Below are 72089 nucleotides of genomic sequence, written 5' to 3'. Positions count from 1 at the left end.
CAGCCTTGTAAACTACTCTGGTCTTACAATTCTTTACTTTTGCAGCCAGGAACATATTATACGGGTGACTACCCCAAACATTTCCCATGTCTGAAGTCTTGTCTTGTTACACAAGATAAAGAAAGGAAAGTTTATAAAAAATAGAAATATAAAAATAAGATTAAGCAATACTAAATACAAAGAATAAATTAAGGTCTGGTGGCCAGGAGGACGGAAGAAATAAACAAAAAAAAACTTAGCAGTTTTATTCTTTGCATCCTTACAAAGATCTTGTAATATGAAGACTTGACCCTAGTCGTTCAACAACCTCTGCACCCTCAATTCTATCCTGATTATTACAAAACCAGTAATGTCATACTGCATGATAACGTGCAATGAATACACTTGACTTGAGCATTCATAGTTGTCATCCTCTTTCTCTGTACATTTAGCATTTGTTCGCTCAGAGGTTAATGCTCTTGCTGCTTCATGAGCAGCTCTTCTTTTCTCCACCCTAGCGGCCTGCTTCTTCTCTACTTCTTCTCTTCTTCCGTTGGCATCTTTTCACATTTGTTGTGATGTGAGATTTTGCATATAACTTGATAAATGTTTTGTATGTCTTTATTTGTAATTTAGGCAAAGCAATGTAATTTAGTGTTACTTTGGTGAGAGGCATTCGTGTTTGGTTAGCTTAACATATGCTCTGGGGGGGGGTGGGGGTGATAGGTGTTAACGTGTTCTATTTACCCCATTGGTCTGAGGTATGGCTGTTTGGAATTGGCTTGTCTCAGAGGCCTTTAAGTACTATGATGTCCTTTTGGCTGTAGGGGTTGGACAGAAAACCCATAAATCTCTCTCTCTCTAACCAACATATGATGAAGAAGCATCTCTCTTGCTGACCTGTGATGATGTAGAAGCATCTGTCTTACTAACAACTGATGAAGACCATCACACCATGAACTGAAGACAACACAATGAAGAGCACAGCTTCAGCTATATTGAAAAGGCTTCAGGCCTGTTCTGAAGAAAGCTGAGCACCAAGGATGCCTTAACTAGAGACATGTTAAGTAACTACAAGTCTGTGTGCCACCTGAATTACACATCACCATTTTAATCAGGTTGTATGTTTGCCAATATTCAAATGTACTTTGCATTTTGTTATTATTAATGAATATTATCAGTAATACATTATTTTATGTGTAACTTAACTCCTGTTTGTCTTTTTACTACATCTAATTGCCTGAGGTTATAGATATAGAAGGGAAGGTGGGGATAAGTTATATAGAATAATACCTTATAAACAGTGGTAAGTCTGTGAGATTAGACATTCTAAGGCTACATATTAATAATACAATAGGAGATTGTAGAGCAATATATATTACTCTACCAAGATAAAACAGCGTTAAAACTGATTAAGTCAGTTTTTGTGTTCCAATTACTTAGTTCATTTCCTTAATTTTTCACTTAAGTTGGCACTTAAGTCTTCAATCTGCCTCAAGAATAATTTAAGAAATGAAGAGGTAGGAGAAGTTACGGCGAAGGTGGTAGGGAACAAGAACAACAGTTGTGTGCATGTGGCGCACGGCCACCCTGCTGGCTGCTGCCAAGAGTTGATTCAACAATAAAATGAAATAAAAATAAAAAGAGGAATAGCTGGAGGTCAATCATCACCCCGAAAGCAAACAATAGAGGTCACGTAGTATATGTATACCAAATTTCAGGTCAATAGGTTTGCGAGCTACAGGTGATTTAAAATTCTGGACAGTCAAATGGACAGCCATGATTAACTGTACAGACTGTATCTCTGTTGTTAGTCATTAGCACTAAAACATAAGTAACATGATTGTTATAATTTGCTTCTAACCTTAAACCTATTCTGTTTCTGTTTTCGGTACTCAAATGTGGCAATTGGTGCCACGGCCCACCTGATAAGTTGTTTGCCTGCCTGTGGTAAAGTCATCCCTGATGGAGGATCACAGGAATCATGAAAAAGGGGTCCTTTCATTGGATTGGCTGGCCGAGCAACGTTTCAGCCGTGGAATGGCCAAATGGGGAGGCAACTTGATGGATGTGGTCTCCAGGACTCTAAAAATATCCAAATCTTATTATGTGATATCATCTACAGTTAAATTCTGCTCCATACTTCTAAAATCTTTATTATTATGCTGTATTAAGGATTTGTTCTGTTCATTGTATTGTATTGACCCCCTTCTTTTGACACCCACTGCATGCCCAACCTACTTGGAAAGGGGTCTCTCTTTGAACTACCTTTCCCGAGGTTTCTTCCATTTTTCCCTACAAGGTTTTTTTGGGGAGTTTTTCCTTGTCTTCTCAGAGAGTCAAGGATGGGGGGCTGTCAAGAGGCAGGGCCTGTTAAAGCCCATTGCGGCACTTCCTGTGTGATTTTGGGCTATACAAAAATAAACTGTATTGTATTGTATTGTATTGTAGCGTATTATATAAGATACTAAATCTAAATAAAGGCAGGAGACAGCCCGCATTGGTGCTTTAACATACTGTGCTAAAAAAAAACAGTCAGTGATTATGTCTAAAAATTCCCATTCTTGTGATCTGCTATTTGCAAGGTTAGCCCAATTAATATTTGAGTAGTTATATAGTTAGTCCCCCATAACTATGATATCCCCCTTAAACTTACCTTGATTGGTTTGTCCTTCTAATTTCACTTTGTTTTGCTGTAGACTAACATCTCGTGCTTTTCATTCTAGATGCTGTATTCATTTTTGATTTTTTTACCTTGAACGAGTACATCTCCATCTCCTGATTAACCTTTAATTCTTACAATAATATTTCAATCAATCAATCAATCAATCAACATTTATTTATATAGCACATTTTCATACAAAAAAATGTAGTGCAAAGTGCTTTACAAAATGAAGAATAGAAAAATAGAAGACACAATAAAAAATAAACATAAGTCAACATTAATTAACATAGAATAAGTAAGGTCCGATGGCCAGGGTGGACAGAAAAAACAAAAAAAAAAAACTCCAAAAGCTGGAGAAAAAAAATAAAATCTGTAGGGGTTCCAGACTACGAGACCACCCAGTCCCCTCTGGGCAATCTACCTAACATAAATCAAACAGTCCTCTTTGTATTTATGGTTTTCATGGAAGGACCTGATGATGATGGTCACGTAGACTTCTGGTTTTCAGTCCATCAATGTTGGTGCATCATGATGCTTTGAGTAGGTGGTGGTGGCGCAGGCCGCCACCACAAAGAAACCGGAAAAAGAAACAGAAAAAAGAGTAGGGGTCAGTATGGATTTTGGAGCTACTGTGAATAGTTATTATGAAGAATTGAACATACAGAGTATCAGTATTAAGTTAAAGTGAAGTTATAAGAAGGCCATGTTAAAGTAATGTGTTTTCAGCAGTGTTTTAAAGTGCTCTACTGTATCAGCCTGGCAAATTCCTATTGGCAGGCTATTCCAGATTTTAGGTGCATAGCAGCAGAAGGCCGCCTCACCACTTCTTTTAAGTTTTGTTCTTGGAATTCTAAGGAGACACTCATTTGAGGATCTGAGGTTACGATTTGGAATATAAGGTGTCAGACATTCCGATATATAAGATAGAGCGAGATTATTTAAGGCTTTATAAACCATAAGCAGTATTTTAAAGTCAATCCTGATTGACACAGGTAACCAGTGTAGTGACATCAAAACTGGAGAAATGTGTTCGGATTTTCTATGCAGTATTTGGGCATGCAGTATATCACGTCACAGACTGCTAATATCCCTGGTCAAGTCTGCAACACAAACATGAGTTAAAAAAACTGTTCTCCTGTTTTCATCAGTGTCTTCATGGTGCAGTGAACGCAGCACTGCTGTTTTAGAAGAGAAAATGTTAGTTCTTTATTGTGATTGACACACAGATGGTGGCTACTTTCACACTGCTACATTTTCATGTAAAAACAGCATTTTTAAATGAAACCAATCTCCATCCACACTCTCATTTTTCTTCACCGCCAAGCAGGGCTGCTTCTGCCTTATTGCCTGTGGCTCCACCCAGGGCTGTTCTTGTCCAGTTAGGCTGAGTCCCCACCAAGTGGCATGCCAGAATACATTTCTGCAATGCATTCTCGATTTGCACTGTGGAAACTGCCAGTGGTCAGTCACAAACCTGCAACCTCCGGACTACAACGTCCCTCAGAAGCAGTTTCTACCAGCCTGAGTTAAAGGAGGCTCCTCGACCTTTAGCCGAGCTGACACCTTTTCTGAACCCTATGAATAATATAATAGAAGTCTATGGTGACCCAAGATGAACAACAGCAAATAATATCTACTTTGTAATAATTCAGTTGAAGAGAAAAACTGACTTTTAAAAGACATCATCTGGTTTTCCCCAAATGAGTTACTGTAAAAAAAATGTAACTTGAAATCAAGTTAAGGGCAATGTTTCATTAATTTGTATCCCTCTATTTGTGAGGGACTGAGGAAAAACATTTTCCTGCTTATTAACCAATTACTATTGTTGAAAAGAACTGAATTCTCAGGTTTTTAAGCACCTCTGCTGAATACCTTCAACCTAATGGTTTTTTAGACAAGAAGTGAGTAGAGACGGATGAGCAATGTGCATGTTGGCCCATTCTCAATTAACAGTATTAATACTGCAACTGAAAACCCCTGAGAGGCTGCAGGTGACCACGCCGACCAGTTGTTACTATATGTACAACATTTTTATTACAGTTTGCAATTCAGACATTGAAGTTCTGGTTGTCGGGATTTGCCCATGCTGTTTACTCAGGAAGATAAGTTACATTATACTTATTAATGTTTATATTCCTCCTTCTTCAAATAGGGACTCAGCAATTAAAACGATTCACTCTCTGTCCAACTCACTCCACCCCTGCAGTTATAATATGTGGTGTCTTCAACCATGTGACTTTGGAAAGAACAGTGACAAACTTCCATCAGTTTGTCTCATGTTCCACTCAAGGAAATTACAAGCTGGACCTGCTTTATACAAATATTAAAAATGCCTTTAAACGTAAACTACTGGCACCTTTCGGCAGTTCTGACCACTACTTGATTCATTGTAATCCCAGTTACAAGCCTGTTTTCAAATGCCAACGTGTTACTACCAGGATAGTGATGAAGTGAAGCCTGGATTCTGAAATGACTCTGAATGATTGCTTCCAAAGGACAGGCTGGGACATGATGTGCGATTCACATGGGGATGATATCGAGGGTAGACCACTACATCACAGACTGTATTAACTTCTGTATCAAAACTATGCTTTCCAAACAACAAGCCCTGGGTTACTAAGGAGCTAAAAAAGTTACTGAGTGAGAAAAAGTAGTCATTCAAATCCGCTAACAAAGAAGGAGACACAATGCTAAAGAAAAAGCCGAGTAAAAGAAATTAAGCTTAACAAGCTGAAACAGAAAATAAACTCATTCAGAATAACATGAAGGACATCAGGATCGGACTATGCTCAACTACGAGACTCAAGTAATCCAGGGCTCAGGTGCTAGATGGGGATGTGAGCAAAGCTAATGCCTTGAACCATGTCTTTTACTAAATTTCCTCCCTACTGCTATCGTCTTCTTCCAATGACCAGTCTCTCCACACCATTCCTACTACATCAACAACTCCTACCACTTCAGCTGGAATGACCAGTGATGACTCCACCTATGACCATCAGTATGGACTGTCCATAACGGAAGACCAAGTAAGGAGACATCTACAGAAGATGTGAAGTAATGAGTCACAAAAGAGTACTGCTTAATGTTTTGCTTTTGTTTTGGGTGTATGTGTATCCTTAGTCCCACCACCATCACCACCCCCAAATCCTAATGCCTGCCCACTGCCAATTACAATCAGCCTGTTACCATTTCAGTCAAACACTAGTGTCTGCCATTCCACACTGGAAAATAAAGGTGAACTATTACCTTCTACTCCTAACTGCATAAATGGCCCTGAACCTACTGTATTGTAGTTTAAAACTCTCTGTGACCATCAATCAGTTACCTGGTTCCCTGCTATTTTCAAAACAACTCTGAACAAAGTCTGGTAATAAGGAACCATGAGAATCAGATGAGGTTGGCAGTCAAACACAAAGTTAAAATTATGAATCCTAGGGGTCAGGCTGTATGATAAGTTAAGACCAGAAATACTAAAGGTCAGCGTGTGTGGCCATTAAGTCTGATAGATAACACTAGCAGGTTTTTGGTCTATAAGAATCTTAAGTTATAGGAACAAGTCACACATGTCCTTCATTACATTGCAGACTTTATTAAACCAGGTAAGCAGTTACATGTGCTGGTGGTTCAGGTTAAGGGGACAAATGTAAAGTCATTCAGCATTCCTTGTGCTATTGAGCGCTGTGCTAACACAGGAGTGAAATATGTGATTGCTGCTTGAGACTGACTTAGTGCAGTAGCTGTTGTCTTATCTTGGCTCTGGATGAGACATTAAGCAGAAGAACTAATGCCGATTTTACTTTCAATCCATTTAAGGTGTGCAGACACCTTGACGTACACGTTACTCCGCTGAGGATTTTCACAATTTTCACTATTGGCATAAGACACAATTCCTACAGCAGTAGGGACGTTGTTCCTTCCTTGACAAACTAGTGGACCTCCTGAGTCTCCCTGAAATAAAAAGAAATATGCATAATTATAATGAAGAAAATCAAACTGTCATCTATTTTTTGCGAACAGAAAAGTGCTATTTCCTTACATTACAGGTCCCCTTTCTGTGTAATCCTCTTGCACAGATCAGCGAAGTAGAATCACAGTACTCCTGGATCTTCACATCCACCTCTCTCAGAGTATCACTGACATTGCCATTAGTGGCAGTGCGTCCCCACCCTGCCACCAAGCAGATGGTGCCAGGCTTAAAGTCATGGTCATCTTTGCTTGGAAGGTTGATTACTTTCACTTCATTTGTGATTGTAGCATTGTACTTCAGCTATTTATAAAGAAGAAAAGATGATGTTACACCACTGGGACCTGACATGGATATAAAAACATGATCACAGCGTCTGAATGAAATAGAAGGCCAAAAAGTTTATTTCAGTTTTAAGAACTTTAGAAGTAGCAGCACACATACACTAGTTATATTGGGACATTGTATGGCTGTCTGGATCAGTGAAGGCCTGATTGTTCTGTTTCAAATGGACATGCAAGTGGATTTAGTATTAAGGTGGTCAGTATGAAAGTTCTTCTACCTTCTTCACGTTAACAATATTCTTTGACAAGAAAAGCAAGTGGGGTTCTTTTCATTTCATTATTAGTTGTTCATGTTGTCATACACATACATTTGAGAGACAACTTCAGGGCTTATCAGCCTGTAATTCCATTCTGTGTTAAGGGTTGGCACTACCACCTAATGCATCTCCTCTCATTCTGCCTGCAGATCCAGTGAGCAGCGGTGGACTGCTGAGTGACATCACTGCCAGTTCCCATGCACCTCCTCTTCCGCCTCGCACACCTCATAACTGGGGCTGGCAGTATCATGGAGCTAGTCCAGCTCAGAACTCACATCAGGAAAGACATCGTCATGCTTTTGCTGTATGTTTTTCAATTTTATGGGATTACCAGAAGATGCCCCAAACTAATATAATCTATTTTTCCTTTTATTAAAATGTTTAGAAAAAAATAATATGCAAACATAAGGGTCTCGAAGCCATTCCTTCTGTTAAATTTTATATACATAAAGTGGTGCCTCCTATTTCAAACTTAATTCGCTTCAGGAGGCTGTTTGAACTCTGAATTGTTGAACGTCTGAATCAATTTTCCACATTAGAATAATGGAAAGTGAATTAATCCATTCCCAAAACACAAACAATACCCATTTTGATAAACTAAAATAGCAAATACACATAATTTAAGGTAAAAATGATACAATTAAATGCCCTAAATAATAAATTAAAACATGAAAACAATACATAAAATACGGAAATACTGTACAATAAAATGAAATGTATGGCAGTGCACATAGATGCAGGGGCTCAGTGCTCTTCCTATTGGCACTTTGTTTGTCCTTTTATGTATGTGTTGCTGTTTGTCATAATGATATTCTTTTGGGCGCGCAACGTCTATATTGGCACGATCTCCAAAAAATAGGACTATGCAGCAAACAGACTGTTACAACTGAATTTCTCCGCTTCCAGGACATCCCAGAGGAGATAGCCATGCAGAAGTGGGACTGCAGGGCAGACGAGGCTACAGAGGTGACCACACAAGCCACCTCTTCCTGGCATTTTCTAACCAACACAATATCCCTAACAAATAAGATTCTGCTAATTACAGAGACCTGGCTTCATTCACTCTTTCTGGATACAGTTATCGAGTTAGCAGGCCGCACAGTACACCGGCAGGACAGGACCAGAGAAATAGGGGTGGGGGTTATGCCTGTATGTCAACAACAGCTGGTGTACTAACACTAAGACTGTACACAATGGATATGTTCACACTCGCTGTGTAAGTGCCATCTGTTGCTGCATTTTTTTCACTGCGAGCACAGTGAAGCATCGTTTGAACTCCAGATCACATGTCTTTTGAATTTAGTGTTTGATCTCTGGAACGTTCGAAGTTTGACTTTTTTGAAATATGAGGCACTACAGTAGTGTCCTGTCTGGCAATACATGTTTACATTTTAAAATTGTTGTCAGTGTCAATTTATTTATATTGCACATTTAAAACAACATAGTAATGCTGTGGCCAAAGTGCTTTACAATAAAAGAAGAAAAAACATACAATTAACATAAATAACATAAAAAGAAATAAAATAAATGAACATAAATAAAATAAATAATATAGAAGTAAGATTACATAATCACAATGAGGAAACCATCAGTATTACTGAAGGTCACAGAAAGCAAGTGAATAGAAGTGAGTCTTTCATCTCGTTTTGAACAGTTCAGTTGTAGACGACTCCTTTATATGATGAGGTAAAGAGTTCCACAGGCGCGGCAGCTGCAAAGGCCCTGTCCCCCTTGGTTTTACACTTGGTACGAGTGACAATAAGATACAACTGACCAGAAGATCCAAGCACTCTACATGGCTGGTGTAAAACACACAGTTCAGATAAATAGGCAGGAGCAAGCCCATCTAAAGATTCAACAACTAGCAATAAGATTTTAAAATCAATTCGAAAACTGACAGGCAGCCACTGTAAAGAAACTAATATTGGAGAAACAGAACCAGACTTTCTTTCCCCAACCAGAAAGTGAGCGGCAGCATTCTGGACCAGCTGTAACTTACGTATCAAGGATTTGCTAATCCCAGAACAGAGTGAGTTGCAGCAATCAAGGCGAGAAAAGATAAAAGCATGAGTAGCTTTCTCAAGATCCCTAGAAGATAAAAAAGGCTTGATCTTACCTAAAAGACGAAGCTGGAAAAACCAATCGTTGACTTCAGAATTAATCTGTTTCTCAAAAGAAAGGTTACTGTCAAAAATAACACCAAGATTGTGGACTTGAGGTTTGCAAAAGACAGAGAAAGAGCCAAGAAGTCCAAGACCAATTTGGGCTTTAGCTGATGGACCCACTATAAGCACCTCTGTTTTATTTTGATTCAGATCAAGAAAATTATTAGCCATCCAGGATCTTAGTTCAAAAAGACAGTTGTGGAGTTGATTCATTGCAGAGTTGCAGATGGGAATATAAACCTGAGTATCATCAGCACAGCAGTGAAGAGAAATGTTAAATTTCCTAAAAATAGCTCCAATAGGGTGAAGGTACAGTATATAGAGAATAAAATAGGACCCAAAATGGATCCCTAAGGAACACCACATTTAACAGGAGCAGTAGACAAAAAAGAGGAATTTAAAGTCACTGAAAAGTGTCTACCAGTAAGATATGTCCTGAACCAGTTAAGAGCAGCCCCTTTAAGCTCAACAAGATGTTCAAGCCGCAACAGCAATATTTCATGGTCAATAGTGTCAAAGGCAGCGGACAGGTCAAAAAGGACAAGGACTGCATCACCACCAGAGTCGGTAATAATAGAGATGTCATTGAATACTTTCAGGAGGGCCGTCTCAACACCATGATAACGCCTAATGCCAGATTGGTAGATCTCAAATAAATTATTCGAGTTAAGGTGATCAACTAATTGATTATAAATATTTTAGCCAGAAATGGTAATTGGGAAATCGGGCAAACATTGGCTAAAACTCCAGGATCTAATTCTGCCTTTTTTGTTGTACTAGGAATCCAAATCAAATCAGAAGATGTCATGTGCTATCAAGATTGAGAAGACAAAAACTGCTCAGATATCTGAAAGTCCAAAAGGAATGGAATAAATCTGAAGCAGTGGAACTGATCTGTGCCCACTGCGACACTCACCTTCAGAAGCATGATGTCATTTTTGAGGGTTTTTTCTTCAAACTTTTCATGTGGGATCACTTCTTGAACAGGTATTACCTGTTGGGACGTCTCATATTTAAACGCATGATGAGCCCCCAGAATCAAAATGATGCCTCTGTTGATGAAAAAAAAAACATATGTTGGGTCATGGATGAGTTTTGGGGGCAGTGACTCAGCCTTGAGTAACAGAGTGACTGTTTTAGAGTGATCCCTGCTGAGCTGTCATAAGCAGTTAAATCTGAGAATGTAAATAATAAAAATAAAGAACAGATGGTGTCAAAAAAAAAACTTCATTCAAAATGTAATTGAGACTTTTCTACAGTAAAGGACAACCATGATTAAACTGTTCTTAGGAATGATTTCGAAGTGTCAATGCATCAAGGCCAGATTAGCACTTTGAACGATAGGTATGGGTTAAGTCGTATGTCGTTCAGCCTGTCAAGGCATGATGTACAGTACCACTTGTACCTCAGTACAAAGCCACTATAGACACATACAACATGCTGGTGTGTCTCAGTTATCTACTACAGTGCTGCCATCATTAATAGTGCAATACATAGACAGTCTGTAGTTATGTCATCGCAAAAAGGGTATAAAGCTGCTGATGTCTGTGAAACAACTAGATTTGTTGCAAGGTGAATATTTTGATGATAATAACAGTGGTCCAGATAGTGACAATCAGTTGGATATCATGGAACCTGCAGACTCTGGAACTGATGATTTCTGCTCTGAAGGCTTGTCTTCATCACAAGGTGTCCGCAGTGCAAACAGTCACCCACTACCAAAAGTGTTCTGTGAATCAAGCTTAGAAAGTGCAAAGAAACATGTTATATTTATAGCACATGTTCTTCTAAGCCTGCACTTTGTGAGATGCCTTGATTCTAGGACTTTCAGTCGTGTTGCTGGTCAAAATAAAGTAATAAGCAATTTGTTTACACTGTTGACTTCCTTTCTAATACATTTCTTTACATTTTTTACTAATTCTGACAGAGTTCATTATTTATCATATATGAATAGAGCTATACTGCAGTGTCCTGGTATTTAAAGGTTTAGCAATCATTGTGTTAATGTTGTTTCATAGCATGCATGATGGTTTGCCACTTTATCTGATACTTTGGCACACTTTTGTGCAGAACTGCATCATTTGGTATAAGCCATGACAGAACTTAACCATTGATTAACATTTGATGCCCTTTCCCTCAGTACTTGTAAAGCAAATTGGTCACACCTGATATCCAACTGTGGATAGCTGCTGATGTAAATAGCAAGTATTTTCTAAACTATGTTCCATGTTTGGAGAAAAATCCCACTCAAACACCCAGGAAACACTGTCTAAGACTGTGATGATGCATCCTTACTGAGCCCTGTCTATTTTCACACCATTTGTCAAGGCAAACAAGCTACTTGCCAAGTGAAAAGCAAAATAAGAGACGGTCAAGGCCACGTTAATAGGGAATATGTTTATACAACAAAACAAAGGAGAGATGCGTAAAGTTTGACCATCCTCTTTAATAAAACCCCTGTGTGCGTCCAGGTGTCCGTGTGTGTGTGTCTTCTGGTGAAGTGCGCATGCGCGGGGCCACACGGAACGTGTTCAGTCTCTTCCTGTGCATTCCCTGTGTGTGCAGAGAGAGAGAGACACACACACACACACAGGTGCGTGTGCGCGAGAGACAGACAGACACACAGGTCCGCCTGAGAGACAGACACGCACGCACGCATGCAGGCAGGCAGGCACAAGAGACAGACATGCATGCACGCACGCACACACACGCAGGCAGGACGGCAGGAGAGACAGTCACGTACGCGAGACAGACGCACGCAGGCAGGCAGGCAGGCAGGCCCGCCCGCGAGACACACTCACACAGGCAGCCCGCGACAGAGACAGACACACACGCACGCAGGCCCGCCACAGAGACAGACACGCACGCAGGCCCGCCACAGAGACAGACACGCACGCACATACACACACGCAGGCCTGCGACAGAGACAGACAGACACACACACAGGCGCACGCGTGCATTGTTGCAATGTTACTTTTCTTGGTTGTTTATTAGATTACGGATTTTTCAAACGTTCATTTTTTTCCCTGTGCTTAAAACTCATTAAAAAAGGTGTCGTAAGGCTATAGGGCGAACTCTTGCAGTGTTAGTTTTCACTGTTGTTCAAGGTTTTCTTAGTGTTATTCAATGTTTTTACATTTAGTTTACTATTACGCTGTGCATTCAATGGTTTAATTATCTATATTTGTGTTTAAAATCTTAAAAAAATATATATTTACATACAGTTTATACGGTCTGGAACGGATTAATTGTATTTACATACAATCCTATGCGGGAAATTACTTCGGTTACACTGTATTACTGTCCAACAAAATTACAGGCATTTTACGGAAATACAAACCGGTATTACTGAGAGAGAAAATTAAAGGCACACAATACAGTGACGCATATTGCAGCCACATACAAGGTCCCTTGCCATTTAATATAGACTGTTCCTACTAATGTTTATGCACTACTGTTATTGTTACGGGCTTAATGTCTAGTCATGTAATAATGACCCTATGATAATAACAATGTGCATGGAGCTGCTCACAAAAGACCGCAGGAATCTGTGCTGACTGTTGATGCCGACTGCCTTGTTATTAGCCAACTTGTCATTTGTATGTATTTCTGTAAATTTCAAATATTTTACACAGAAAAAGTGTTAGTTTCTACTTTATTTGTTAATTTTTAGATGTTAAGCGGAAGGAAAAATGTAGTTTTGCTTTTCAAAATATTGACATATTGAAGAAATTTCAAGCTAAACTGGAGGGAGACTCTTTAATTGAAAATTGTGATCCTCTGGAATTAGCCTTTCCTCATTTTGGTGGTTTTGTCAGCCAATGAATTTAACTGTAAGAATGGTTCTTTGTTTTTAAAAATTTTTTTAGGACATTTATTATGATATACATCTTTCAATGGTGATATTTGTGATGCAGAGCTGCCAGACAGTTTCTAGGAAGGATTACAAGGAGTGTGTGATGTTTGATGTCATGTTCCATTTTTGCGTATTTTTTCAATGGTAGTGTCCCAGTTCATTAACTTTGTTGGGTTTTCCTTTTTACAATGTTTATACTGTATAACACTTCTAGGTTAGGTACATTGTGCATCATTAAAAAAACTGAACCTCTTTATTTACTTTTACATGTGAGCGCTGAATTCGAGGACAACGAGATAAACACCAATTTAAGCTTTAAAGCAATTTCTTTAATATTTATTCTTGGTGAATTTAAAAAGAAAAACTGCAAGACTGCCCCCCCCAAACAGCCCACTGATTTGAGTAAAAACATTTCCAGGTAACCTAGGGCAGCTGAGACGGGATGCAAGAAGACTACTGTACATTATGCTCTCAGCAGGAAATTATATGTTTATAGTTTACTGTATGGGAAAGGCAGCTGCCTTCAGCTTCTGTCTTAATAAAGATGGCAAAGCACACACGTGATGCTGGTCATTAATGATCTACGTATTTTTGCTGACCGTGTTTACTTATAATTCAGTATGGCTCATTTTGCCCTGTGTCTGGCTAGCTACTGGCAACAGCCAATGACGATAATAAACTTTGTATGATGTTAGTGATCTATTTCTGTGCCTTTTACTTATATAAAAAAGACCTCATCCAGCAGAAAAGGTGTGCATCTTGTTACAAAGTGCTGTGTGTATTTTGTTACAGCATTCTGTAATAGAAGTGCTCCCTCTTCGAAGAGAATAAATGCTTTTTGACTTAAACTTCCTCCTGCCTATTTTCTCGTAGAGGTTTTGGATCACCCGGGGGGGTGACAGCCTTTACTACCACACCGGCATACCAAGACATAAGTGTATTTTATATTTCAACTAGCAAAATACCTGTGCTTCGCAGTGGAGAAGTAGTGTGTTAAAGAAGTAAAGAAAAAGAAAAGGAAACATTTTGAAAATAACATAACATGATTGTCAATGTAATTGTTTGTCACTGTTATGAGTGTTGCTGTCATATATATATATATATAGCAAAATACCCGCGCTTCGCAGCATAGAAGTCGTGTGTTAAAGAAGTTATGAAAAAGAAAAGGAAACATTTTAAAAATAACGTAACATGATTGTCAAAGTAATTGTTTTGTGTATTTGGCGGCCCGCGTCACAAAGTTGTTTTAGGTAGCTGCATCAGAAAATGTACCACGACGTCTGACATGCCTCCTTTTTAGTGTTTTCTCACAGCTTGCATTGCTGCTGTCATAATCGGTGTGTGAGTCCACACACACACACACACATATCTTCATATATATATATATATATATATATATACTGTACATATATACATATCTATATACATATCTACATATACACATATAAATATATATACATATATATATATATATATATACATACCTATCTACATTATATATACACACACATACATACATACACGCACACAAATTATATTTATGTGTGTGTGTGAGTGTATGTATGTATGTATGTGTGTGTATAGCTTTGGTCACTGAGTGCAAGGGAAAAAAAATAAAATGTAGTGTATAAGTTATTAAACAGTAAAACATTAACGTTTTAAGAAGTAAAGCTACATTGAGCACCACTGGAGTGGTTGCGGGTAAAGTACATTTTAAAGACAGTGTAACACAACAGGTAAGTAGTACTAACAGCAGCTAATGTATATGGATCATCTCTCGGTAGTAGATCCATTTTGCTTTCTCTGCATACTGCGTTTATAGTCAGTTCACGTGAGCCGCTCGGAGTACATGCATCGAAGCTTCTGAGCTGTGCCTGTGCTATCTAGTGCGATCTCGCGATGTCCACGGCTTCATTTAATGTTAGCTAAGACCCGGCACTTAAAAGTTTCTCGCTACAGCAATTTTAACTCCATTACAAAGTGATCCAAAGTCTCGTTTATACCTCGCGTCTTCTCATTAAACCTGTATTTCACGAACAAAGTATTCAGCATTTTTCTTCAGCGCTCTTTGGGACCTCTTCCTTGTTTTCTACGTAATGCGGTCATAGTCAGTTCACGTGATTACGTGGGAGGCATGATGATGTCACATGCAGCTCCGTCCCCCACAGGCGTCGAGCTAACATCCATTACAGTATATGGAGAAAAATAGGTTCCAGTTATGACCATTATGCGTAGAATTTCAAAATGAAACCTGACCAACTTTGGTAAGGAAGCTGTAAGGAATGAGCCTGCCAAATTTCAGTTTTCTACCTACACGGGAAGTTGGAGAATTAGTGATGAGTGAGTGAGTGAGTGAGTGAGTGAGTGAGTCAGTGAGGGCTTTGCCTTTTATTAGTATAGATGAGTGGAGAGTCACCTCATTTATTGTACCTGAGAATGTTGTTTTAAATTACTAATGAAAGTCCTTTTTTAGAATACACCATCACTCGCAAAACATTTCTTGAAGCAAAAATAAAAAAATTACATTTTACAGTAGAAAGAAAAATCCAATATCCCGGAGTATCCCACAAATATATAATTTTTAATTTACATATAATTACACTGGAACATTAAAATCAATCTAAGCAGGGACATCCTGCTTAATATCATAATAAAGTGTTAATATACAGTATGTTTAAAAGTGTAATGTGCAAAATAATGATTACATTATTACATAATACATTGGCACATTTAAATAAATTGTTTTCTTTGTATTTTTGTATTGTTTACAATTTAGAAAAAAAAATGACATTCTGTAAAAAGTAGCAGTCAGAGTGTTCATCTATGTGCTCTGTACTGTTGTAAAATCTCTTCATGGTAATGTGCTCAAGAGGTGGAATGCCAGTCAAGAGATGTTAGTAAAGGTGTAAGGCACATGCTGACAGACTCACCTTCAAAGACTGAAAGTACAAAACTGGATAGAAAATAATGAGGGTATTAGACGCATGCTTTACGGAAACATTTTTGAGAGAGGGAAGTGCTGATTAAGAGACAGTCACATTCAAATACAGAGGAATAGCACTGAAGGTATCCATAGGATAAGATAAAGTATTTTTTAAATTATTCTGTTAAATGTCTTTGTCACTTTCTACTGTGGCTAGTAATAATAATAATAAGAAGAAGAAGAGTTCCATTCCATTCCTTTTCCTACTATTATAGGCCTGTACTTCACCATTCCCTCTTTGCACCTTCTCCTTAGCACTGACTTTAATGTTCTTTACTGAAATGTTTCTGGAATTCACTTCTCATTTCTGTGTAGTATTAATGTTTGTGTAATAATCAATTTATGGAAATATCAGTATTCACAAGTATAGTATAAAAATGATTTCTGATGTAAAACAAAAATGACAACTGCGGTACTTCATCAGTACTTATATTTGGGACAAGATCAAACCAAACATGGTTAACATATGCTCATTATATAGGGTGGTCCAGATATAATTATGCAATTTTCATTATGCTATAATTTATTAAGTTTATTATAAAGAAAATCACCTGAAAAATCCTGAACCATTGAGAAGTGTGCGAACTGACGACATGAAGAATCATCTTCGGGCCGAACTAGAATCGTCCCCGCATAAATCAAAGTCATCCAGATGATCTGGATCTGCATAATTAGATCTGGACCACCCTGCATACTTCTTTAAATGAGGAAAGAAAAATGACGACATGGCTGTGTTCTGGGCTAGTAAAACTTGCACCCTACATAAACATATGCTTATTATGTCCATCCATCCATTATCCAACCCGCTATATCCTAACTACAGGGTCACGGGGGTCTGCTGGAGCCAATCCCAGCCAACACAGGGCACAAGGCAGGAAACAAACCCCGGGCAGGGCGCCAGCCCACCGCAGCTTATAATATACATCTTTTAATATTTAAAGAAAAAGAAAAGCAATGATTTACAATAATATGACTGTTCTAATGTTTCTGGGCCACCATACACCACTGATTGCCCCCATTGTAACAACACTCACATCAAGTGCCTTTCCATCATATGTTTAGAAATGCTAACCACTTGAATCACCAGTCTAGGGAAGTACAGTATGTGCGCTGAAGGCTACCTGGCAACCACTTCAGAAGGTGCCACTGCCTGTGTTTTCTCACTTTTGAGCACACATCTTAATACATGTAATAAATCAGAGTGCTAGCCTAGACCATGTGAAGTAAACTATTGTTACAAGTGATAGATCAGGAAATGACCTTGATGGGTTTTTCTAAAAAAGTAAACCACAAAATTAGAAATTCCCTAAAAATCACTGAAACCAAGCCCGTTTACCTCTGGCGTAACAGTAAAGAACAATGGATTTATAACAATATGTGTCTGTTTAGATTTCTTGAAAAATGAGAAGACTAAAAAAATGAAAAAACCCAAACAAGAAGCAAGGCAGCCACCAAAAATCTACTTTTAATCAAGGGGGGCTCGAGCCCTTGCCCCTTTCACCTCAGTGGCTGGAGTGCCATTTTCTCCTCTTAAGATCTGATTATTCACTTCCATGAACAACTGCCTGGCTCCTTTACTGTATATTGCTGCATATGCTCATGTTTGCTATCCCATGTGGAAGTGTAACATGGTCTATGAAAATGAATGCCATTAATTCTACCAAGAATGACTAGTAAGTATTTTTGTGCTGGTTACGTTGTTGTTTTTCTTTTGCCATTATGACAGAGAAGGTAGCCGAAATGTCACGGAGCAAGCTGCACACTTCCTACACCAAGAGGATTAAATAAAGAATAAAGTGAAGTTCAACACTAAGCAATAATCAAACCCACTTAATCAGTTTTGGGAGTGATGAGGCCAGAGCTCGTCTCAGTGGCCCTGTGCTCACAGCAGCAACTATGATAAATGAAAACTTTGCATAGAAGCATCTTTTTATGATCATTTTGGATTTATCAAGACTAGCACCCATACATGTTACTTCAAAGTGGGCTTAAAAAGATTTTTTTTCTTTATTTGGTATAAAGACGTAAGGTTCTTCCTAGTCTCCTTCAAGAGACAGTCAGCGGCATATTCTGTTTTCTAATTTAATAATCATTTTTAAATCATTTTATTCTTCTCTTAGTAATCATATTTTCCTAATTGTTTAATAAGCTTGTTTCCTCGCTATGTTGTGCTATCATGGCACATATACATATAGAAGTAAAACACTTACTCTCCTTTGCAGTGAGCTGCTGTGAGGACGACATTGGGGCGAATGAGCAACCCTCCACAGATGAAACTTTTATTCTTTCCATTTGCCATAAAGAAGGCCATGTAAGGTCGGCTATGCGGCACGGCTTCTCTCCCATCGATGATTTTGTCTCCAGTGACACCTGAGGGAAGAGAAAGTAGACCAGTGAGTGTGTATAAGAATCCGAAACTCTCCATCAGTGTGACCGGTTTTTCCAAATGAATCCTCCGCTAGAGGAGAGAACAATAAATGGAAAGACTGATTAGATAATATTTGAATTAATTTAGAAGGCATTTGCCCTTAAATTGAATTTGTCTTGGGTTTCCTTAAAAGAACAGAAATGTGTCAAACCACAGCAGCATATCTCTGTCTAATTTACCTGCCAGTGTGAGGCAGATGATTGTGATGGCAGTGCCACACACTGCTAGCATGGCTCCACTTGTGTTCATCTCTGCAAAGTTGTCTTCTCAGATCTCAGTTTTATAGGGAGTGACATGGGGATGGGGTTGGTTGTTTGCAGTTTGAAAACTGACCACAAACCACACTGCTGTCACAGTGACTTAGACAGGGAGGTGATTTAGAGTTCTTTTATTACAAAATTACTAATTCTTTTTTTGTTTTTGTTTTAGAGTCTTTGAAATGATCAGGATTAAGTAAAGCAAAAAACACCAAGATGCCCATTTGTACGATAAAAGATTACTTAAAGGTTTTATCAGGAGTAATGCAGGCACACAGATTTGAAAGGCAGAAGGCATGGCTAATCATATGAGCTAGTTTGATACCAATAATGTTATGCTTATTATGGGGTTGCCACAATTTGATTTTTCAGTTTCAGGTTTTCCTTCATGAGTGCACAGTACAAATTCTTACTTACATGTCTCCCTCAGACGGTCCAAGTGCAACTGCAGAAGAAAATGAATGCAATTTCACACAGAGTATGCTATTTATAATATGTACTCTATATTGATTAGATTAGATAAACTTTATTAATTCCATGGGGAAATTCAGATTCATACAGCATATATCCATCCATTATCCAACCCACTATATCCTAACTATAGGGTCACGGGGGTCTGCTGGAGCCAATTCCAGCCAACACAGGGCGCAAGGCAGGTAACAAACCCCAGGCGGGGCGCCAGCCACCCCCCAACACACACATCAATCATACACTAGGGACAATTTAGAATTGCTAATGCACCTGACCTGCATATCTTTAGACTGTGGGAGGAAACCCAGGCAGACACGGGGAGAACATGCAAACTCCACACAGGAAGGACCCAGGAAGTGAACCCGGGTCTCCTAACTGCGAGGCAGCTTTGCTACCCACTGCACCACCGTGCCACCCAACTGGGAGCCTGATTGAATCAGGCTACAAATTCTACATTTGTGAAATCCATACTTTTACTGCAAAGAATTGTTTGTTTTTTTAAGTCCTTGAAATGATTTTATTATGGCACTGATTTGTGCTTAAAATAGAACTTTTCGGCCGATGGAATGAAGAGGTTCCTGTTTAAACGGGGCTGCGAGACATGAACTCAGCTCTTCGGCGCACCTCATTTGATTTTTTCCGACAAACAAATATTCAAAATAAACCGTATTTTACGACTCTAATCAGAGTCGGAGTAATAATTATGTTGCCGTGGTCATTTTAGATCTGAGATCAGCTAAAATTTAAACAATGACCGTTGTTAGTATCCAGCCGTCATTACTCAGTTTGCCAATAGATGTCAGAAGGACCGATGCCAAAACCAAACTGCCCAAAGATAGAGTTCGACGTACCAAACAAATGGCGATACGTACTAAATTACTTACGGTTCCGGAGCTGTCAAAGGGTTTAAGTCAGTCGACGATGTTAGTCCTGGAAAGTACACCCCACCAAACCAACCAAACTTACTGTTATCTGCTCGAACCAACACCGACTTACTATACTCGGCCGTCCAGCAGCGTCACTGAAGCATTCGAACATTCTTAGCCAATCATGCAATACTGCGTCCGCATTTGCCATGTTATGTTCTAACTACAGAGGCAGAGTCCCATTGCATGGTTCTAACTTGTACTGAGTCGAGGTATTGACGCGAACACCATACATACGAATAGTATCAAATTATATATAAGGATATATATCTATACTAATAAAAGGCAAAGCCCTCACTCACTCACTCACTCACTCACTCACTCACTCACTGACTCATCTATCACTAATTCTCCAACTTCCCGTGTAGGTAGAAGGCTGAAATTTGGCAGGCTCATTCCTTACAGCTTACTTACAAAAGTTGGGCAGGTTTCATTTCGAAATTCTACGCATAATGGTTATAACTGGAAGGTATTTTTCTCCATATAATTGTAATGGACGTTAGCTCGATGCCCGTGGGGGGCGGAGCTGCATGTGACATCATCACGCCTCCCACGTAATCACGTGAACTGACTGTCAACGCAGTGCGTAGAAAACCAGGAAGACCTCCAAAAAGCGCTTAAGAAAACATGCATTATATAATTGAGAAGGCAGCGAAACAATAAGAAGCGAGCGAGTGACATATACTACCATATTCATGAGTGCTGCTACCTCGAAAGAAAGCACAGTGTAAACCTAAACTTTAAATTAAGTTCATAGACAGGCTACCGCTGGCGTTTCTCATGCCCACAGGTAATGCGGGATACAAGTTTAATGAGAGGAAGCAGGATATAAACGAGAGTTTTGATCACTTTGTAACTAAGTTAAAATTGTAGGTGAAGGGGTGTGCTTATGCAAATTCCGAGATACTGTGTTTGTGGGGGATTGACAGTTAAGGGTGGGGAGTCACGTCATCATCTCCCCTCCCATTTACCTCATTTCGCTCTGAGCTGAGCTCCGTGGCTAACACCATCTTCCGAAGCAACTTCGTCAGACTGCCACCAAATACTCACAGAAAAATCCACAAGTTAATACACACGCTGTCTCTAGAGTTTCTACACACTGAATCCTCCAGGCACTACTCACAAAAGGTTACATTGACAATCGTGTTACGTTAATTTTAAAATCTTTCCTTTTCTTAGCACAAGCACAGCTGAGAAGCTTCGATGCATGTGCTCCATAACGCTTAAAAAATAATGCATTTAATCACACTTTGCATTGCAAGCAAAGGGGAGCTTTTGTCAATGCATGATTTCCTGGTACACGATTACATTGATCAGCATCCCGATTCATTTTACCCTCGCACCACCTTAGTTTGAGAAGAAGTATGAAAAATATGAGGTTAACACAGAAAAACAGATCACCAATTCAAGCTTTATGAATAATCGATTCACCATCAATAATTGTTTTGGTAAAGCCATCCTCCTTCCATTTTATAATTTTTCCGCCACTAGCCATGATTAAATGAACGGTAAAAAGTAAGAGCAAAGCGAGGGTGACTTATTTAGGCAGGCATATATATGACAGCAACACTCATGACAATGTCAATCATGTTACGTTATTATTAAAATGTTTCCTTTTCTTTTTCATTACTTCTTTAACACACTACTTCTTCGCTGCGAGGCGCGGGTATTTTGCTATATATATAATATATGAATGACCTCCAAAGAGCGCTGAGACTTTTGATATCATGAACGTGTCTGCAAAAACTGGGGTCTCCTGCCCAGCAAAAGTCGAGCAGCCAGCGCGCGTGCATAGCTGTGCCGGCCTTTGAGACGCTGACTGCGCTTCTGCCTTAAGTCAAAGTGAGCACTTTTAATTTTTTTCATCCTCCCCTGCGCTATAGCCCAGACAAGTGCAAACACGGACCCCTTTTCTACACCACGGCAAAATAATATTAAGGCGATTCACACTTTCTTTTGCACGTATACGATTATGAGGTCCTCAGCTCGGATTATGAAGACACGCACAGGAGTGGAGGACTGACAGTGCCATCACAGCCGATTAATGGCGGGACGCCTCACCAGTCTACACAAGACCCACCGCGACTGTCCCCAAAAGGCGATCATAACGTCAGCGAACACATCTCTCTATACTATATAAAAGAAAAAGGCAACTTTCCTTTCTTTACACCTTTTTCCTTTTATCCCAAACCAAAGCCTTTCTCTCTTAACACTGCAGAGGACACAAAACTAATTTTCTTTAAATGCGGTAAGGCACATTACCAGAGGCACAAATTTGAACGTTCACATAGAAAATGTAATTTCAATGTACCTGTACTTCTTAAAACGTTAATGTTTTACTGTTTAATAACTTATAGACTATAATTTATTATTTTTCCCTTGCACTCAGTGACCAAACCTATACACACACATATAGACACATACAAACATACACACAAGTATATGTATGTGTATATATATACACACACACACACATACATACATACATATACATACACACATATACATAATTTGTGTGTGTGTATGTATGTATGTGTGTGTATATATGATGTAGATAGGTATGTATATATATATATATATATATATATATATATATATATATATATATATATATATATATATATATATATATATAGTGGAGGAACCCTCACTGATTTTGTAAGTTTGTCCAATAACAAAGAAATGAAAAGTCTCAGAACAGTATCATTTCAATGGTAGGTTTATTTCAACAGTGGCAGATTGCACATCAAAAGGAAAATCGAAAAAATAACTTTAAATAAAAGATAGAAATTGATTTCCATTTCATTGAGGGAAATAAGTTTTTGAACCCTCTAACAAAAAAAGACTTAATACTTAGTGGAAAAACCCTTGTTTGCAAGCACAGAGGTCAAACGTTTCTTGTAATTGATGACCAAGTTTGCACATTTTAGGAGGAATGTTGGTCCACTCCTCTTTGCAGATCATCTCTAAATCCCTAAGGTTTCGAGGCTGTCTCTGTGCTACTCTGAGCTTGAGCTCCCTCCATAGGTTTTCTATTGGATTAAGGTCCGGAAACTGACTAGGCCACTCCATGACCTTAATGTGCTTCTTCTTGAGCCACTCCTTTGTTGTCTTTGCTGTATGTTTTGGGTCATTGTCGTGCTGGAACACCCATCCACGACCCATTTTCAGTTTCCTGGCAGAGGGAAGGAGATTGTCGCTCAGGATTTCACGATACATGGCTCCGTCCATTTTCCGTTAATGCGATTAAGTTGTCCTGTGCCCTTAGCAAAAACACCCCCAAAGCAAAATGTTTCCACCCCCATGCTTGACGGTGGGGACGGTGTTTTGGGGGTCATAGGCAGCATTTTCTTCCTCCAAACACAGCGAGTTGAGTTAATGCCAAAGAGCTCTATTTTGGTCTCATCAGACCACAGCACCTTCTCCCAGTCACTCTCTGAATCATTCAGGTGTTCATTGGCAAACTTCAGACGGGCCTGCACATGTGCCTTCTTGAGCAGGGGACCTTGCGAGCCCTGCAGGATTTTAATCCATTGCGTGTAATGTGTTTCCAATGGTTTTCTTGGTGACTGTGGTCCCTGCTAATTTGAGGTCATTAACTAACTCCTCCCGTGTAGTTCTAGGATTCTTTTCACCTTTCTCAGAACCATTGACACCCCACGAGGTGAGATCTTGCGTGGAGCCCCAGAGCGAGGTCGATTGATGGTCATTTTGTGCTCCTTCCATTTTGAACAATCGCACCAACAGTTGTCACCTTCTCTCCCAGCTTCTTGCTAATGGTTTTGTAGCCCATTCCAGCCTTGTGCAGGTCTACAATTTTGTCTCTGACATCCTTGGACAGCTCTTTGGTCTTTCCCATGTTGTAGAGTGTGGAGTCTGCTTGATTGATTGATTCTGTGGACAGGTGTCTTTTATACAGGTGACTAGTTAAGACAGGTGTCCTTAATGAGGGTGACTAATTGAGTAGAAGTGTCTAACCACTCTGTGAACTCTTAATGGTTGGTAGGGGTTCAAAAACTTATTTCCCTCAATGAAATGCAAATCAATTTCTATCTTTTATTTAAAGTTATTTTTTCGATTTTCCTTTTGATGTGCAATCTGCCACTGTTGAAATAAACCTACCATTGAAATGATACTGTTCTGAGACTTTTCATTTCTTTGTCATTGGACAAACTTACAAAATCAGTGAGGGGTCAAATAATTATTTCCTCCACTTGTATATATATATATATATATATATATATATGTATATATATATATATATATATATATATATATATATATATGTATATGTAGATATGTATATAGATATGTAGATATGAAGATATGTATGTGTATATATATATGTATATATATGTATGTATGTATGTGTGTGTGTGTGTGTGTGTGTGTGTATATATATGACAGCAGCAATTCAAGCTGTGAGAAAACAGTAAAAAGGAGGCGTGTCAGACGTTGTGGTACATTTTCTGATGCAGCTACCGAAAACAACTTCGTGACGCTGCCGCCAAATACACAAAACAATTACTTTGACAATCATGTTACATTATTTTCAAAATGTTTCCTTTTCTTTCACTTTCCTTCTTTAACACACTACTTCTCCGCTGCCAAGCGCGGGTATATATATATATATATATAGATAGATAGAGATATATATATATAGATAAATATGAGAACAACATATATATATATATATATATATATATATATATATAGATAGATAGATAGATATGAGAACAACACTCATATCAATGACAAAACAATTACATTAACAACCATGTTACATTATTTTTAAAATTTTTCCTTTTCTTTCTCGTACCTTCTTTAACACACTACTTCTCCGCTGCGAAGCGCGGGTATTCTGCTAGTATATTAATAAAAGGCAAAGCCCTCACTGACTGACTCACTGACTCACTGACTCACTCACTCACTCATCACTAATTCTCCAACTTCCCATGTAGGTAGAAAGCTGAAATTTGGCAGGCTTGTTCCTTACAGCTTACTTACAAAAGTTAAGCAGGTTTCATTTCGAAATTGTACACGTGACGGTCATAACGGTCGACAATGTCCGCCATGTTGAACTTTCTTATTTATGGCCCCATCTTCACGAAATTTGGTAGGTGGCTTCCCTGCGCTAACCAAAACCGATGTGCGTACTTATTTCAGTGGTATGACGCCACTGTCAGCCGCCATATTGAACTTTCCAACGTCACTAATTCTCCAACTTCCCGTGTAGGTAGAAGGCTGAAATTTGGTACTTATTTCGGTGGTATGATGCCACTGTCGGCCGCCATATTGAACTTTTAATGGAAACCGATGTACGTACTTATTTCGTTGGTATGACACCACTGTCGGCCGCCATATTGAACTTTCCAACGTCACTAATTCTCCAACTTCCCGTGTAGGTAGAAGGCTGAAATTTGGCAGACTCATTCCTTACAGCTTACTTACAAAAGTTTAGCAGGTTTCATTTTGAAATTCTACGCGTAACGGTCATAACGGTCAACAACGTCCGCCATGTTGAACTTTCTTATTTACAGCCCCATCTTCACAAAATTTGGTAGGTGACTTCCCTGAGCTAACCGAAACCAATGTACGTACTTATTTCGGTGGTATGACACCACTGTCAGCCGCCATATTGAACTTTCCAACGTCACTAATTCTCCAACTTCCCGTGTAGGTAGAAGGCTGAAATTTGGCAGGCTCATTCCTTACAGTTTACTTACAAAAGTTAAGCAGGTTTCATTTCGAAATTCTACACGTAATGGTCATAACAGTCAACAACGTCCACTATGTTGAACTTTCTTATTTATGGCCCCATCTTCTCGAAATTTGGTAGGCGGCTTCCCTGCACTAACCGAAACCAATGTACGTACTTATTTCGGTGGTATGATGCCACTGTCGGCCGCCATATTGAACTTTTCAACAGTCTTTGTTACTTATGGGCCCATCTTCAAGAAATTTGGTACACGGGTTCCCAACACTAACTGAATCCTACTTACGTACATATATATGTCCATATCCTGCAGCTCGGTCACCATGTGAGGTTGCGTTGGGTCCCCCATCCCAACGCCTCCCACGTTGTTGGCTGCCTGCCTATATAAGACCATCCGTCGCTCCGGTCTCTACATTCCCTTCCTTGCTTCGCCACGGGATTCACGTCTCCCTACTGATAACTACAGCCTTTTTGTTTAATCCACGGCTTCTCCGCTGTTTGATTATTTGTTTATTACAATTATAGTTATTGTGTAGGTATTTTAGACTTACTTTACATTGCTCAGGTACCCATTTCCTTTATCATTCCAGCCCCCATTATCATGTCTATCGAGATGATCACTATCGATCAAAGAACTGTCACTTACCGAGTGGTTTTAATGCCTGGAGATAGCACCTACCTTTTCCATTCTCTTTGTTACATATTGCACGGCCATATCAGGCTCACTCTTGATATCCGGAGGAATCCAAGCTGTGAGATTTGAGACAAGATTACTGTTCACTTGGCCAACTGTACGTTGCATGCTCAAGAGTAAGCTCAGCGCACAGCTTGGTCACATTACAACCGGAGGGCTGACCTGACAACGTGGCATACAAAAAGATCCTTAACAAATAATTATTGGTATATTTTCCCTCAGTTTAAAAAGGTTTAATTTTCTTCTTAATAAAAATTTTAATGCAGTACTTCGCCGCTGCGAAGCGCGAGTATTTTGCTAGTATATATACTGTATATATATCACTTTTGAGAATGCAACATATAGTTTTGTCCAGGAGGAAAGCAATGTTGCCTCAAATCAATGGCAACCTTTTGTAGGGTGTGTCACTGAGACTTATTAATTGTCATCGCGAAGCAGAGCCTTACTGGAAATTTCAGGCATTTCAATTGAAATGGGAGATCAGAGGGTATAACGGTGATGCCAGGAATACATTCAGAGTGTGGCGCTCTGCTGTTTTTTTGTGTAGCTGCCTTCACACAGCCTCTCCGCAGCTTTATAAATGAATGCCATATAAAGCCATCACCTTGTCAATTGTGTAATGCGTTTTTTGAACTGGTTTGATGCATGGAAGTGATCACTCGTACTGCGTTCAGTAAGTTCTCGTGAGCTGCTCTCTTGTGTGATGTTGCAATGTCCACGGCTTAATTTAATGTTAGCTAAGACCCGGCACTTAAAAGTTTCTGGCTGCACTCCGGTTGTAAAATGACGAAACTGCGCGAGCTCACTTTTGAGAATGCAAGTATAGTTGTCCAGGAGAAAAGCAATCTTGCCTGAAATCAATGGCATCGTTTTGTAGGGTCTGTCCCTGAGACTTATTATTTGTCATCGCACAGCAGAGCCTTACTGGAAATTGGAGGCATCTGAATTGAAATGGGGGTGCGAGGGTAAAATGAATCGGGAAGCGCTGATAAATGTAATCGGTGTACCAGGAAATCATGCATTGACAGAAGTTCCCCTTTTCTTGGAATGCAAAGTGTGATTAAATGCATTATTTTTTAACGCGTCATGGAGCACATGCATCAAAGCTTCTCAGCTGTGCTTGTGCTAAGAAAAGGAAACATTTTAAAATTAACGTAACACGATTGTCAATGTAACCTTTTGTAAGTAGTGCCTGGAGGATTCAGTGTGGAGAAACTGTAGAGACAGCGTGTGTATTAACTTCTGGATTTTTCTGTGAGTATTTGGTGGCAGCGTCACAAAGTTGGTTCCTCAAGACGGCGTTAGCTGCAGAGCTCAGCTCACAGCGAAATGAGGTGAATGGGAGGGGAGATGATGACGTCACTCCCCCACCCGCCTTAACTGTCAATCCCCCACAAACACAGTCTCTGAATTTGCATAAGCACAGCCTTTGACCTGCAATTTTAACTTAGTTACAAAGTGATGAAAACTCTCGTTTATATCCTGTGTCCTCTCATTAAACTTGTATCCCGCATTACTCGTGGGCAAGACAAACGCCAGCGGCGTTATAGTGAATGCTAAGTGGCACTCAGCTAACCAGTTCAATTCCAGCCCACCTACAATAGGGACAGCTCCTGAGGCTTCTGGAATTTTCCGTCCCCTTTAACAGTGCCTATAAAAAGTGTTCACCTCATTTGGAGTTTATCACGTGTTATTCTTATACAACATTCAATCACAGAGGATTTAATTGAAAGTCTCTTTAAAGTTAAAATGAAAGCACATTTCTGCAATGTGCTCAAAATTAATTACAAATGTACTGTATAATAGAAAACAATTGATGTAGTAGATGCCCCTTTGGCAGCCATGACAGTCTTGAGACTGTTTGCACAGGCCTCATCTCTATCAGCTTTGCAAACCTGGGTGCTGCAGTTTTTATCCCTTTTCTTCTTTGTAAGAGATCCGGACTCTGACTCTACCTCTCCAGGACATTCATATTGTTGTTTTTATGCCACTCCTCTATAGCTTTGAGTTTATGTATCGGGTTTTTGTTTTACTGAAAAACAAATCTTCTCTCAAATTGCAGGTTTCTTGCAGTCTTCATCAGTTTCCTCCTGCATTTATTTTTATCCCGTACCCTCACAAAACTTCCAGTGCCACCTACAGAGAAGCATTCTCACAAAATGATGCTGTCACCACCATGCTTCATGGTGGGGATGGTGTGTTTTTGATAATGTGCAGTGTAACACAGCATTTAGTCTAAGCTTCATTTTGGTCTCATCAGACCATAAAACCACCTTCCAACTGACTTCAGAGTCTCTTATGTTCCTTCCTTCCTATTTCTCCCATAGTCTCCCATAAAGCTGCAACTGGTGAAGCACCAGGGCACAGTTGTTCTCTACACTATCTCTCCAACTTTATCTTATGTAGCTTGTAACTCCTGTAAAGTTCTCATAGGTCTCTTGGTGGCCTCACTTTTGTTTCTTGTTCTTGCACAATCACTCCGTTTTGTGGATGGCCTGCACTAGGCAGATTTACACCTCTGTCAAACTCTTTCCATTTCTTATTGGCTCATTTAACTGAACTCCAAGTGATATTCGGTGTCTTGGATAGTTTCTGGTCTCCATTCCCTAACTTGTGCCTTTTAATCTCCTTTTCTATTTGTTGCGCTCTTTACTCTTCATTGTGTAATTTAGTCCACCATACTGACTCACCACATTCAGGTGCATTTATACTGCAGTGGACTGAAACCCCAGACAGAAGTCTCCACTGATCCCATTGTGGGACTTCTAAAACCGATTGTCTGCATCAGTAATGACACAGGGGTGTCATTTTAAAGGGGCTAAGCACTTTTGTGATCAATCATTCTGTGTTTTACTTTTATAGTTAATTTATACTACATTTCAGACATCTGTTTTCACTTAGGTAGTGTCAAAAGTGCTGTGTAACAATCAAACGTGAAAATGTTTAAGCAAGTGAACAATTGTTATTGGCAATTTATAAATGACATTGATTCAGAAAGGCAGAGTGTCAGATTCAAGCCCAGCAGCACCGGACTCAAGGCAGGAATAAGCTGAAATGGAGCAGCAGTGCTTTGCAGGGCCCACTCACACAGGGTGCACAGGGAGGATGTGCAAAAAGTACACAGACAAGGCAGGATCTGAGCACAGGATGATAAAGAGCAGCAGAGCTAACCACAAGGCCAACGTGCTGGCCTATAAATATACAAAATGACAAAGTTCAAAGACAAATCTACTAAGCTAATCAGTAAAACAGAAATAGAAAAGGGCAGACAAAGTCATAACTTAAAAAAATGGAAAATATGGATCAAGGTCAAAACCTATGCAGTCAGAAATCACAAATGAAGACCATAGCAAAGAACTAAATCCCCCAAATATAGAGACTGACAAAGATATTTATGACAGACTGCTTGACTGGCAACTGTGTAATGGTCATGTGACACTCTGGGTCAGCTCCACGCTCCCTTGTCGCATCTAGGAGTCTCTTCAACCCAAAACCATCGATAGTCATGAACAGAGATGAGGCGGGCAAATGAGGACACACATTCCTTAAAGATGTTGGTGCAAAAAAATGTCAAGTGCTTTTATTATAATTAATCAAAAAACATGTAGCATATAAAAAGTGCAGTGCCAAAAATAAATAAATAAATAAATATTCCCATAAAAGAAACTGAACGTGGAGGTTAAAAAGTTCCATAAATAGATAGAGATAGAGGTTAAAATCAAAGGCAGGTTCTTCTTTAAACAGACACGAGCAGTGATGCTGACATCTCCCCAACTTACCTTATTCGGACGTCCTAATGACAGGCACAACCCTCCCTTTAACTGGCCCAGGCCCCTGATGCTGACACCAGCCCCCCGGAAGAGTTCTACACTGATCCTTGCTCCTCCAACTCCTGCTGGTAATCCACAGCCTTGCAAGTAAGCCTTCCAGGAGCAGACAGTCACTCCTGCTCCCCAAGTTGCTCTGCAGGAGCGACTCTTAATCCCCTCTTGAGTGGCACTGACACAATCCTCTCCTGAGACTCTTCCCAGCTAGCTGCCTCCATTCTCCCACACTGGCTCTCTCCAGTCCATGCCTTCGTTCTCCCATCCTTGGTCTCAGTGTTTCTTTTCTTTTTCTCTTTTTTATTTCCCTCCCCACTGCCATGCACCGCTTATATTGGCTTGATTGGGCACAGGCGTGATACGCCGCTATCTCTGAGGTGTGAACCTTTGCACGTGTAAGTGCGATCAGCCAAACAACCCAATCATCCCCGGAGCGAAGTACACTCAAACACACCCTCACCCAATTGGAGCCTGCACTGCAATTATTTATTTAAAATTGCACTTCACTACAGACCACTCATCACAGGTCAACACCGTGTTTAGGCAATAAGGTGTATGATCACCAGCATACCTCACAAGACCACCTTGTTTTGGCAGCTGCCATTGAACTGAATGTAGGAGATGTAACAGAGACCATGTCTTTGGGTATGGAATAGCAACAAACGGAGTCTGGCCACAAAGCTCTTTAAGGGTGTGAGCTGAGCCCCCACAATTAGGCCTGAGCTAAACCTTCATAATTAGCTCTCACACTCATACGTTTGTATTTTTAATTGTTGATTTCCTAAAAAAGTGACATGTTGGTTAGTTCTGGTTTTCCACAGTCATGGTTTAGAACCCTGGCCTGGGAAGTGTCTATGTGTAATTTTTCCCAGTGTCCTCTTGGGTTTCTCTCTTATTACCGGCACATCCCAAAGATGTTTGTGTGAAAGTAAACTGGCCCAGTATGAGAGTGTGTGCGTGTGTTTGATTGTGTTGTGCAATGGTCTGGCACCCCACCCAGGTTCAGTTCATCTACTGTACCTGCCACTGTGAACTCGACTTAAACATTTTTGGTTACAAGATCTTAATAAAAATAAAAGAATCCTGATGTAATTTTTCTTGATTTCAGTCTTTACAACAAATTCTTTGGTATTTCAATAGGGGTGCGCCACACTGCTAATAGGCAGGCCATACTGTGAACAAATTGAACTCTATGAACTTGCAAACAGAGAGGAAAGTCTTCATTTTTACTGCTGCACATTATGCAGTGAAGCTTTGCAGTTTGTGAGTGAGGTCAACAGCAGCAGTTCATACAGCTCATTCTTATTTTGCAAAATAATATTCATATTAAAGCATTAGAACAATCTAGACGAGAACAAGCCATTCAACCCTGACCAACCCACTTAATTCTTGTAAAATAACTTCGAGCCAAGGTTTGAAAGTCCCTAAAGTTCTACTGTCTACTACATTACTTGGTCATTTATTCCATTGAAAGAATAGTGGCACTTCCTGGAACATTAATGACAAACTGAACAGGTGACAGGGGACACCACACAGGCCTTAAGAACTCAAGGAGTGACACATCTGGTCCCACGACATTTCCTGTGTGTAGCCTCCTCAGTTGTCTCCTCTCTTGAAAACTTTACATTATGTAGTATGCCTTTATCCAAATATTAATTTTCATGAACCTTTTTTTTAATATTTCAGGTTTGAGAACAGACAGAAATCTGTCCTGAACTCAATAGAAATAAAGAAAAAGAAATCAATTTCTATTGCTAGTCTATCACAGGGCACACTTTTTCACACCAGGCCAGTTATAGTTACATTCTTGGGGAAACTCAGATGAATTACAGTCAAAATCTGGGCAGAGTGCCGTGAGATGATAAAATTACTGTTAGGGTTTGTCCATAAAAGATCTCATTTGTTTTGTGTTGGTTGTAGATCTAAGTAAGAAGGTCACTGTACTCTGCACGTGACAATATTACTACTACATGTGATACACATAGTAGAGAATTGTCCAAATTATTTAAAGATTTTGTCAGAATATGCATCAGATGTTAACTAAGCAAATGTTTTGAGATGATAAAATCAATGGTCTGCATACAGTATATACAGTAGGTGCCAGCTAATCCATCTAATCATGCAGGATGTGTATTGATTCAGCTTATTTTGTGAAATGCTCTTTACAGCATGCAGGCTCCTAGTGTGTATAAGTATAATGTAATAATAGAAATGTTTAAAGCACACACTACCTCATTTGCATACAGGCTCAACAGAGATAAATATTAAAAAGATCCATCTATACTCTAAACCTGCTTATCCAGAGCAGCTGGGATCAAAATATAAGATTAAAAAGTAATCATTATGAAAATGTAAGTATATTAATATTAATTTAATTCAAAGACACACAGGGCATTTTAACAAGATGGTATATACAATAGTTCACACATAAGCTTTCTCAAGGCTTTAATAAAATGTTACATTTAAAGGCCGAGCCCACCAGAGATCATTAGCCGCCTCTGCCAGCCACAGAAACAAGTTATTACCCGCCCTGATCTGAATGGCAGTACAACTGGCACAATTCTGACACATTTTTAACACATGTGGGATACTGTAAATGGAATTTGATTTTTAAATACAGGGGTACTTTCTGCTTTTAGTTTAGTTTAGTTATTTTTTTCCTTAGGCCTATTTTCAGATACATTTAAGCCCACTTCCTTTAAAGATGTTGCACATTTCATTATCTCTTTTATTATCTGTTTTGAAATCTCATATCTGTATACAATTAAAAAAAAAACTTTCCAATTCTGTTACCAGGTGGGTTACCATACGGTTATTTGTGTCATTTTGCAGTCACTAAGCCAGCAGAAAAAGGAATCTGTTTCTTTATGGTTATGTCAAGGATACTGTGATGGTGCCATTACTGTCTAAACCTACCAGAGAATAACAGCATTTCAAGGCATCCTCCTTGCCTCATGAGGCCACTTGTCCTAGTAAAGATTTTAGTTTATAAAAATATTGCTTATATATATTGTACGTTTATATATATATGCATATAGTGAAGAAGGGGGCGATGCATACCCTTGGAGGACACGGTCGCTCCTCTGATGCCCCCTCTTGAACGCTGTTGCAATGAAAACAAATGCAGTATGCCTTCTCTTTACTCCGTTAGATACTCGGCTGCTGCTGTGGTGTCGCCTGATATGCTTCTTGTGCAGCACTTTGTATATTTAAAAGTCTGTACAGGTCCTGTCCTTTTTGCTCCTCCCCCAGACGTCCTCTGCTCCTGTTGGGGGTCCTGCTCCCAATGCGCACCCCTTTGAAGAGGAAGATGTTTTTGCATTCTTTTAATTGAGAAACGGTACTGTCCCCTCTGTCTACATATGGAGTTCGTTTTACTTCTGAAAGAGTCCTTTGTTCAAGTGTCTGAATAAAGTTCCTGTCTCTGCAATCTCCTGTGTTTCTATGCAATTCTGTGACCCAAGCGTGACAGTATATATATCTATCGATTATCCAACCCATTATAATCTAACTACAGGGTCACAGGGGTCTGCTGGAGCCAATCCCAGCCAACGCCAACACAGGGCGCAAGGCAGGGCACCAGCCCACCCACACACACACAAACACACTAAGCATACACTAGGGACAATTTAGAATCGCCTATGTACCTCACCTGCATGTCTTTGGACTGTGGGAGGAAACCGGAGTACCCGGAGGAAACCCACAAGACACGGGGAAAACATGCAAACTCGACATGTCTCCTAACTGTGAGGCAGCAGCGCTACCCACTGTGCCACCATGCCACCCACAGTATATATATATACCAGTAACGGCGTACTGCACGATAATGTGCAGTGAATACACTTGACTTGAGCATTATTAGTTTTCATCTTTCTCTGTACATTTAGTATTCATTTTCTCAGAGGTTGATGTGTGTTTTATCTTGGTAGAGTAATATATATTGCTCTACTTTCCCCTATTGTATTATTAATATGTAGCCTTAGAATACCTAATCTCACAGATTTACCACTGTATATAACTTATCCACACCTTCCCTTCTATATCTATAACCTCAGGCAATTAGATGTAGTAAAAAGACAAGCAGGAGTTAAGTTACACATAAAATAATGTATTACTGATAATATTCATAAATAATAACAAAATGCAAAGTACATTTGAATATTGGCAACCATACAACCTGATAAAATGGTGATGTGTAACAGGTGGCACACAGACTTGCAGTTACTTAAAATGTCTCTAGTTAAGGCATCATTGGTGCTCAGCTTTCAGCCACATGTCTATTCAATATGGCTGCTGAGCTGTGCTCTTCATTGTGTTGTCTTCATCATCACAGGTTAGCAAGAGAGATGCTTCTTCCATCATATGTTGGTTAGAGAGAGAGAATGTGGTTGAGAAAGTATATTTATAGATGTTCTCTCCAATTCCTAGAACCAATAGGACATCATGGTACTTAAAGGCCTCTGAGACAAGCCAATTCCAAACAGCCATATCTCAGACCAATGGGAGCAATAGTACATTTAACACCTGCAACCCCCCCAAGACCATAAGTTAAGCTAACCTGGCTTTGTGTGGGGGATCAAACTGGTTTAAGACACATCCCCCCAAATCCTGTCATAAAATTACAAAGAGACAGTCGTAAAAAGGGTTGGGGGTTGTGCAAACACGAATACCTCTCACCACTTGGTTTGCCTAAATTATAAATAAAGACATACAAAACGTTTATCAAGTTATATGCAAAATCTTACATCACAACAATGTGCTTGCTGCTTTTTGAGCAGCACTTCTTTTCTCCACCCTAGTGGCCCGCTGCTTCTCTTCTTTCATCTGCATCTTTTTGTGTTAAAACTGATTAAGTTAGTTTTTGTGTTGCAATTACTTATAAAGTTTTCTTAAATTTTTCATTTAAGCTGGCACTTAAGTCTTCACTCTGCCTCATGAATGATTAGCGAAGGTGGTAGGGAATGAGAACGGTGCACATACGCATGCGCCGCACGGCCGCCCTGCTGCACGCTGCCATAAAATAAAATAAAAATAAAAAGAATAATAAAAATCATCACCCCGAAAGCGGATAGTAGACGTCACATAGTCTATGTGTACCAAATTTCAAGTCAAATGATGAAACGGTTTGCGAGCTACAGGTGATTTAAAATCCTGGACAGACAAACGAACAGCCATGGTAGCGTATTATATAAGAATATATATATACACTCACCTAAAGGATTATTAGGAGCCCCATACTAATATGGTGTTTGACCCCCTTTCGCCTTCAGAACTGCCTTAATTCTACGTGGCATTGATTCAACAAGGTGCTGAAAGCATTCTTTAGAAATGTTGGCCCATATTGATAGGATAGCATCTTGCAGTTGATGGAGATTTGTGGGATGCACATCCAGGGCACGAAGCTCCCGTTCCACCACATCCCAAAGATGCTCTATTGGGTTGAGATCTGGTGACTGTGGGAGCCATTTTAGTACAGTGAACTCATTGTCATGTTCAAGAAACCAATTTGAAATAATTCGAGCTTTGTGACATGGTGCATTATCCTGCTGGAAGTAGCCATCAGAGGATGGGTACATGGTGGTCATGAAGGGATGGACATGGTCAGAAACAATGCTCAGGTAGCCTGTGGCATTTAAACGATGCCCAATTGGCACTAAGGGGCCTAAAGTGTGCCAAGAAAACATCCCCCACACCATTACACCACCACCACCATCAGCCTGCACAGTGGTAACAAGGCATGATGGATCCATGTTCTCATTCTGTTTACGCCAAATTCTGACTCTACCATTTGAATGTCTCAACAGAAATTGAGACTCATCAGACCAGGCAACATTTTTCCAGTCCTCAACTGGTGACCTTTTGGTGAGCTCGTGCAAATTGTAGCCTCTTTTTCCTATTTGTAGTGGAGATGAGTGGTACCAGGTGGGGTCTTCTGCTGTTGTAGCCCATCCACCTCAAGGTTGTGCGTGTTGTGGCTTCACAAATGCTTTGCTGCATACCTCGGTTGTAACGAGTGGTTATTTCAGTCAAAGTTGCTCTTCTATCAGCTTGAATCAGTCGGCCCATTCTCCTCTGACCTCTAGCATCAACAAGGCATTTTCTCCCACAGGACTGCTGCATAATGGATGTTTTTCCCTTTTCACACCATTCTTTGTAAACCCTAGAAATGGTTGTGTGTGAAAATCCCAGTAACTGAGCAGATTGTGAAATACTCAGACCGGCCCGTCTGGCACCAACAACTATGCCACGCTCAAAATTGCTTAAATCACCTTTCTTTCCCATTCTGACATTCAGTTTGGAGTTCAGGAAATTGTCTTGACCAGGACCACACCCCTAAATGCATTGAAGCAACTGCCATGTGATTGGTTGATTAGATAATTGCATTAATGAGAAATTGAACAGGTGTTCCTAATAATCCTTTAGGTGAGTGTATATATATTGTGTGAAGAACAACCGAGAGCCTGGCCCTCAACAAGGCAGAACAAGGAAACAAGGAGAGAGAGAATATACACAAATGGCAGCTCCCCAGGTATGCAGTGGCATTGTGAGGGACAGTTGTACGTTACTCTGTTGATTGTACACTTGCTGGCCTCATTCTTCAGCTAGAAAGAACCGCAGCTACACAAGAGAGAAGATAACACCCTTTTCCAGCTTGCTTCAAGTACTTTAATAGATTTGTATACTTAAGTGTATGTGTGGTATCTAAATAAAAATAAATGAATACAATAAGTGCACAAATACAAATGGAATACATATATGAACATAACTAATTAAATGTCAAACTTACATAGTATTCAGGAAAAGCATTTTAAACAGCAATTACTCAACTTTACGTATTGTTTAATCAAACCAGTAGGTGGCACTACTAACCAGAATAAAAGGTACAGTGTAACGCCCAAGACGGCATTCGTTTACAAAAAAAAAAAAGTCAGAGATGAAGCCTGTCTGAGGAGTGGAGGAGGTAGGAAGAGCCGAAGAAAAGGCTAAGACAAGGAGTGTTTCTTGCTGTGTGCTGTTGTGCTTTGTAATGTTCTTGATGCTGTAGGAAATACTTAGAGAGAAGAGTTTCCAACAATTAAAGAGACTGTCTTTGTCAGGTGCTTGGGGAGCTCTAGCACCCCCTACAGGTTACTATATACATTATATATAAACTGCTCAAAATATAAAAGGAACACTTGAAAACACATCAAATGTCAATGGAACAAAAATCCTGCTGGCTATCTCTACTGATATGAACTGGGTAATGTGTTAGGAAGGAAAGGATGCCACATCGTTTGATGGAAATGAAAATTATCAACCTACAGAGGGCTGAATTCAAAGACACCCTGAAAATCAAAGTGAAAAAATAATGCAGCAGGCGAGTCCATTTTGCTGAAATTTCATTGCAGCAACTCCAAATCGTACTCAGTAGTTTGTATGGCCCCCACGTGCTTGTATGCATGCCTGACAACAGCGGTGGGGGAGCATGATCCTAATGAGATGACAGATGGTGTCCTGAGGAATCTCCTCCTAGATCTGGAGCAGGGCATCACTGAGCACCTGGACAGTCTGAGGTGCAACCTGATGGTGTTGGATGGACCAAAACATAATGTCCCAGAGGTGTTCTATTGGATTGAGGTCAGGTGAGCGTGGGGGCCAGTCAATGGTATCAATTCCTTCATCCTCCAGCAACTGCCTGCAAACTCTCACCACATGAGGCCAGGTATTGTCATGCACCAGGAGAAACCCAGGACCCACTGCACCAGCACAGGGTCTGACAATGGGTCCAAGGATTTCATCCCGATACCTAATGGCAGTCAAGGTGCTGTTGCCTAGCCTGTAAAGGCCTGTGGGTCCCCCAAGAACATCACTGACCCACCACCAAACCTGTCATGCTGAACAATGTTACAGGCAGCATAACATTCGCCACAGCTTCTCCAGACCCTTTCATGTCTGTCACATGTGCTCAAGGTGAACCTGCTCTCATCTGTGAAAAGCACAGGGCACCAGTGGTGGACCTGCCAATTCTGGTATTCTATGGCAAATGCTAATTGAGCTCCACTGTGCTGGGCAGTAAGCACAGGGCCCACTAAAGGATATCGGGCCCTCGGACCACCCTCATGAAGTTTGTTGCTGATTTGGTCAGAGACATTCACACCAGTGGCCTGCTGGAGGACATTTTCATGGGCTCTGGCAGTGCTCATCTTGTTCCTCCTTGCAAAAAGGAGCATATTCCGGTCCTGCGGATGGGTTAATGACCTTCTATGGCCCTGTCCAGCTCTCCTAGAGTAACTGCCTGTCTCCTGGAATCTCCTCCATGACCTTGAGACTGTGCTGGGAGACACAGCAAACCTTCTGGCAATGGCATGTATTGATGTGCCATCCTGAAGAAGTTGGAGTACCTGTGCCACCTCTGTAGGGTCCAGGTATCTCCTGATGCTACCAGTAGTGACACTGACCGTAGCCAAATGCAAAACTAATGAAAAAATTGTCAGAAAAGATGAGGCGGGAAATATGTTAGTGACCTCCACTTCTCAAACCATTCCTGTTTTGGGGGACATCTCATCGTTGCCCCTCTGTTAATTTCATTAACACCAAAGCAGCTGAAAGTGATTAACAACCCCCTCTGCTACTTAACTGACCAGATCAATAGCCCAGAAGTTTCATTGACTCGATGCTATACTCAGATTAAAAAGTGTTCCTTGAATTTTTTGAGCAGTATTTTAAAAATAGCAGCGGCCCTAGCATTGACCCCTGAGAAACACCACCAAATTCTATATGCCATTCTTCATGTCATATAACTCACAAATAATTGGCTGACTATTCTGATGATGGACAGCTCTGCCTAAAAGTCTAAATTATGAAAATATGTGCAAAATGACACATATTCAGTTTTTCAGGGACAGACATATCCCACCATACCTCTTATTTACAAAGTAACTGGTCAGTTTCAGCTAGAATAACAATGTGTTATAGACTGGGAGAAAAAAAAATGTATAATCTTAGACAGAATGCACAGAATGATAAATCAAAATTTAAAGCCTTGTACAACAAGTGTTGCTCAAAGTATTAAACATCTGTGCGTAAAAGTTTATCTTTGTAAAAAAATAAAATTCACGGTTAAATTATCTGTCCACTGAAGCTTCTCTGAACAACTTGCAGAGAATGGCATTTCACTACCATTATAAGGCATAATGTCTACAGTCACAAAATGGTGATTTGTCTCTCCAGCACGGGCCAACACCTGGAGGAGTTCAGCATGAGCTAATTACGGTGATTTGCTGTCTCCCTCTGTAAAGGCAGGATGTGTAAACCAAAAGTAGCAAAGTGTTGAAGATGTACTGCAAGACACCAGCTGCCCTTCCAGCTCGTGTAAATGATTCCAAGATCTCTTGAATGAACCTTTCTTATTATCTCTCCTAATTATCTCCTGCCAACTCATTTTACAAATAAATGCTCCTTAAACTGGATTCTCTTCTCTGTGTTGGATTCCTTCACTTCAAGCAGTGGTTCAAAAAATCTGCTCTACACAGCCTTGACACACATAAAAGTATCAAGCATCACATTCTTACATCCAGAAACATTTAAGAGACCAGAATTAGTGGGCTATTGTGGTGGAGAGAACTCTTCATAAAAAAGTAAACCGTATTTCAATTATGCTTTATTATATCTAACAATATCTTTTTCATAGTTTTAGTTCATTAGCTTAGAGAAATCATTATGCCTAGATTATAAAATTCCATACCACCTGCTGGCTCACTTTGCATTTCAATACAGTTTGGCTCTGCTGTTTATGGAGAAAGAAACAAATGTTGGAATCTGAAGAAGCAAGTCAAGTAAAATTAAAGAAAACAAAATCTATCAGCAGCAGTAAGAAGTTATTAATGAAGAAAGTATGGTAGGCAGAATGACAACCTGCAGTTACTGCGGCCCTCTGAGGTCCGAGTTTGACACCCCTCAAACAGGATGTGGTTCTTCACATACTGTCAACACTGTGAGGAAACAAGAAGCCTTGAATTCTTCAACTTCGTGAGACTGGTTTACAAAATTAGAATTAAAATGATGAATATTAAAACATATTAAGAACTGAAGCTCTTTTTTAGCACCTACTCAATACAAGTTCATTACATTAATAGTGCAAACCCCAAAACTTGTAAAAATACGACCAAATACTTTATATGGAACACAACGAATTCCTGGTGCTGAAAGGGGCTCTGTGGGTTAACCAAATTATACATCTGGCTCAATGAAACTATTTTAATGATAAAATTCTTCATTAAATTTTTGAATTTAGAAGTTTTGTTATTCTCTAATAATAGATGGAGACATCACCCTGACAACTAAAGTCAGCTAAAACAGAGAATGACGGAAAAGCAGCTTCTAGAATTTGAAAGCTGGCATTTCTATACACTGTTATTTAATTCAATTCAGGCTATTCTGACAGAAATGGAGGACAGGAAAGGATCTATAGCAGCTGGTAATAATGATTACCATTATTTTATTTTCTGTAATTTTAGATATTCTACAGAATGTGAGGTTACAGTGTAGTTAAACTGAGAAATATTGTGGGACTTTCTATTTTATTTTTTTATGCCGAGTAGGGAGTCACTTCAACTACCACCAGAATGTAGCACCCACCTTGATGATGTGATGGAGGCATTTTTGCATCAGTACATAAACCAAACATTAGATATTAGGTGATTAAGGGGTGAGACAGATGGGACAGATGATGATTCAGGGGCCAGAATGAATAGGCTGTGGTGGGCAATTTAGCCATGACATTTGAAAACACCTTATTCTTTACGAAAGATGCCTTTAATGACAACAGGGAGTCAGGACCTTGGTGTTACATCTCATCCAAAGGGCAGTGCCAATTTTTAAAACACGGTGTCCCAATAACAGCACTGAGGCCTTAATGTCCACACATAGACCACAAGGCAAGTGCCACCCTGCTGGCCTCAACAACAGCTCTTCCAGCAGCTACCAAAGCTTTTCCTAGATGGTCTCCCATTCAAGTTCTGGCTTGGCCCATATATGCTTAGCTTTGGGTGGAATGTCGCTGTTTTCCTGTGACAGGGAACTAGACAAGCAGATCAGAAAACAGATGCATTTTCATGTTAATTTAAATATGTGTGAACAAGCTTCTATTAAATGGCTTTTCAGATTCATCAGCACACACATTAAGGGTGGATGAAACAGAAGACGTCACTAAGTAAATGACATTTCACAAATGAGGCATATATTCTTTGTGTTACTTATTTTACGAGCAGTGAGAGACAGGTAGCCAATTAGAGACCAGGGATGATTAGGGGTCCAGAATGACTAGACCATGGTGGGAAAGTTGGCCAGGACATCAAGACATCTAATTGTTCTCAATGAATCCATGCACCAAGGCTAGTGGTGTTGAAAGAGAGGATGGAGATATGCTCTAAGAGAGGAGAGAAATGAAGATCAGTAGGACAAAGACAGAATACATGGATGTGATTGAGAGGAAGGTCAGAGGAATGGTGAGGATGCTGGGTGTAAAATAGGCAAAGTGGAGGAGTTTAAATACTTGGAATCTACAGTACAGAGTAACGGGGAGTGTGAAAGAGAGGTGAGGAAGTGAGTGCAGGCAGGGTGGAGTGGGTGGAGAAAAGTGTCAGGAATGATTTGTGACAGATGGATATCAGCAAGAGTGAAAGGGAAGGTCTAAAGGATGGTAGTGAGACCAGCTATGTTATATGGGTTGGAGATGGTGGCACTGACCAGAAAGCAGGAGACAGAGCTGGAGGTGGCAGAGTTAAAGATGCTAAGATTTGCTTTGGGTGTGACGAGGATGGACAGGATTAGAAATGAGGACATTAGAGGGTCAGCTCAGCTTGGACAGTTGGGAGACAAAGTCAGAGAGGCGAGATGGCGTTGGTTTGGACATGTGCAGAGGAGAGATGCTGAGTATATTGAGAGAAAGATGCTAAGGATAGAGCTGCCAGGGAAGAGGAGAAGAGGGAGGCCTAAGAGAAGGTTTATGGATGTGGTGAGTGAGGACATGAAGGTGATGGATGTGACAGACCAAGATGATGAGGACAGGAAGAGATGGAAAAAGATGATCTGCTGTGTCAACCCCTAATGGGAGCAGTCGAAAGAAGAAGAAGTATTAGAATATAAAGAAGAAGATTTTAACCTTGTTTTTTAAATGATTATTTATTTATTGAATATTTTAACTTCCACGTTGCACATCATTTTATGGATTATTTATTTGGGGATATCTGCAACTTTTGGACACTGTTTTGTTTTTAAATAAAATCACTTGCACTACCCCTTGCTGACTGTGTGTGTGTCCTCATTTACCCAGCTCATCCTCTCGTCCGTTATCTGCGTTTCTGAGTTCAAGTGGAATCAACTAAGGAGTGTGGAGCCAACTCGGACTCTCACACAGTAATAAAGCTGCTTCAGAACTTTATTTCTGCAGAACAGTAAAGTGGAAGGGGAAGTGCAGTCAAAATGGATCTCAGAAACACACTGCCAGCAGTTAAAGTGGAGATACGTGCGACTTGTCAGGATCTGATATTGAGACAATGAGTAGCTAAAAAATCTTGATGACCTGTTTGTAAAATGTCTTAATGTTTTTATGTTTTATTATGACACTACACCATTCATCACTTCATTCAGAGGGAGAATTAGACTTGAATTGCTTATTTTGAGCAGAGAGATGTTGATGGTCATAACTCAGTAAAAAATGATTTAAGTCCTCATGTAGGTTTTTCCAGTATGTATACATTAACTATATTTTACCAATGATTCTTTAGTTTAGGAAGTCTTCTAACCACTCAGAGGCTAAAATTGAACTACCAGTGGTTGGACAGGGCGTGCTTTTTTAGGTTTCTCGCCTAGTCTGTATAGACTACTGTACACTGTGATATGTGGTTGGTTACAGTGTCACCCACCCACAATCCACCCTGAATATAAAGACAGGACCTACAAAGTTAAGCTACAGAGACAGTCAGAGATGAAAACCATGCTGGGAGTTTACTGGAGTACCACCCTTGCCATCTGTGTCACACTGGCAGGTAAGCTGAGATGGTGTTTAGACTGAAAACTAGGGGCCTGAATGTTTCAGATATTTCATTCTGTGAAGTTTAACTTTATAAAATATTCCAGAAAATCTTAAAGATCTGAATCTGAATATTAGTCACCCTCTGTAATATTCAATGTCGTGTCCAGCCATCGTGTATTTACATTCTCTTTTTTTTAGGTGTCACTGGTGATAAGATCATTGATGGGAAAGAAGTGAAACCTCACAGCCGACCCTACATGGCCTTCTTGCATATAGGAAAGGGTGATTTGATATGTGGTGGTTTCCTCATTCACCCAAACTTCATTCTGACAGCAGCTCACTGCCAGAGTCAGTAAGTTTCTTCATGACTTGCCTTCCTGCCAGTTCAGACTTTGTAGCTATCATGTCTTTATTAAACCCATATGTTAATTTATAATAATATCTGTAAATCAACAAATTGAAAGCAAACCTTCTGAACAATTAAAAACTCAGTTTATTAGTGATGGATGCTTAAGAAAATATGCTTAATCAAATTAGAAATGGACTAAAATGTTTACATTTAAAATAAGCAGTAAGTATTGTCACTTACTAGGCAGAAAGACCAGAGACCAAGAATTGGTAATAAATTGAGAAATCAGTGAAGTTAACAGGTCTCCTTTAGTAAAAAGCTAGCAGATGTTTGTGTATTTTAACACAAAAAGATTTGCAAACATACTTTTTATTGACAGCACAGAATGGCAACAAGGTAAACACAGGCTAATAAATGCAAAGGGTATTTTAGGAGCTGTTTAAGTGTTTTAAACTATTTTTACTTTTCATTTTGTCATCTTCAAAATTAAACATAAAAGGAAACACTTCAAAGCAGAATGATTGCACATCAGTGAATAACTTGCTAGAGTAGATTGGTATCTGAACTATGAGCTTTAAATTTATTAATTACAATTACTATAGCACTGTTCTCGCTACTCAAAGCGCTTAGACAGATGGGAACCACATCAACCACCACTAACATGTTGCACCCACCCAAATGATGTGACAGCAGCCATTATTGCACCCGTATACTCACCACACATTAGCTGCTAGGTGGTGAAGGGGTGAGAGAGATAGCCAATTAGAGACAGGGGGTGATTTGGGGGTCAGAATTGAAAAGGCTGTGGTGAGTAATTTGGCCAGTACATAAATGTATACTCAGAAAGGGGTATTCACAAAGAAAATACCAGAAATACGCAATTTTGGAATACTTCTATGGCAGGGGTTCTACAATTTAAAATGACGGACACCTCCACTATTTAAACATGTTAATAGATTCTGATATGCCCATTAGCCCAATAAATTCATTAATATCAGTTAGGAGCTTGTTTAAAATCACATAGCCTGAGGAGCATAATACAATGTAGGAAAATGAAACAACCCCCAGAACTGCACAAAAGAGCATACGTATATTATATATACTAAAAGCTGATACATACAGTATGAATACTATTTGTGCATGGTTTAAGGACAAAAAACAACCCAAAGACTCCCCAGCAGTTTTATATATTCATGAATTCTGAGAGGCATCAGCTAATTCTTAAGAACTGCCCAGTCCAAAGTACTGTGTTTGCTGCCCTACTGGTTTTCGTAAGAAGACACTGGTGATACCATATCTTAGCCGTATCGCTGGCATATAAGTCTTATTAATCCTTCTCGACAAAATACCTCCAGATAGACAATGTTTTTAGTGGAAACTTCAAGCCTTGGCCTCCGTTGCTGAGGTTGTTGAGCCGCAACATTTGCTTCGTTTTGATGTTGTGTCTCTACATCTATGTCATTAGCATGACGTCGCTATTGTATGCATGAGTCCCATGCAAGTACTGGTTGTGTCCAAACATGCTTAGCTACAAGTGGATGACCATTTCTGAAGTGCATGTGGTAAGGCTGAGCTTGATGAGTTGTAGCTCCAGTTTCTCAAGAATTCCTTTGTCATTGGGTCTCTTGTGCTTTTGACTTTTTAAATGCTTTTTCCATCATTTCTTTACTGAATGTGTTGAGACACAGGGAGGCAAAGATCTGAGCACAAGATAAGAGCCCATCATGGCTGGACCCAACTATCTCAAGACACATTTTTGATACCTAGAAATTCTAGAAATGAAAGTAAAGCAAGCTGACAACACATTGGTTTATAAAGTGGAAAGAAACTCCCCAGAATAAACTTTACTGTAGTGAAAATGAATTGATGTTCTACTGCTGTGAGATGGCAGTGTTACCTACTGCACCATCACATTACAAAGCAAATTTTTTTTTGTGTTTTAGTCTTAGTTGGTGCAGTTTCTCTCTAAGTATTTCAGGGTGGCTTATGAGCTCAGTCATCGTTTCATTTTATACTTTGTGTTAATATTGGAGTGTGGCTTCACATTCTTTGAGACACGTCAAGGAGCCACTTGAACTTGGAACCATCGATACCGTACCTAGCAAGTGAAGACCCACACAGTCTAGAGGTGGTGTGACTGTGCAGGTGCTTTTATTCCGAAACAAAACAAACAAAAATTCAAAATGCCAATGTGCAAATTCCATGCTGTGTCTCTTCTTAATAAATGAATACTCCAGAAAAATAGCAAGCAAAAGGTGAACATTATGGGGGTTAAAAAGGACAAAATCAGACAATTAATATTCCATTAAAATCCAGGTTAAAATCAAGGGCAGAAAAATATCCTTTAAAATGCAGTCCAAACTGAAAGAAAAAAACAAGATGTTTCCTCTGCTTATCCTGGATGGATCCCTGTAGCATGAGGAGACGTCTTCCTGATAGGCACAGTCAGCCATTAAATCCTGGTTCAGGTCTCCTACCACCAGTCCCTCCGTGAAGTGCATGGTGTCACACCAAGCCTTGCTCCTACTCCTGCTGTCATTCCCTTGATGTCCAGGGAAGCCACAACCGGAGTGACCTCCACCCCTCAGGTGGTCACCAAAGTGCAACCTTTGGGGCCACTCCCACTCCCTGGCTATTTATTCATTGAAAATGCACATGCCACAGACCCGCTATATCACATGTCTCCTCCACATCAATCTGTTCCCACTGGACTATTAAGTCAGTGATGAAGACATGCCAGCAGGAGTTGGTTGTCACAATTTAATATGAGAAGATAAGTCTCTGCTCTAAATCAAAATGCATTTCCCAGTCCCAAGCTGTGTACAATAGGCTTGAAATGGTAGGTGGACAGGGCGCCAGTCCATCACATGGCAAGCACACAAACGCACATCCGGGTCAGTTTACTATGACCAATCCAACTAACCTGCATGTCTTTGAACTGTTGGATGAAACTGGAGCACCCAGAGGAAACTGCACAGACACAGGGAGCACATGAAAACTCCACACAGGGAGGACGAGGACACAAACCCTGGTCTCCTTACAATGAGGCAGCCACGCTGCCACTGCACCACCCATCACATCATTGTAGCCAATAAATATACATTTCGACTTTACTTTAGGTACTTCTTGTAAAAATGTTCTGCTCAAGAAATTTAAACCATAATTAGTGACAGACCCTCTACATCTAACAGCACATCAATCAATGCCAGTTTTACATGACTTGAATCGGAATTCACTGTCTATGAAAGCTGTTAAGCCACCACAAACCAGTTTATGCTCTGTTGTTAACTGTATAATTGTAAAGAACTATTATTATTATTAATATTACTAGGGGGCTCGGCCCCCTGCTCACTTCGCTCGCCCACCCCCAGGTTTGGTTATCTGGATATACAATTTAAAGAGATTGTTATTTTCATGGGAATTGTTACAAACTCTTTCGATACTATGTTGCATCGCTCCTGTGTGATCATAAATATACACCTGACTAAATTGTAGTTTCTTCGAAATTAAACTTGTCGTAGCTTTAATTGTTGAGGGACCACAGATTCTCATAGCGTATGGTCCATTATTGAGTAAATCTATGTTTTGAGCATTGAATGATGCGAACGTGAAAAGATTATTGTAGACTTGGATATTTTGCCTGTAGTGTTTATGGATTTCACTTTCACCAAACAACAAATCTTTCAATTCTTATGAATACGCTTCTTCATTGGAAGGCAACACTACTTTTCCCTGATGGCAACACGAATTTGCCGATCTACAAGTCTCTGACTTAAACTTTAAAGCCTTACAATATCTACATACTTCTGACATATCCCCTATGTTCATATATTTGATCTCTTTTTGCTGTTGGGTTATTTCACCGAGTAATAATTTCCATTTGTTTGTTTGCCCTGCATGTGTATCACACCAATGTTTTTTTTTGAGCCTTTCGAATTCCACTGCTTTCATAATCTCTAACATGCTCTACAAGTGTATCGCGCCAATGTTTTTGAACATCTTTATGAAGTCTTTATTTCTGACCCCGATTGGACCTACGAGGTTTTCAGGTCCACTTGGTCCAGGCTGATTATTACTTTCCTTATTTTCAGAATTTGCACATAGATTATTATTGTTCTTTTTTTCATTCTTTTTTGCCTTATTTTCCCTCCAACGCTTTTGGGTCTCTTTTCGACACGCCGCTCTTTCTTCTTGCTTAGTTGTTGATGTTCCATCTAGAACATATAACATTTTTAAGAGCTGAGAGCACATGAAGTGTGTCTGCCAAAAGCATTCCAACAACTGAGAGGTTAGATGTCTGTGATCTTGTTTTAAATTGGTTGTTCTCGCGGGACGTCAAAGTGTCTTTCCAATAAGATCATGTCTCAACCCAAGATTTTTTTATATAATAGAGAGATTATTATTATTATTATTATTATTATTATTACCTGATATTGTAAAATTAAAAAGCATGGATTTTCATGTAGTTGCATTCTATTATTGCTGATATTTTTAAGTTTTTAATAACCAAAAACTTGGCAGCTGACTTTTTCATGTAATCAAAAAAAGTTAAAATGCCTCAGATCTGTTGGCCTAATACATCCATCCATCCCTTTATATCCTTACAAGGCAGGAAACGAACCCCGGGCAGGGTGCCAGCCCACCACAGGGCACACACACACACCAAGCAGACACTAGGGACAATTTAGGATTGTCAATGCACCTAACCTGCATGTTTTTGGACTGTGGGGGAAACCGGAGCACCCAGAGGAAACCCACGCAAACACAGGAAGAAGATGCAAACTCCACGCAGGGAGGACCCGGGGTCTCCTAACTGCTAGGCAACAGCGCTACCACTGCGCCACTGTGCTGCCCTGGCCTAATACACCTAAACGTTATACCATGCATACATTTTCTAAGTTGTTTTTCTCACCTTATGTCTTAAAATGGTCAAGCTTAGAACACTCCTACAATTCTTTTTTTGCCACTGGTGGGCTTTGTTTATAGTATTTCAATTATCAGCAATTTTTTGTTTATCATATTTAAGTGATGATCTGTTTGGTCTCTTCATGAACCACTCTCCCTGTACTCCTCCCTGACTTATCTGCTGTCTTTCATCCAACAGGAATATTAATGTTCTTCTGGGAGCTCATGATTTCTCAAAAAATGAGAAGTCCCAACAGGTGATACCAGTAGAGACAATCATCCCCCATAAATGTTTTGACAATTTAACCCTAGCCAATGACATCATGCTTTTAAAGGTGAGTGTCACTGTGAGCACAGCGGGCGAGGGGACACAACAAACAGGGGTTTATTCCACATTTGTCGGCTCTCTCAATGTTCTGTTTCCTTTCTTGTCTTCATTTAGGTTTGATTTAACTGGTATATGTGCAGTTCATTGCCATCACTTTGACCTAAAAATTTCCATGACGGACACTGTACTGTCTGTATATGACATCTTTTACAGTATGGTATTTAGTCCTCCCACTGGCTTGCTAGACTTTTCTCTTCTTCTTTTGCTTTGATTATTTAAACAATATAAGTAATATATGAAAAATAGAAGACAAACAAAATTCCCCCTACCTACCATTTGTAACCATGTTGTGATGTGCTCAGTAGGCACCAGGGATGAGAGCTCACACTGACTTCATCCTGAATTTTTGTCTTTTGCAAAAGCTGAAGAACAGGGCCAATATCACACATGCAGTGAAGACCATCAGAATTCCGAAGAGAGATGAAGACTTCAGCGTTTGTAAATGCTCGGTGGCAGGATGGGGAGACACTAAAACCAATGGGAACAGCAACAGTGTGCTGAGAGAGGTGAAGGTCCGGGTAGACTTTCTATCTACTACTCACATCTTTGAAAGAGGCCCCGGAATAGTTGGCGCCTGTTATGTAAGTCAATATTGGTTTTCTTCCTAAGTAAAATGCTAGGAAGGGAAGTTTGATTTGACTTATTCTTCAGCTGTTATTTTTTTCTAAATTCCCCCCAAAATAAATATTTTATATTTCAGGGAGATTCAGGAGGACCTCTGGCTTGTCACGGCATTTTGAATATGCCGACAGCTGTGGGGATTGTGTCTTATGCTTTAAAAGGATGTGACGATCCACAAAGTATTGCCTATGTAAGGGTGTCTGCATACTGGGACTGGATCCAAATGACAATCAAGAAATACTCTACTGCTTAATGTCTCTGCCAAAGCCAGTATGACCCAATAAGCCAGCTGAGATCCTGTGTCTTGATCCAGCACCACAGTCACTCACAGGCAGAGAGTGAAGAATGCTGGGTAGGTTTGCCACTGTCCTTAAATCATCCTTACCAGCACATCATAACTGCTTTTCTGCTTCAATAAATTTTGCAGTGCAAGGCAGGAAGTGTGTGACTTGTTATTGCAGTTCATGTTATTTGTGTCCGTTTTATCTTTTCTCTTATCAGATGTACAGATGCACCAGATTCCTGATATTAACCTCATGGCAAAGTTGATTCTGATAAACGTGTCTTTAGCAAGTTTAACTAAAATAGACGGATGCTTTAAGGTTTGGTGAGAAGAAAAGCCTCTCCAATGAGGGATGGGGGGACATAATGGGGTTTTTACGCCTGGGATCTGTGGCCATTAAAAATCCTTAAAGACCTTAAGGATGGTTCTGTTAGGATATAGTGGGTTGGATAATGGATGAATGGATGGTTATTAGAGAAATGTTTATAATTTCATTAGCACCACTGTTCACCTAGTTGGCAAAGTCTTGGCATTGCTAAAGTTCATTTCTGGGCTCATAAATGGTCAAAATGAAACCCTAAAACTCTAAGCTAAAAATTAAAATAACTCTAATATCTAATTAAATACAGATAGCATTCAATTCCATTTCCTTTACTTACATTCAAGTAATGTCCCAGGGTTGAATGCTAAATGTATAAGGAAAGCAAAGCGCATAAAACCAGTGATGGTTCCTTCCTCCAAACAGACAGAACTTCCTGTATTCAGGATTATTGAATTATTGTAATTATGCTGAGTATATTGGAAGAAGGATGTTAATGATAGAGCTGCCAGGTAAGAGGAAGGCCTAAGAGAAGGTTTATGGATGTGGTGAGGTGATCCTAAATTGTCCCTAGTGTGTACTTGGTGTGTGAGTGTGTGTGTGTGTGCCCTGTGGTGGACTGGCACCCTGCTCGTAATTTGCTCCTGCAATGCACCCTGGGTTGGCTGGGATTGGCTCCAGCAGATCCCCGTGACCCTGTGTTAGGATATAATTGGTTGGAGAATGACTGACTGACTGACTGACTGAGAGAGGACATGCAGGTGATGGGTGTAACAGAGCAAGATGCAGAGGACAGGAAGAGATGGGAAAAGATGATCCACTGTGGCAACCCCTAATGGGAGAAGTGAAAAGAAGAAGAAGAAGATTGAAGTAGTAGGCTACCATCTTAACATTTTGCCAGTGCTGAATTTATCAGTACAGAATGAAATGGATAGACACTTGTTTGGCCCTAAAAAAATTCAAATGTTAGTAAAGGTGAAAAGCTAAAACTACACAGAACACACTTAAGATAAAACATATAAAATGTTTACATTCTCAGCGTCATTAATAATTTGATTAATGAATTAATTAGGTGTGCACTTCCCAAAAATGATTGATCTTAGAAAATAACAAACGAGATAAGATACAACGTAGGTAAAGAATAAGTTTTGCGAGTTTGTCCTGAACACCTTCATTATTTCACATTTAATGAATTCATTTAAAGGACTTCCTTGTTGGGCTCCTCCCCAGTGTCCATGTCAGAAAAGCAGACTGCCAATAATGCAAACATCAATGTCAGGGATTTCAATGGTCAAATATACGTAATATTATCATACCAGACATGTAAGAAAGAAAGAAAGAAAGAAAAGTCTGATTAGGACTTGTGTAGGCACCAGAATTGCATCTTCCACATGCCCTGACCATGCTCTACAACAGCGTGTGTGCTTTGGTGTTTGGCACATAAGTGGGTACACTGTCATACCCAGCCATGAGGACATTATGGTGGAAGGACAAAGGCACACAACTTGGTAGGACTATATGCATCCCCGACACGCTAGGTGGCAACTTCTGTGGGTGACTTGTGCAGACACCCACAAGACCCACTGGGTACTGTAGTCCTATAGGGCAGCCATATTAGGTTCCATGGGTGCTGCAAGGAGGTTCTGCATCATCCCTACTTTGTGGGACTTCCATTTGACTTGGAAGTACTTCAACTGGGCCATGTCCTAGCACTGTAAGTATTCCCGAGTTAAAGCTAAAAGAAGTGTTTGACAAAGATTGCCTGGATGAGTGGAAGGAAAAAAATGAGTGTTTTGTGATTTTTGAAAGCTTTTTGTAACCTACTTGTGAAAATAAACCTTTTTTTTTTACTGTACTGGGGCTTGTGTCATGGTGGTTGTATCTGGGGACTGAGGTGCTGTAACACCCCCTACTGGTCACAACCTACTATACCAAGAATACCTGCAATGGCATGAAAACCAGTTTTAGTTTACTGGAAGGCGTTGTATTTTTATTATTATTAGTAGTAGTAGTTACTAATTTGTCTGACCCTTTATCCAAGGCGACTTATTAACATTTGAGATTCACTTGGTTAGATTTCATTTGTTTTTCCAGTTGAAGCACAGGCAGGTGAAGTGACATGCTCATGGTTACACATCATCAACAGAGTAATTTGAACCCACAACTTTTAGATTTGTTGAGTACATGGCACAAAAGTAATCTTGTCACTGCACACACAGATTTGGGCACAGTAGCCTTGCTAAGGCCATCCACATCACCAACAGCATGCAGGAGTCCACCAGTGGTGTGGAAACAGAGAACTGACAGCAGGTGCACAGTGAGAATTCTGGTGTGTTCATCTGTCCAACTTGTCCTGCACCAGACCAAGGAGGGCCATCCTGGATTTACCTATAAATTGTTGATGAGTGAGATTGTCATGTACGCTCGCAAAAGGGAATTCAGACCTGTGATTTGGTTTCTCTGGTTGAGTTGCACAATTCTCTGCATTGCTGTCATTGACGTTGCTGGTGACTCACTTTACGACTAAAGAATGTGACTGATTACATACCGAGTTTAATGAATTAAACTCATCAAAGCTACAAAGAGCCCCTTTTCTCTAATATATAACCTTTATTACAATATCATATTTATATTTTATTATTATTACTATTAATACATTGTCCAAATAAGAGTGACAGTGTGTTTTTGTGAGGGTGACCTCTGTGTCTCTATGGCTGAATTACAGGCAAAAGTCCAAATAAAGAATGAAGTTAAAAATAACGAGCGGGTTGGTTCACTTGTTAATTGACGAATGAGATAAATTGCTACTTTAGTAATGAAGGGCTTTGGGAAAAGCTCATTAATTGGCAAACGGACTTAGATACTTAGCATTACAAAGCATTCAGAAAACACACCCAAGATCAACAACTCCCTGGGGACACACAGTGGCTGAAGGTTTTTGTTCCAACCAACTTCAGTTTTTAATTGGCCTCCTAGCCTAATTAAGGGATCTGTAGAAATGTAGATTACAAGACTAAGCTTTGTAATTTTTTTTTTATTACCCCCATCCGTCACACTCAGGAGTCTTATGCTGCATTCAAGTAAAACGTGGAACTTGTAATTTCTGATCTCTGACTCTGAACATGGAAAGAAAACGCCTGGTCTCTGAAGTCTGAGTTCATCCGAGTGTAGATTGTGACGTCAATCCAAAATGGCGACGTACACCGCAATCAAGAAGTACAGTAACACTTTATGGGTTTAATTTGTTTCTGAGAAGAATTTACTTTAAATGAGTCACCTCAATCCATAATTCTGAATATTCTGAAGATAAACGTTAACATTACCAGAATAAACAGTAGCAAATGAAATTATGTTAGCTTGATACATGCCATTTTGTGAACTGTTGTCAGGGTCATGTGCCACATTTCTGGGGGTGTGGTCTCCGGGGTCGTGACCTTGCATTAATCAATAGACGGGATAACAGGTCCGCCTTTTGCGCAGAGCCTTATCCAATCTGCAGATAAAAACCTTACTTTATATTTTGACTTCTTGTGTGATTATTTTTCTTGTCTTGCCTGGTTTTCACTTTTTGCCTGTTATTTGACCTCGATTTATGCCTCTCATCTGGGTTTCAGTTGCATTGTTTAATTTTTATTTTCTTTTGTTTTGCCTTTTGCATGCATCTCCTGGTTTACTCTAGAAACTAGTTATCTGTTTTCCTGCCAAGTCAGGACACTACTGTTTGTACTTTGAGCTCAATGGTTGCTTTGTGCAGTTTTTAATTGTAGCTTACAAGCTGAAATAGTACTTTTCATCCTAGAGCATAAAATCTTTTTAAGACATGACAACGTACTTTTTGCACCTTTATTGCTCATCTCTTTCATCATTGATCCAGACTATAGAAATATTAGTTAGCGTCTGTTGCTTAACAAGCAGCTTTCATCGAGGCATCTTTGTTTTAATTTCCCGCTTGGGTAGTATGAACATGCGGAGGTCACTAATTGAGAGTGATTGCGACTTCTGACTTCCCAACTCCATAGTGTGATGAAAGCAGCATTAGAGAAGAAAAATGGTGGTTGTTGCTGTCATCTCATTGGATCTTTGAGTCTTGGGTTCAAATGCCATGTGTTGACAGTGTCAGAGCAGATTTTCCATATTCTTCCTGTATCTACATGAGTTATTCTCGGTGCACGACTCCATGTTATGTTGATATGAAGTTCTAAATTGGTCCTACAAGTTAGTGCAAGAGAGGACTGCATTGTGGATTTGTCCTCCTAGAATGTAAGTTCCTTCATTGTACAAGGAGCTGCTAGGTTAGGATCTAAACCTTCCACAACCTTGAACTTAAGTAAGCTGCCTTGTGAAAAATTCTGCTATCTTTTCCCTAAGATTTTCTTCTCTTTGGTGACCATCCCATATGCTCACTGGTGTTATAATGACAAGAGTTTGAACTATGTAGCACATAAAAGCATTTTTGCTTTATTTGTATTCAGTGTGCTTCACATGTATTCTTAATCCCACTGCAACCTCCATTTTCTTTATACAATCAGCCTGTTGTGGTTTCATTCACAAAATGCTTTGACTTTCCACATTGGAAAGGAAAGGTGGACAATTCCTATTTATGTGTATCTGTGTAATAAAGCCCCTGAACTTAACTCCAGTTTAAAATTCATTGAGGCTCTTTATCATTCAAGAGAAGCCCTGCTACTTCTAAAACCCTAATCCAAGAGCAGTCTCATAATAAGCGGTCACACACGTGCACATCCTGGACAGTCTAAGGGCTTAACTGGGAATAAAGTACAGAAACGGAGGTTGATATGTGGTACTAATGCCTCTTCTTCCTCCTTCACAGTCCACCAGAAGGAAAAGCCAACTGAGACTCCTCCCACTTCCTCTTCTTTATCATGCCCTTCAGCTGATGTCATTTCCGTCTGAAGCCCGCCTCTTCCTGTCACCTACAGTATCTATAAAATCCTAAGCCTTCCCTTCCCTCCTCAGTCTGCATATTGACTCCGTCCTTTATGATTATTTGCTTTTTTTGGTATTACCTACAGTATAAGGGGTGGACTCCCCAAATCTTTATAGTGATTGCTTGTGCTTTGTTCACAAAGCAAACATCAGAACCAAATGTGGTTGGTAGGAAGATAAACATAAAGTTAAAATTGTGAGTCCTATGAGTCAGTGTGTGTGAGGGACATTAAGATCAAGAATCTTAAGGCTCAGTGAGCCATTAAATCAGATGTTTACTATCAGCAGAACAAAAATCTGAAGTCACACACCACCTCCATCAATGCAATGCAGACTTTATTAAAGCAGATAAGCAGTTACATGTGCTGGTCGTTCTACTTAAGGGGACAAAGCATCCAGCATTCTATGTGTTACTGAGCTCTGCACCAGCATGGGAGTGAAATAAGATTGTTGCTCAAGACCCCCACTGGCTGGATGCAGACGTGGCCTTCTCATCCTGCTTCTGGAAGAGACATCAAGCAGAAGAGCGATCACTGATTTTACTTTTAATCCATTTGAGATATGCAGACACCTTGACGTACACATTACTCCGATCAGGTTCTTCACAGCTTTCACTATTGGCATAAGACACAATTCCTGCGGCAGTACGGATTTTGCCTTGTCCTTGGCAGACTAGTGGGCCTCCTGAATCTCCCTGAAATAAAACAGACTGACTTGTAATTTGCAAGGAAATCAAGCAATATATTAAAGGAAATCAACCTTTGTCGCCTGCTCTTTAGAAAAGAGCAAAATGCTCTTAACTTACTGTACAGGTCCCCTTCCTGCCAGTGCCTCTTGCACAGATCTGTGAGGAAGAATCACAGTGACTCTGGATCTTCACCTTCACCTCTCTCAGCACATCGCTCTCTGGCCCATCAGTAACATTAAGTCCCCACCCTGCCACCCAGCAGGTGGTGCCAGCTTCAAAGTACTGGTTTTTGTGAGGAAGGCTGATTGTTTTCACTTCTTTAGTGATTGTAGCGTTGTACTTCAGCTATATAAATTTAAAAGAAGACACATGATGAAATTGGACTGATGTTAGACCACTAGGACCACAAGTATAAAAGTGTGACCACTGGGTGAGAATGGAATGAAAGGACATGGAGTTTGTCTCAGCTTAGAAGTATTATTATTATTAATAAATTATACAGGACATATTTTACAAATGCAGGGTCCGCAAGGCCTGCAGCATTGTGCAGGACCTCTTACACCCCTCACATGGACTTTTTACACTTCTGCCATTCAAGAGAAGATACTGCAGCATCAAAGTCAGATCTGCCAGGCTGCAGGAGAGTTTTTACCCCCAAGCTGTCAGACTCCTTAACACCAGGCTGCCCCCTGGGACCTTCCACACGGCCTCAACCACCTCTAAAAACAGAACTTTTATACATGCAGGCCACTTTGCTGTAAAGGCGAGTGTGCATGTAGGAAAGAACTTAAAATCTCATACTGACCTTTAAGTATTTTGACACTCTTGATATCCTCCTGCTGTGAAACATTCTGACCTGTCATTGTCTACACATGTCTTAAACAACTATTTTCATACACTGATAATTTCTGTATTATCCATATCTATTATTTATTATATTACATCTACTACTTCTTTGTCTTGTCTTTGCACAATGTCTTGTCCTGTTTGTGTTTTAATTTTAATTCTATTTTTAATTTATTATTTGCACTTCATTTTGTTACACTGTGGACCCTGAGCTTCGCAATTTCGTCTATCTGTGTACTTGTATACGATTGAGATGACAATAAAGTTCACTTTGACTTTGGCTTTGAAGTAGGAGCATGCGGACACCTTCTGTATCGAGACATCACGTGGCCCTATGGACAAGTGAACGCCTAATTGAGCCGTTTCAAAAAGACCTCCATGTGTGTGACGATGCGGGTTCGACTCCATCCCCCTATTGCTGTTCAGGAGCCCTTGAACCCAACACCGTCGATATCACCGAGATGAGCTGACACATAGGGACAAATCTCTCAAGGCCAGGGGATATTCCATAAAGTGCTTTATTCAAAAACAAAAAGTGCAAAAGTGCAGCGTCAAAGTTCAATAAATAAATCCATAAAAATCAAGTGTCCAGTGGGGTTAAAACCATCAACAAATAATAAATCCTTTAAAATCTGAGGTAAAAAATGTAGAGGTTAAAAACGCAGTCTCTCACACCCTTCTTGTTCTCTGGCCCACCTCCATCACTCTCCCCCCGGCTCATCATTACTTGCAGCCGCGGAGATCCAACAGTCACGAGCTCTTCTGTCAACCTCCCTCCGTCTCCGACTCCATCAGGATGTCACTGCCAGACCCACGAGGCTGGCTCTCCTCCCGTGATCTTTCGCGCACCCGTAGTCGCTCCTCAGATCCAGCGGGATGACACCTCTCCTGCTCACCCCACTCGCTAGTTGTCAGTGGGGCGAACTAGCCCCCTAGAGCGCCTCCATCTAACGCTCCTTCGCGGGGCCCCCGCTCGTTCTGTCTGTCTCTCTCTCTCTCTCTCTCTCTCTCTCTCTCTCTCTCTCTCAAGGTGGCCAGATCATCCAGCCTAGACTGCCATTGCCGTACTTTAACCTCCTTCTCACATCGTTCTCCCTCCTTCCATTTCTTTCCCCGATTTATCTTTTTTTTTCCACGATTCCTGATTTATCCTTCTCTCTCTGCCTCCGTGGGCACAGCGTCTTAATTACACACCGCAGGAAGCCAATGAGGCAAACAAGAGTGACCGCACCCTCACGTGCTCGCTCCAATCACCCCATTAACTCCCCGCAGTTGTGCAATCGCGCCCACGGAGAACGACACGGCTATACGGATTTAAAAAACCTGACTTTTTTCAGAAGCCGTGGACCCGCTATACTACAATGTGGATTTGGTATTTAGATAATAATAATTCTTTATATTTATATAGCACTTTTCTCACTACTCAAAGCACTCAGTGATAGCAGGTTAAGGGCCTTGCTCAAGGGCTTAACAGAGCAGAGTCCCTTTTGGCATTTGCGGGATTTGAACCGGCAACCTTCCGATTGGCAGTGCGGATCTCTTGCCTCAGAGCCATCACTGATGATGAAAGTTTAATGTTTTGGCAAATAAAATATGACATTCTAATATGTAAGCATAATGACTTGGAAGTAATTTTTCTTGTTGAGTTGTATAGAGTGTCTTTTATAGGAATACATGTTTAAAACTCAAAGACGTTTACACTAGTGATCAAGCCCAACCAGGGTCTTAATGCTCTATCAAGACAGAAAAGTCAAAATATATTCAAAAACTTGAATTTTTAGAAAGTATGAAGGAAATCTGAAGCTATGGAATTGGTCTTTGCCTGGTCTGTACCTTCAGAAGCATGATGTCATTTTTGAAGGTCTCATCGTCATATTCTTCATGAGGGATCATTTCCTGCACTGGTATTACCTGTTTGGATTTCTCATTTTGAGAGGGGTAGTGAGCCCCCAAAATCACAGTGATGCTCCTGTGGGTCAGAAACAAACAGCAGATGAGTCAGGAGTGAGTATAGGGACAGTGATTAAGATTTCAATAATAAAGTGACTGTTTGTGAGTCTTCCAACTGTCATAAGCAACCAAACCAGAGGGTACCAAAAAAAGAAGAAAGACAGGACATTAGAATGAACAAAAACAAACAGAATGAATAAATCTCAGACAAATTGCAAACGAGACTATTCAATGGTAAAGCTGTTCTTAGGGATAGTGTTGATGTGACTGGGAAGTTTAGGTTTTACAGTGCCCATGGGTATCACAGGCACAGTCTGACACTCACAAACAGCTGAGCGAATCTGATTGAATATACTCCAGAAAAGTAGAATAAGCCAACCGTAAAGCCAAACAGACTTCCAAAGGACAAACACGTGGAACCTGTAAAGATTTCCTTAAATTCCAAGTAGAGAGCTACAGGAATTTGTTTCTATTAGAACCTGATCAATCAATGATTTTCTGATCTTTGCAACATACTCATACATGTACAAAATTTAGAGAATGGGCCATACTTACAGCCTAAGTTAACTTTATGCAGCTTATTTTTGTCCAGAAATAGAAACAACCAAACAATATTGGGCCTCGGCACATCCTGTGCAGTCATATCCACTAAAGCAGGGTAATAAATACAGAATAAGGAATTGAGGGATTAAACGAATAAGAGAATCCTAATGCACACAGTATAAGTTAGTACAGTACAGAATATCAACAAAATAAGACCAAACACAATTTATTTCACAAACTGAACAAATGATAGTGTAAAGGATGACCGGCATCCTTACCCGGCCAGGACACTATCAGGATGGAAGGACAGGGGCAGACAGCTTACACAGGGCTTTATCTCCCCCAGGACACTACATTGCAGGACCCCAGGCTCAGATTCCCACATGGGTGTCCGAAGGGCATGCCTGGTATTGTAGTCCCAAAGGACAGCCCTGTTGGGTCCCGTGGAGACCAACCAAGGGGAGCTGAAGGATTGGGACGTCCCTACATCATGGGGTTTCCGGCTCACCAGGAAGTGCTGACATTGGGAGCACTTCCAGGATGGCTAAAATAAAAGGAGCTGCCTGTCTCACATCATGGAGCCAGAGTCGTGAGAAGGACAATGAAGCTTGTGAGAGGAGAGGAGGAGACAGTGAGAGACAGAGAGAGAAAAAGACAAAGAGTGTGCTGCATTGTGTTTGCTGTACTTGGGGCTGAGGTGGTGGGAAACCCTTACAAAAGAAGAGTTTTCCCAAAATAAAAGACTCTTTGCCTGTGTCCATGCCTGTTTATGCGAGGTTTGGAGAGCTGGTGTGACACCTACTGTCCACACAGTATAGTGTATAAATCTGAAAAGATTTGCTGAGTACTGCACTTAAGCATATGATCAAGTAAAATATAATAACAGTCAAAAACAAAACCACACAGCACTACATACATAAGATAGCATGTGTGATGGATAACCGGGGCCGATGCCCGGCCGGGACACCCCTTTGGCACTGAATGCGGGGAAGCTGCCATGGGAAGCTCATTATGTTCTCCGGAACACTTGGAGGTAGCCCCCCTGGGCAGTATCGGGGCCACAATCGTGGAACAATCGGAGCTCATGCCTTTTGGGCTCCGTGGCCACCGCCAGGGGGAGCTGAACGACTTAATGAGCCCATCTGGGCTGTGATGCAGCCACACCTGCAGCCTAATTACCACCTGAAGCACTTCCGGATGGGCTATAAGAGGAGCCTGCAGCCACCACTCAAAGAGCCAGAGTCGGGAGGAGGGAGACGAAGCTGCCAAGAGGAGTGGAGGAAAAGAAGAGCGTTTTTGTGGTGGTGTTTTGTTTGGTGTGTCTTTCGGGACTGTGTTGTGCCTGTGGGACACGGGGAAGACGTGCCCACAGGTGAAGAAAATAAAAAGTTTATTTATTTTACGTGTGCCTCACGGTGTCAGTCTATGTCAGGTCGGCGCCCATACAGTGCATTTTTACACATGGAAAGGGCTAAAACTGAAATGAATCTCAATAGTTATGAATTCATATGTGTGTAGGGTCATGATTGTCATTAACAAAGTTGTAACAGTTCTTTTACCAAGATGGAGAGTTGACATTAAGCTTTGGGAGGGTTATGTAATACACGAAGCAGATTAAGTGTTCAGAATCTTAAAAATTAAATTAAAATTAGACAAAAGAAGTAGGTAATGAGAGTTGCTGTAACTTGTAAGTAATAAAACAGCAGAGACAAAAACATACAGCCACTGCAGACCCCTCAGGATCTGAGTTTGTCCTAAATGTGTGCTGAAATCCTTAATTGTGTAAAAGAAAGTCAAATAAGAAGGTCTGCTGCTGTGCTGGTTATTAAGCAATCTCCTGCCACAGGAACATTTTTCAAGAACCAGGAACTTTTTAGAAGCTCAGGAACTTTTGTGGCATTCCCACCACAGGAACTTTGGCCATTTGTAGTTTATGGTAGGTAGTTCCTGTTACTGTTTTAGCTCCTACTCCAGGGTATGTACTTTTTATTCAACCAGCAACAATCATAGGTGGGGCATAGTTGATGAATGGTGCAGATTGGTTGACTACAAGCATCAGTGCCATCATACAAACGTGTTAGTAGTATGGACTTTGAAGTGTTATCGGTGAAGATGGAGCACCACACTTCGCACCACATCACTCTTCATAGACTTTTGTGTCTTGTGCTGTGCCATGCTCCACATCAAAGCAATAATCACCGGACTGCTTGGCACTTCATACCGCATTACTCTTCATGGCCTTCTCAGTGGTGCGCCATGCTATGCTCCACATCAAAGCAGTAATCTCCCCTGTGAACTCCCAATTGCTCTGAATTTCGTACCACATCTCTCTTCATAGCCGCCTCCATGGTGCGCCTCGCCATGCACCACATCAAAGCAATATCACCCATGAACTCCAGATCATGCCATGATTTACACCACATCACTTTTCATAACTCCCTGTACGGAATGCACCGCATCAGAGCAATAAGTCCCAGGTGAACTACTAAACGTGCCTCACTTTACACCAGCGTTTCTCAACCTTTAAGTACTTGCGACCCGAGTTTTCATAACAGTTTTAATCGCGCCCGCCCCCAACATTTTTTTGAAATGTAGATGCATATTTTATTATACCTACTTAACATTTATCGACATTTATGTAACTCTGTATTTATTGTTCTAGTATCAGAATGTAGTTTACGTTAATTTGTTTTGGTTTCAACAGATGTTTTTTCATATTTTTGATTTTTGTTTTCTTTTTTTCACATCTTTGCGCCCCCCTTTTTGTTACTTCGCGCCACCCTAGGGGGGCCAGGTTGAGAACCACCGCTTTACACCACATCACTCTTCTGTGCATGTCACACATTTTGCATAAAGGTTACAGTTACTCTTGTGCAGTGGGAACACAACACCAGAAAGTGGTGAAGGACCTCAAGTGGCCCTGTGCCTACATCATACATGAACTCATTTGTTCCTGAAAACAAAACACCTATTGTTTACTCCTGTGGCCCTCAGTCCCTCTGTTATGTTATTCCATTAACAGAAAGAGTAGTTTGGCAAAGTTTGAGTGGAACCAAATGCTTCAGCGGGATACCAAGAAGAGAAACTGACACATTAAGATGGAGTCGTGTGAAGGCACAGCTGTTGCTTTTCTGAGTTTTACGTACAGGTTGGTAAATACAATAAAACTCTCAAATTCTTCTAAAAGTAATGTGTAAGACATAAGACTTTACTGTCAGTCATATGAGCTGTCTTCACTGACAATTTTAATAAAGTTAATTGAGTGCAATATATACTGTATATATAGTAGCTCTGTTAACCAGCTTAGCCCAGGAAATTTTCCCAAGACAATGATCCTCCGCTATGGTGCCATCAGTCTATCAACTGGATCTATCCAAATTATTAAAATTTTTTTTTTTTTTTTACACCAGAGGCTTACATTATTAGTTCACTGAGGCTGTTTACTCTAGAACAGGAGTTCCCAACCTGAAGGTATGAGATGGCATTTCAGGGGGTATGACATAGAGGATGGCTGCGTCGCAACTCACCAAAAGTGAGTGAGGTGTGTTGTTTGACTTCATCCTGGTGCAATTGTTGTCTTGTAGTGTTTAAGTGTCTTGCAGTGTCCTGGTAGTATGGCAGCAATTTTAAATGTGTGGCACATCTGCTTTTCAACTGCAATGCAGAGGTTAGCAGGAAACAAAGATGGCTGATTGTGTTTCATTGCTTAGTGGTTCACCGGCACCCGTTATGTCATGGTGGTCTCCAATCCCTCAAACCCCTCAATCATCGATTTTTTGTCATTTTCCCATGGCACTTAATGCTTCACAGGATACCCCAACACCCGGGCTGTCAATCAAATGTGTCTAATTTTCACAAAGATACATTTATAAGATTTTTGATATTTATAAAGGTAAATTGCTCGATTTATATTTAAATTGTACACACTGAGTTATTTTCTCCTGCAGTACTGTATGTGATTCAATTTGTTGTTCAAAAATGAGAAATTTAACTTTTTCATCTTCAGATGTGATATTACTTTTGTAGGGGGTGCAAACATAAATCAGACATTTTCTAAGGGTGCATGGCATAGAAAAGGTCTAGAATATGCTAGATGCAATTGTCCATTAGTAAAATATCCATGATGTTGATCGGTTCTTGCTTTTCCTAGTGACTGCCCATGACTTATGTTGGAAAACACAATTTTACAGGAAAATAATCTTTTGAATCGAATCTTGTAATTAGTACGACATAGGCATTAGGAATTAAGAAGGAGATAGTAGGACAATAGGAATTTTTGGGTACATATAATTTTGCTTGTAGAACAACTTGTAAAATTGGTAGCTTCAATCAGATTTGAATTTAATGCTTTGATCTGTAATCTTGTACTATTACAAAGTTTTACAGGGTTTAGACCAAAAGCAGTATACACTGAATTGTGATTTACTTCTTCTTATTACATACAGCATTGAGGTTTACAGGCAGCACATTTTTGTGGTCCATGCATAAAATTGCACATTTTAAGTATTGTATGCGAAAGAACAGGTGAAAATAAAATTAAATGGTCAACTATGTACAATGTCTACCTCTTCTATACCCCTTTACTGAGTCATGGCATGCCATTGCTCATGATTTGTGTTGTACCTATGGCTTTAAGTGGGTCTTTATGCTTTAATGGCACTTCTCTGTTTCTGCTTTGTAAACCAATGCACATCAGGACATTATGGTCCGACTTTCAAAGGAACAACCAGTTCTCCACAATATTGCATGGAGTTGACCACGTAGGCTACCATCAATCAGCACATTGTTCAAAGATTTTGTCCTGTAAGTAAGCAAGATCAATGATCCAAGTGGGGCAACAATACCTCCCCAATCGCCATTGAATTTGTATTTATTTCATACACTTGTAATGGTGAGTAAGAAGGAGCCAACCCAAGCTAGACTTGCTAAGCATGTCCTCGTTGAGCTTCGCCAAACTTTTCTTCCTTACACTTAGGCTTTTAGATACCTAAGAATAGCCCACATAATATCAACAAATAGAAAAACACAGGTTTGTTGGCTAATATTCTTTTTGCTATAATGTCACCAAATTTCCATCAAATCTATTTTGGGGTATTTAGTTTCTCTATTGTGGAGGGGGTTAACCCCTAAAATATTGATATATTTGAAATAGTGTTTGTGCAAATGCATGTGTGAGGGAATGAATAAGTGAACCTCGTTTACATATACAGTCATATAAAAAAGTTTGGGAATCCCTCTCAGCCTAGGTAATAATTTATTCTTTCAACAAAAAGATTACAGTGTTATGTCTTTCATTTCCTAGGAACATCTGAGTACTGGGGTGTTTTCCGAACAAAGTTTTTAGTGCAGCAGTATTTAGTTGTAGGAAGTTAAAACAAATGTGAAAAACTGGCTGTGCAAAAATGTGGGTCCCCTTGTAATTTTGCTGATGTGAATGCCTGTCACTGCTCAATGCTGATTACTTGTAACACCAGATTGGTTGGATTAGCTCGTTAAGCCTTGAACCTTATAGACAGGTGTGTCCAATCACGAGTGGTAAAAGGTATTTAAGGTGGTCAATTGCAAGTTGTGCTTCCCTTTGACTCTCCTCTGAAGAGTGACAGACAGCATGTGATCCTCAAAGCAACTCTCAAAAGATCTGAAAACAAAGATTGTTCAGTCTCATGGTTTAGGGGAAGGCTACAAAAAGCTATCTGAGAGGTTTAAACTGTCAGTTTCAACTGTAAGGAATGGAATCAGGAAATGGAAGGCCACAGGCACAGTTGCTGTTAAACCCAGCAGGTCTATCAGGCCCAGAAAAATAAAGGAGCGGCATATGCGCAGGATTGTGAGAATGGTTACAGACAACCCACCGATCACCTCCAAAAACCTGCAAGAACATCTCGCTGCAGATGGTGTATCTGTACATCGTTCTACAATTCAGCGCAATTTGCACGAAGAACATCTGTATGGCAGGGTGATGAGAAAGAAGCCCTTTCTGCACTCACGCCACAAACAGAGTCGCTTGTTGTATGCAAATGCTCATTTAGACAAGCCAGATTCATTTTGGAACAAAGTGCTTTGGACTGATGAGACAAAAATTGAGTTATTCATAACAAAAAGCACACTGCATTCCAAGAAAACCACCTGTTACCAACTTTGGAGGAGGGCTGTGTGGCTAGTTCGGGGAAAGGGCACTTGTTAAAGTCGAGGGTCAGATGAATGCAACCCAATATCAACAAATTCTTCAGGAGAATGTTCATGCATCAGTCACAAAGTTGAAGTTATGCAGGGGTTGGATATTTCAACAAGACAATGACCCAAAACACAGTTCGAAATCTACAAAGGTATTCACGCAGAGGGAGAGGTACAATGTTCTGGAATGGCCGTCACATTCCCCTGACTTGAATATCATCAAAAATCTATGGGATTATTGGAACAGGCTGTCCATGAATTTAACTGAACTGGAGAGATTTTGTATGGAAGAATAGTCAAAAATACCTCCATCCAGAATCCAGACACTCATCAAAGGCTATAGGAGGCGTCTAGAGGCTGTTATATTTGCAAAAGGAGGCTCTAAACAGGTAAAGCATTATGACCCCAGGCTGAGAGGGTGCGTTCTTGTTAACACAATCTCTCTTTTCATCTGCAGTTCAGGGGAACCTCGAATGGAAGGTGAGTAACATCACTTCCAGTTCCATGTCATTTGGACCTGACCTTTCCGGGAATCAAGACAACAAGACCAGCCAGGACAGGAGGGAGGCAGTCAGTTTGATAACTACCAGCAACTGAGACAGAACACTCAAAAGATCAGCTTTCTTTAACTATTTTAGCACCCTTGCATGCTATTTATTTTGGCTACTTTCCCCTCAGTTTTTCTGGGTTAAATGAGGGGCAGCACTCCCCCAGCACTCCTATATATATATATATATATATATATATATATAGTGGCGGACTGCCGGCTTCGTGCTCGGCCCTCACCCCCGAGCTCTCCTGACAGCAGGATCGTGCCCCGAGTTCCAGCAGGGCCTTATGGACTATGTAATGTTTTTACACAGCACTGCTGGATACCTTGGGGGCCACCAGGAGTCGCTGTGGGAGGGCTTATGGGCTCTTTTGTGCCTTATGACCCTTGAGTACGTCACGGTCATGTGACGGGAAGGAACGACGTGTTCCCGGGTTGAAGTAAAAGACTGATTGCCCTGACCCGGAAGGAATAAGGAACTGTGGACTGTTGGGACAGAAACACCTCCGGGTCAGGGGCTATAAAAGGGCGGTGCCTCACTCCAGACGACGAGCTATGCTGGGACGGAGAGGAGCAAAGTGTCTGGGCGTGGAGGAGTGATTAGTGTACTGTGTGGGAATTAGCGAGTTTATGAGTAGTGTGGAAGGTGCTTGCTGCACTGTGAACCAAAATAAGGAGTCTTGGACTTTTACCTGGTGTCTGGAGTTGTACCTGAGGGTTCAAGGGAGTACTAGCGCCCCCTACTGCCACTATATATATATATATATATATATATATATATATATATATATATATATATATATATATATATAGTGATAGACAGCCAGGGACCTTGCCCCGCAGGAAGTCCTTTTGAGGAGAGGACGGGAGGAGTGGAAATATAACCAGCAGCCCACCTGGTTTACATCGAGGCCCTGCACAGGCTCTTGGCCACCACCTGGGGGCACCTGGACAGTTCCGGAGCCGTGGTCTGCAGCACTTCCGCCAACTCCCAGTAGTGCTACCAGAATAACAGGCGGATTCCCATACAGCACTTCCACCACACCCGGAAGTGCTGCCGGAACTTAATTGAGGAGTACCTGGAGCACTTCCGAGTGTGGTATAAAAGAGGCTGCCTCACTCAAGCAAGCAAGCAAGCCGGAGTCGGGAGGAAGAAGACAGAGGAGGTCAGAAAAAAGAAGAATGGACTGAGCTTTATTGGGGTTTGTGCATTTTGCTGTGGCAAAGAATAATAAACGTGTGTGTTTTGGACATTGTTGGTCTGTGTGTCTGACTGTAGCTGGACTAATCTTGTACTATATATATATATACAGTATATATATATCCTCTTTAATAAAACCCCTGTGTGCGTCCAAGTGTCCGTGTGTGTGTGTCTTCTGGTGAAGTACGCATGCGCGGGCCAAGCCGCACATTGTACCGAGCCCCCGCCCATGCGCTCGGCACGTGGACGCACACACACTGGAAGCCGGGGAGATTGCTGATAGGGTAGTCGCAGCAGCGCACATAAAATCCGTTGTTGGGGAGACGCCACACAAAATAATCATTTGCACGCCCCCACATATTAAAATACTTGCTGGGGAACTGCACAGTACTTGCTGGGGAGACGCCACAGGCACGATTATAAGCAGCATTGCTGGGGACACTCTGCTGATTGCCCACTGTTGTGACAGAAAATTAAAGTCATATTACGGACATCAAAGCCAGTATTACTGTCAGAGAAAATTACAGGCATTTTATGAAAATACAAACCAGTATTATTGCGAGAGACAATTAAAGACATATTAAAGGATGCATATTACAGCCACATACAAGCCAGTATTACTGTAGGAGAAAATATTACGGACGTATCTACTAACAACATGCCACCCAAAAAAAGGGCACGTCAAGTAGGACAAAAGACACAGACAATCAAATCCTATATAAGCAACATCTCCTGGAAGAACAGTCAGCTCGAGAAGTAAACATCAACAAAAGAAAGGCTGAAAGACAAAGAAAAATACGAGCAAATAGATCGATTGAAGAAAAAGAAAATGAGCGTCAGAAAAATGCTAAAAGAGAAAGACTCAGAAGAGCAAACCTTAGAAAAGGTTGCCATTTATTTGCCAGAACCAGTACTCAGCCACTGTCAGTTATATGTTGCTTTATCAAGAGTTAGAAGTTTTCCAGATGTTGTTGTCAAGGTTGTAGATGGTCCTGAACAAGGCAAACTCAGACAGAATATTTACAAGAAATGTTGTCTATAATGAAATTGTACAGAAAAATTTCATGAGGTAAAAAAATTGAAAATTTTACCTAAATATCTTCTTCAGATATTGTGTCTTACAAATTGTTTACACTAAGGCAATATTAATTATACTTACTGTATTGTCATATACGTTTCTATTTTTTTTTATTATTATTTTACTTTAGGCTTCTTGAAAAAATATTTTTGACAAAAAAAAAAATTAAGACAAGAAACAGAATGAGGTCAAGGTCCTTGCCATTTAATATAGACTGTTCCTACTAATGTTTATGCACTACTGTTCTAGCACCCGTTATTGTAACAGGCTTAATGTCTAGTATGTATATATATATATATATATATATATATATATATAATTTATTTATTCTATTTATACACTTTTCTTAATACTGGGCAATCACTACAAGCGGAAATATTCAAATTACACCCACATTCTTTAGTCCCGGTCCCTGGACTCATACACCAGACAGCATCAATCAGTGGTGGTGGGCAAACTCAAACCCCCACTTTAAACTTCAATGAAAACACTCCCATTACCAAAACCTATAAAGCAACATTAAACACAACTTTTTAAAACCCAATATGAAAGAAATTAAAATTAACAGTCAAATTTTAGGTGCAAAGCCACCAAGCCTCCTGGGACATTAGTGCCACCCATCACTACAATATGTATATGCATATATTTGTTGTGAGTGGATGTGAGTATGTGTGAAAATGTGCCCTGTGAAGCAAAAAACTAGACATTTTATAATCAAAAGCAAAAATCTTGAAGTATTCCAGAACAATAAAAATAATCTAAATACAATTATACTGGAAAGCTGAATGCAAGGTGAGCAGGGTCCATACAGTTTATCATCATAATCAAAATTAATAAAAGAGTAATTCTTTGTTGATTGATGACTCCGATTTGGCATGCTTTATTGTTTCACCATTTTCTCATCTAACTTGTAAGTTATATATGTAATGCACTATGGAGCTCTGTGTCTCTAAAGGCACTGCTGCCATCTAGTGCCCAAACTTGAGGAGTAAGAAGGGCATCTTGGTTGGTGTTAAGCCATTTTCTATTCATGTATAATTTCACCACCCTTGCAATTTGTCACCTGACAAAGGTTTAAACCCAAGGATTGAATCTCTTCTACATTGAGAAGATGTTTGGCCACAAAACACTGTCATTCCTCTTGCATACTGCAATGGTTATCCACTGACAGTCAAAATAAGAATGAACCTCTTTTAATCTGAGGTCATGGTCATCTGCTGGAAAAAAAGTGGAAAAGGAGCCGCTGCCTCATGCGGTGGATGGTAGGTCATTGACCAAAGAGTCCTATAGAAACAACAGTTTTGGAAACAGTGTACCAGATTGTGAAGGGAAAAGAAACTGTAAACTACATGGGTGAACTTTTTGACTTTCCTACATGTTCATTCTGTTCTGTAAACACGAGCTGTAAAATGTATGATAGGAAGTACAACTTGCTAGAATAAGGTTCTAGTGAACATTTGATCAGCTCATGGCTCAGGACGGGGTCAAGAGTTTAAACATGCATGACTAACTACCATTTGTTACTAATTACCATTTGATACAATTTGGGTTGGAACTGTACCTAGTCATCTAGTAAAGGCCCATTATAGTTAAAACCTGAACACTCATGAAACCTCTCACTTGAAACATCCCTACAATTACGAGGAGAGTTTTGTTTGGGACAGGGACACATGGTCTTTTCCAAACTGGCATGATGCCATCAGTATCTTCACTAGAAAAAGTGGATGAAGCATAACGTAAAGTGGTCCAGTAAATAATAATCACACTGATTTAAACAGATTTGGAGTGATGGGGCTGAAGCCTATCCCAGTGGCATTGGCATAACCATAATGAATTAAAAATGTGTATAGAAGCTTCTGTTTTGCTGACTAGCTCAGATTTATTAACTTAAGCAAACATATAAGTTAATCTTTTGTTAATAGGAGCAAAAAACCAAACTGCAGATATTTACTAGCTATTTGACAAGTGAAGGTCCCACTACTCTGTTCTTTCAACTTGTGCTCCAAGTCATTTTTGTGTCTATTTACTTTTAAGATGTCAGGTCCTTCCCAGTTTACTTAAAGAGTCAGTCATTGACACATTGCTGTTTCTAATTTCCTTCCCTTTTTAAATCATTTCATTGTATTCTTAACTTTAGGTCTCATATTATAATATACATTTGTTCACTCTCACAGCTGAGGTGTCATGGCACACATATATAATGTACATGCAGGAGTAAAACACTTACTTTCCTTTGCAGTGAGCTGCTGTCAGGATGACATCTGGGCGAATGAGGGACCCGCCACAGATGTACTTGTAAAATTTTGAACTTACATCCAAGAAGGCCATGTAAGGTCGGCTGTGGGGTGCAGCTTCTCTCCCATCAATGATCTTCTCTCCAAAGACACCTGACAAGAGAGAGGAAGACAAGTAAATGCGTATGAGAAGCTGAAACTCTCTGCCATTGTAACAAATATGGTCAATGAATCCTCTGCAAGGAGAGAGAATCATGAATAAAGAGACATTTATCGGACCAATTTTAAATAATTTAGAAGGCTTTCGCTGAAAATAAAACTGCTCTTAGGTTTCATAAAAAGAACAGAAATCTGTCAATACACAGTAGCATATCTCATTTTAGTTTACCTGCCAGTCCAAGGCAGACAATGATGATGGCACTCCAGTGCATTCCTAGCATGGCTCCACTTGTGATTCTCTCTGAAAAGAAGCCTCCTCGGATCTCAGTTTTATAGAAGTGATATGGGGATGGGGTTGGGTGTTTGTAGACCACAAACCACACTGCTGAAACAGCGCCTTGGATAGGGAGGAGACTGATATTTTTTTTCACACAAACTACTAGAAGTTAACTTTTTGTCAACTTCAATGTCATTAATGATGAATGCTGAGTGAAAGCAGAGTCTCTGACATGGCCATTATTAAAAGAGGAGGCTATCTAAATGTTTGATTAGGGTAATGTAGCCACGCAGATTGGAAAAAATAAGAGGCACATCTTGTTCTGCTACTACAAGCGGTTTTGCCCCAAATAATGTTATGCTTATTTTTAGGAAGCCGTGCTGTGATACTCCAAGGTTTATGGCCAGAGGTCAAAGCTGCTGTCGTGTACACAGTACAATAAAGTTCTTACCTGCATGTCTCCCTCAGACTACTCACAGTAATAGTAATAGACGGAACTTTATTTGACCCTAGGGAGAAATGTGACTTTTTGCAGAAGCTCTTTAAACAGTAAAATACTATGGTCTGAACACACACACACACACACACACACACACACACACACACACCAAAATGACTTTAAAAGGAAGAAAATTAAAAAGAAAGATAAGCTTCTGACTTGGCAGTCCCAGTCTCCATTAGACATTATTCAGGTTTACTGTATTGATGTTGGTACAGTATAAAGGAACTCCAGTTGCTCTTCTTGCCACACATCTGCTGAATGATTCATTGGCTGAAAGTCCCCAGTGTTATTGTGTCACAGCAATGATGTGCAGCATTGTTCATAATGGCCCTCAGTTTGGTTTTAATTCTCTCCTCCAGGGTGTCCAGAGTGCATCCCATAACAGAGCCTGACCTTTTAATTAGCTGGTTGATTCAGTGGGCCTCTCTTGAAGTGATGTTACCTGCCCAGCACACTACAGTATAGAAAATCACACTGACCTTACTTACAAGCAGCACATTTCTTTCACTACATTCAAATTAGAAACCTTGT

The 72089-nt window shown here is 40.2% G+C and overlaps 3 protein-coding genes across 3 annotated transcripts; 1 reads left to right on the top strand and 2 right to left on the bottom strand.

The window, feature by feature from the left end:
• Nucleotides 1–6053: 6053 nt before the first annotated feature.
• Nucleotides 6054–18894, bottom strand: LOC120536278 (duodenase-1-like). The gene is made up of 5 exons (XM_039764601.1): nt 18821–18894; nt 18424–18583; nt 10291–10426; nt 6681–6911; nt 6054–6592 (listed from the first exon to the last, which is right to left on the bottom strand). Exons 1-5 carry the CDS (start codon nt 18888–18890, stop codon nt 6413–6415), a joined length of 777 nt encoding a protein of 258 aa, XP_039620535.1. The 5' UTR covers nt 18891–18894; the 3' UTR covers nt 6054–6412.
• A 24603-nt stretch (nt 18895–43497) lies between these two features.
• On the top strand, nt 43498–50226 carry LOC120537678 (granzyme-like protein 1). Its single transcript, XM_039766784.1, has 5 exons — nt 43498–43557; nt 43743–43896; nt 48998–49133; nt 49549–49767; nt 49887–50226. The coding sequence occupies exons 1-5, from the start codon at nt 43506–43508 to the stop codon at nt 50058–50060; spliced, it is 735 nt and encodes a 244-aa protein (XP_039622718.1). The 5' UTR covers nt 43498–43505; the 3' UTR covers nt 50061–50226.
• Nucleotides 50227–55675: 5449 nt separating this feature from the next.
• LOC120537676 (duodenase-1-like) lies at nt 55676–71085 on the bottom strand. Its single transcript, XM_039766782.1, has 5 exons — nt 71009–71085; nt 70614–70773; nt 58724–58859; nt 56162–56389; nt 55676–56050 (listed from the first exon to the last, which is right to left on the bottom strand). Exons 1-5 carry the CDS (start codon nt 71058–71060, stop codon nt 55871–55873), a joined length of 756 nt encoding a protein of 251 aa, XP_039622716.1. The 5' UTR covers nt 71061–71085; the 3' UTR covers nt 55676–55870.
• Between the last annotated feature and the right edge of the window lie 1004 nt (nt 71086–72089).

This window comes from Polypterus senegalus, chromosome 10, assembly GCF_016835505.1.
Source record: "Polypterus senegalus isolate Bchr_013 chromosome 10, ASM1683550v1, whole genome shotgun sequence".
Taxonomy (NCBI): Eukaryota; Metazoa; Chordata; class Cladistia; order Polypteriformes; family Polypteridae; genus Polypterus; species Polypterus senegalus.
The sequence above is the reverse complement of the archived record's forward strand: the minus strand, read 5'-3'. Positions and strand labels throughout refer to the sequence as shown.

Excerpts from the sequence above, each read along its gene's own strand:
- LOC120537676 (XM_039766782.1), bottom strand. The coding sequence starts at position 71,060 with ATGCTAGGAATGCACTGGAGTGCCATCATCATTGTCTGCCTTGGACTG. Across the intron at positions 56,390-58,723 it reads ATGACATCATGCTTCTGAAG|CTGAAGTACAACGCTACAAT; the intron begins GTACAGACCAGG and ends AAATTTATATAG. Across the intron at positions 56,051-56,161 it reads GCAGGAAGGGGACCTGTACA|GGAGATTCAGGAGGCCCACT; the intron begins GTAAGTTAAGAG and ends GTTTTATTTCAG.
- LOC120537678 (XM_039766784.1), top strand. The coding sequence starts at position 43,506 with ATGCTGGGAGTTTACTGGAGTACCACCCTTGCCATCTGTGTCACACTG. Across the intron at positions 43,897-48,997 it reads GCAGCTCACTGCCAGAGTCA|GAATATTAATGTTCTTCTGG; the intron begins GTAAGTTTCTTC and ends TTCATCCAACAG. Across the intron at positions 49,134-49,548 it reads ATGACATCATGCTTTTAAAG|CTGAAGAACAGGGCCAATAT; the intron begins GTGAGTGTCACT and ends CTTTTGCAAAAG.
- LOC120536278 (XM_039764601.1), bottom strand. The coding sequence starts at position 18,890 with ATGAACACAAGTGGAGCCATGCTAGCAGTGTGTGGCACTGCCATCACA. Across the intron at positions 10,427-18,423 it reads GCAGCTCACTGCAAAGGAGA|AGGCATCATTTTGATTCTGG; the intron begins GTAAGTGTTTTA and ends TTTCATCAACAG. Across the intron at positions 6,912-10,290 it reads ATGACATCATGCTTCTGAAG|CTGAAGTACAATGCTACAAT; the intron begins GTGAGTGTCGCA and ends CTTTATAAATAG.